This window comes from Bubalus bubalis, chromosome 22 (genome assembly GCF_019923935.1).
Source record: "Bubalus bubalis isolate 160015118507 breed Murrah chromosome 22, NDDB_SH_1, whole genome shotgun sequence".
NCBI lineage: Eukaryota > Metazoa > Chordata > Mammalia > Artiodactyla > Bovidae > Bubalus > Bubalus bubalis.
In genome coordinates, this window is record NC_059178.1 from 25906229 (window position 1) to 25978317 (window position 72089).

Consider the following 72089-nt stretch of genomic DNA (forward strand, 5'->3'; position numbering starts at 1 on the left):
ACATAAAAGGCCTGATTATTTACTGAATAAATATATTGTCTTTCTGAAAATTTTGAGATCAAGTAGTATATATATAACAACCCCTGGTTGAGACTCACAGCATATTTAAATTTCTGTGTTATATGAACTCACATGCAAACAAAAAAGATAGTCATCTGGCTGATGAATACTTTTGAAAAACAATATTAAATTATTGAATATAGTGTGAAATGGAGACATTTTGCACTGCTTCTCATTAACACGGAACTTTCTGCAAGTTTCTGTGAGCCCTTGCCTTTTGTGAAGCTGACTTTGAGTAAGAAAGACAAGTACAATTAAAAGAGAATGGAATAGAATCTAAAGTTCCAGGGTTATAATTCTCAAGTCACTTCTCAAAATTAGACAAACTGAAACCACTTGCAAAATGATGAGAATAACTGTAAGGAATATAAAAATCTCAAAGTCTTATGAGGGCCAGGCTATTTCATCTACTAAGATTTGCCCTTAGTCATCTAGTCTTAAGAATAACGATTGTTGTTGGAATCTCTCTGGGGTCAAGAGATGAAACCAGAAGAGTTTTTTCTTTTTTTTTTTCCTGAGATGGCTAAATAGCATTAAGGAGTCATAACCCAATAATTTAAAATTTCATCTTACTGAAAAGTTCATCTGGCAAACTACAGAATAATTAGACAAGGTTTTTGAATAGTTGTGCTCATAGTATTACTGTCTATTGCTAAGTGATACCAAAGATTGTTATGTTTTTTCCTGTCACAACAGGAAAATTGGTACTGTGGTAACTAATTCCATGAAGTTGAACTTTAGCAATGCCAACTCTAAAACATGCATATAACCTCTATACACCTGGCAATGATATATTGAAATATAACATATGTGCATGTGTATGTGAAAATATATTTAGCCATGTTTCAAGATTTGAGAGAGTATAGAATATAGTTAGAAGTCTCAACGTATACCATTCCTATTTATTCCTATTTGGTTCTTTTCAGTAAGTCTCTAGATTTGTTTTTTCTGATCCTGGCGCCAAAAAGAGCTGATAGACATTGCGATGGTATTTCAGAGTAGAAGCCAGCCACACCTTGGCCTAGAGTTTACACTGTCAAAAGTTCCAGGGATCAAGGGTCAGCACTAACTTGCTATTGAAAATTCACCAGTCTTCCTCAGATTCATTTGTACTTTGCTATAACTTCTCTTCTAAGTTGCTCCTAATCTAGTTTGGATAAAACACAATTGGTGTGTTTAAGGCTTTAATTAGTTGTCAGGCTGGATTTTGTTTGCATATGTTTGCGAGTAATTTATCCATAAAGAACCTTTCTTTTATTGCTTTCATTTGGGTTTCATTTTCCTGATAGAACTTCAGTTACATAAAGAATGCTCACCTTATAGCCAATTGTCATCTTACTCTAATAAGAGATAAAAATTCATGGGAATCCTCGATAATGGAGAGCACTTAATGGATAATGCTGAATATTATTCTTTTATAGCCAGTGTAGTTGCTGTTTATAAATAGAAAAGAAAGAGCAATGTTAACAAAGATGAGAAATAGTCCTCAGGTTAATCCCCCAAGTCATTTTATCTGTAATTAATCTGTAGTCAGAAAAGGCAGTTGATATAAAGCAAAAAAACATTGTTCTGACAAGACCTCTTCATTGGGTAAGAGTCTCTTGATGAAAATGTGGGATTTCTGAGTCTATGCTATTTCTAAGTGGTGGGACAGTACGTTAACAAGCAGCATTAACTAGGAGTCCAAAGGCAAAATGGAAAGAAATAGTAGAGACTGGCAAATGTGATGTCCTTGGTCATGCTTACTTTCTTTGTAAATATTCTTTCTACAATGTACACTACAGTAAACTCTGAATCTCCATGGGACGAAGTAAAGCCATTCAGAATTTTCAAACAATTTAATATCAGTTTTTGGTGCTCCTATTTTAGGGTCTTCAAAATAACGCATATATTAGATTGCTGGTCCAGATATATTAAATAGATTTTTCATTTTTATTTTACAGTCCACATTTCAGAATCCTGTTACAAACCCCCAGTGGCACTTCTGGCCTGAGTACTTGGAAAAATAGATATTGGTGCCTCATTACAACAAACAAACTGACATATATGTAAGTCATTTCTAACAGGGTTGGGTGCATATATATTTAAGAAAAGAAGGATCTGTTTATTATTTGCTTCCTCAGGGTGGTGCACATCAGACTCTGCAATCAAATAAAGCTGTCCTGGGACCGCATCAAGTGAAATATTTTTACAATAACTAGGAGAGTAAATATTTGCTTCCTTTTACAGGAAGAGAAACCACCCATCTTCATTGGCAACATGCAGTCGTGACTGTGACAGGCATCATTTTTCCTGTGACTCTCAGGAAGCCTCTCTCCCCATCCTTAGCAGCAGGGTACACAATAGCAACTCGCCCTCCTTGTGACGGTACCATCTTATACCCCAGGAAGCTTACATAACCCAAACGCTGCTTTGGAATAACTCCAGAGCAAATTGGACTTTTGAGAAGAGTCTGTTAGGAGTGAAGGAAGTAAGTGCTGCTTCCCACAACCCTGAAATTGTATGACACTCATTTTGCCAATAAACATACATAATGGCCCGACCATTTGTTGTTGGGGAGTAGCCTGTTCCTTACACTGTCTCGGGGGGAATGAATCTCTTCTTTCAGTTTCAGGAAGGAGCAAAGGAGGACCTTTTTCTCGCTCATCGCATGGTTGTCCAACTGGGTACATTTAGGGTAACGATTCCTCCATTTGTGAGTCTTAGGTCTTGCGGTTTGTCTGTCGTCAACTTGACAGATCTCTGAAGGCCAGGACTCATCTGTACGTCTAGGACCCCACTCACTTTTGATGGACATGTAAACTAATTCAAATTTCCAATTATCTGCCACCACAAAAGAGAACAAGAAAGGTCTCTGTAAGCTTGTATGAACAATTACCAGTATGTGTAATTAAGTGAAAAGGTGAAAACAAGTATGAATATGATTGATATATGACTTCAGTGCAATTAAAAAAAAAAACAGAAAAAGTAAGGGAGGGAGGAAGGAAGAAAAGGAATGAAAAGAAAAGCCATAAAATAGTGAAAATGATACCTATGGAGGTAGATGGGAACAAGGCAGGATAGAAACAGTAAGAAGTATACCACGTTTTTATAGTCTAATTTTTGAACCATAACAATATTTCATCATATCACATATTCAAAAATAATATTAAAATTAGAAGTAGAAAAAAATGAACCCTAAATCATATATACAGAGAAATAAATGAACCTAGGTCCATAGCAAATGGATAACATGGACTATGAAAAAGAATTAATTAATTAAAAAGAGAATTTCCAAATACATACAGCACTTAATGTCCTATTTCAAGGAAAGAAACAAATCCAAAGAAGTCTTAAAGTTTACTTAGAAAGTTTGTTATTAGTGGAAATAATAGTTGTGTAATTCTAAAACTACTGTCTGTGTGTGTATATATAGACAACTATTGTTTAGTCACTGAGACCGTGTCTGATTCTTTGCGATCCCGTGGACTGCAGCCTTCCAGGCTCCTCTGTCCATGGGATTTCCCAAGCAAGAATACTGGAGTTGGTTGCCATTTCCTACTCCAGGGATCTTCCAAATCCAGAAATCAAACCCATATCTCTTGCAATTGCAGGCGGATTCTTTACAGCTGAGCCACCAGGGAAGCCACAGATCTACCAGTTTTAACTGCCTATCTTACAGTTCTTAATCCATAAATGATGTAATCTCTTAAAATGCAATCCATTTTATATTATAGAAAACCTGTTTCATAGGAACTCAATATATATAATAAAATTCACAATTTTCTTTTAACTCTGAGGCACTGGTACTATTGCATCTATTTAATGGACTGAGAAGAAAACCAAAAATGCTAAACATTGGCTAATAAAAGGTAGAACCAGAGGCTTTCACAGGGCTCTTATTTCCTTTTATTACATTTGTTAACTTTGGATGAGCAATTTTTAAAGCTATTACTTTTAACATGAAATAAGAATAAAATAAAATAAACCACTAGCACAAAACTGAGCATTATATCAACATCTTTATTTTCTAATTCTATCATCTCAGACAAAAGCTCCAGACAGTCCACACAATTAATATTTTGTCCGGCCTAGAATAAATTCTAGGTTTTGAAAGACGATAAGTTATGAAAATTAAATTATGCTTAGAGACAGTTTTATCCATAATGTCACACCCCAAAAATTAGCTGCATGGGGAGTAAGAGAAAACATCACAGAGAGTTTATGAATGTGAAACCATCCAAAGGCATTCTGGTTTTTAGAAATGCAATCATTGCCAAAAGAGCTTGAAAACTAACTCAGAACTCATTTTGCCCTTTTTCTATTACTGCTTTGGGAGGGAGGGAGAGGAAGGAGGGACTGATAAGAGGTTCTTGAAACTAATTCTCAAATTGGACTTCCCAAATTAATTTCTTCCTATGTCTACATCCTGTTGAAGTACTTTTTAGCTCTGAAGGTAAATGACCACAAGGAGCGTTTACCAAGGGCATATCAAAGAAAAAAAAAAAAAAAAACACGCCTCATAATGATGTTCTCTTTTTATCTTGAAACCTAAGTGCTGGTAGATTCTGGAAGAAGCCACTGGCACATACATGAACCACAAGCAGCAGATGAGCCGTTAGATGAGAAGAGCACCTGCTGAGCATTGCTTTTTAAGACGGTTGTTAATTTGTGTAGATTTGGGGTTTGAAAGACTCCCACTGTCTAGGCATAACTGCAAGCAGAAATAAATTTGTGGTTGCCTTGTTATGTATTAGGGAAAGCTACTTTGAGTGATATATATTTTCATTGTATCGGGCCAGATTGAATCTTGAATTATGTCATTTTTAAAATAAACTATCATACATGTACATATATATATATATATGAAAAAGTGTGTGCAAATATTAAAAAGACCTTGTGCCGATCTGTGGGTGTTACTATGAATAAACAGGAGTGGACTAAGCAGAATGCTACCGTATTAGGAATCATCAGTGTTGAGAAATGACCCTTTACATTTTGACTTGGAGGTTTCTGGTTAAGACTCTACCTTATTTTTTATTATAATGTGGTTTCCTTGTCTACAGCATCCTAAATTATTTATTAATTGAAGTTGAGCCTAACCACAGCATCATTAATAATTAATTCTTCTTTTGGATCTGTGTGCGTTCACGTGATTAAATGTCTGTGTTTTTGCTTATGGAACCCGCAGTCTGCTATTTCGCATTGATTAGAAAGGCTGAACAAAGAGCCAGCGCCCATTATGCAATTCCCAAAGGGTACTCTCAGTAACCTTTTCCTGAGCGTGTCTAACCTCTGATGTACCATTAGGTGGAGAGAGGAAAAAACAAATGCTCCAACCGCATCTTGCTGCATTGGAAACAATCCAGCCTTTATGGTTAGGTAGGTTTCTCTTTCTCCTCTTCTCAGTTGTTCTTACGGCACTTATTTTCCCCGCAGGAGCAGGGAGAAGGGTGAGCAGAGGGATATGCCACACAAAGTGTCCTCATAAATGTGATGGGAAAATAAAATGACCTTTTTTAAAAAGTCTGCTTTGTACAGAATTTTCAGCTTTTACGCAGCATAACTTGATAGACCAGATTATGCCTGAGCAACACACCACTCCTGAAGTGCAGGCACTTCGCAGTAAGAAAGATTGATTTTTCACTCAGGCTCATGCTCCAGTGAGTTTCCCAGGTGGCGCAGTGGTAAAGAATCCACCTGCCAATGCAGGAGACACGAGAGATGTGGGTTCAATCCCTGGGTCGGGAAGATCCCCTAGAGTAGGAAATGGCAACTCCGCTCCAGTATTTTTGCCTGAAAAATTCCATGGACTGAGGGGCCACAGAGTCCCATATGACTGAACACACGCGCCTGCACACACACACACACACACACGCCTGGTGCAGATCGGTGGAGGCTCTGCTCCGCACTGTCCGCTAGAGATGGATCCAGCAGAGGCTGCTCCTCTTATGACTGTAGTCCCTGCAATCAGGCATGCTCAGGCAGGCTCCACATCGACAGAGAGGCTGCAGGTCATGAGTGAGTTTCTCATCATCTCAGCCTCAAAGGAACACTTTGCTTCCACTCATAGATCATTGGCTATCAGGGCCACATGAGTGGAGATGGAGGGGCAAATGGAACATTCCTATCTATGCTCCAGTTCTTCCATCTAGGTATTACACATCCTTCTGCTCTCTTCTTCCAACAGATGGGCCACACTTAAACATCTCCCAAGGGAAACCACATGAAACTTCCAGCCAGTCATAGATTTGGCCTAAAGCTCAGGGTCTCATAATCATCTCTTGTTTAGTTGTTAAGTCGTGTCCAACTCTTTGCAACTCCATGAACTGCTGCACACCAGGCTCCCCTGTCCTCCACCTTCTCCCTGAGTTTGCTCAAACTCATGTCCAGCGAGCCAACCATCTCATTTTCTGTTTCCCCCTTTTCCTCCTGCCCTCAATCTTTCCCAGCATCAGGGCTTTTTCCAGTGAGTTAACTGCTTGCATCAGGTGTCCAAATTATTAGAGCTTCAACATCAGTCCTTCCAACAAGTATTCAGGGTTGATTTCCTTTAGGATTGACTGGTTTGATCTCCTTGCTGTCCAAGGGACTCCCAAGAGTCTTCAGCACCACAGTTCAAAAGCATCAATTCTTCAGCTCTCAGCCTTCTTTATGGTCCAGCTCTCACATTCATGCTTGACTCCTGGAAAAACCATAGTTTTGACTATACAGACCTTTGTTAGCAAAGTGATGTCTCTGCCTTTTAATATGCTGTCTAGGTAGTCATCTCTACCTTAGCCCATGTATGGCTCTTCCAGGTCCAAAGATGTATGTATTAAAAAGATGAGGCTACATTCCATGGGATCAAAAAGAGTTGGACACGACTGAGAGACTAACACTTGTTTCACTTTCTTCTTGTTACTGCCCTAAATAATGAAAAACTCGCTCTGAGGAGAAAAACAGGTAACATACAGTAATGACTTTTGGAACCAACTCTAAAATCCCAGTGAATACACATTGTGGAGGGCACCCTCAGCGGGGTGGGGAATCAGCCTTGATTCCTGTATCTCGATGCTCATTCATATCTGAATCGGGCCTTGGGGAGTTTTACCTTCACTGTGGCTACACAGCTTTCTGAGCCCAGTTCCTCCCCACAGGACGTTAGTGGCCTGTAATTGCCTCTACCCCTGCTCACCAATACTCACTGCCCCTCCGGGCAAGGGGATCACATGTCCCACTCCATTATCTCTGGCTTTCTCATCCAGCCAAGATCCTATGGGAAGTGGTGGTGTGACATCTAGGGTAGGGCTTGCTCCTGTGTTCTTTACCTTCAGCCACTTTGATTTGCGACACACCAGACAGTGGCTGTTTTAGGGGGACCCAGAGTTAAGAGGCAGAGAAGGCAATGGCACCCCACTCCAGTACTCTTGCCTGGAAAATCCCATGGACAGAGGAGCCTGGTGCGCTGCAGTCCATGGGGTCGCGAAGAGTCAGACACGACTGAGCGACTTCACTTTCACTTTTCCCTTTCATGCATTGGAGAAGGAAATGGCAACCCACTCCAGTGTTCTTGCCTGGAGAATCCCAGGGACGGGGGAGCCTGGCGGGCTGCCGTCTATGGGGTTGCACAGAGTCGGACATGACTGAAGCGACTTAGCAGCAGCAGCAGCAGCAGAGTTAAGAGGGCGTCTAGAGCACAGCCAGCTAGGATGGTCTTGTGTGCCACGGAGAAATGAGCTTTGCCTGAAGTGAGCCAATAGTATTTTCACTTGCTTGTTGCTACAGCGTAACTTAACCTGTCTTAAAACTGAGATAAGCCCTAGGGTCATTTTAAGGCTCCATCTCTTTTGGTTCAGAGGTTTCTTTGACAATATAATCATTTCAAAAACTTCATAGAGTTTCTTACCCAATCCTCTCCACTTAGCCTGATGTGCCAATAAATGCACCTGACCTTCTCTCTGAGAAGTAGTTTTCATCTGCTGAATAGTCATTTGCTTTCTCATCCGGGTGATTCTTACTGTCTTCAAGTTTAATGGTGGTGTCTAGAGTCCCTTGAGCTTCAGTGAAAAAAAAATGTTTTTTTTTCTGGGCCCCAATACTTAGTTTAATTGTTCCCTTAAGCATTTTAATTAGTTGAAAGATTGTACTGAGCAGGCTTCTCAAAAAGGCTTTCTCAACCCTCTTACTACTAGGTGTCAAAGCAGTTGACTCTTTCAACAATGAAGGACCTGAATGTCCTCATTCCCTTTCATTAAGCTGCAAATTGACAATTTCTAAGCTTAAACCACCTCTTTCTTCTAAAACCCTGTGAAATATAACCCTAAACCAACCCACACACACTGTTGTTCACGCTCCATCTTCCAACCTCTTCCCAGAGAGCTACCTGCATCAGGGATGCTATAAGAACTGCTTCCCAAATTATCCCGGGTTCAAGCTCTAGAAAATAGTTCACCCCTGAAAAACCAGATTGCTGCTGACACTAGTGGTAAAGAACTTGCCTGCCAATCCAGGAGATAAAAGAGATGCAAATTCAATCCCTGGATCGGGAAGATGTCCTGGAGGAGGGCATAGCAACCCACTCCAGTGTTCTTGCCTGGAGAATCCCCATGGACAGAAGAGCCTGGTGGGCTATAGTCCATAGGGTTGCAAAGAGTCGGACAGCTCTGAAGCGACTTAGCATGCAAACACACACTGTCAATCTAAAGCAGTTCTGAAATTAAAAATCTTATTCAAAAAATTGATTGTTATCTTTCTAACTTGATAGTCATTTACTCAGTAGCCACCAAACCCAGGGCCAAACGCTTGAGGATTTCGGCTTGTTTTTTTATGGCAGCAAATCTCTCCTGGTACCAGTTTCTGTGTTAGTCAGGTTAGGTTAGGTGATGCTGACATTACCAATAACCTCCTACTCCCTGTGGCTTCATATACCAAAGGGTGTGTCCCCATCACAACACACATCCCCTGCAGATGGACAGGAGGTATGCTCTAGACAGCCCAGCAGAGACCCACTGTCTGGGATTTCCACTAGCTGGAAAAGCAGCAGCTTTTATGTAGTCTTAGCCTAGAAATGACACATAGCACCTCTCCCACAATTTTTTGACCAGAACTGGTCTCCATGACCCTGCCAACTTGTAAAGTCACTGAAAAAAATATAAAGAAGCATATGGAATCTTTGGTATTGCTATTTCTATAAAAATAGTGTAATACACCAATCAAATTAAAAAGAAGCAAGTGACTGTAAATATGAACACAATGACAGGAAAGAGAAAAACTTATTATAATAACAACAAGGCACAAGAATAATGGAATAAATAATCAGATTTCTGACATGCCTGCTTGCATGACAGCAATATAACACAATCAGGTCTGAAGTATTCAGAATATGACTCTCTAATTTGCATATTTTATCTCTCCCTTGCTCATCTTACTCTACTGATAGGTATAAACTTCTGGTAATTACTGGGCTTCCCTGGTAGCTCAGTGATAAAGAAGCCACCTGCCATGCAGGAGACATAGGAGACATGAGTTCGATCCCTGGGGTGGAAAGATCTCCTGGAGGAAGGCATGGCAACCCACTGCAATTTCTTGCCTGGAGACTCCCATGGAGAGCTACCGTCCATAGGGTCACAAAGAGTCTGACACGACTGAAGCGACTTAGCACGCTCACATGCCTGGTAGTTACTACTTAGTACAAGTTACAAAACTCAAACTAAGCCATTTAATATTTTACAGTTTCACTGGCAAAGGTTACTAACCCAAGTGCCAATAACATGAATTGCTTGTATACTTGCAATCTTTATCAACTGTGTGGATAAATATTTATTGCCTAAACCAGAACATTTTGAGAATGAAAAGAAATATTAAATCCACAATAACAGATCATTTAGTTTCCTTTTTCTAACTTTAAGGCTCTATAAAGAGAAGCTATAGGAAGGTTACAGAATTAAGGAGGTCGCTACATGAAGAAGCATCATGTATAAGCCCAGGCTGACTGACTCCCACATCTAAGCTCTTACTCACTGTGTGACCTGAAAAACCTCCTCTTTTCTCACTAAAGTGTCATTAATAGTAGATGCTCTAAGCTGAGAAATATGTATGAAGAAATTCAGAGAAGGTAGGAAAGCGTTGTTGTGTCGTATTTAGTTGTGATGATACCATGTTCATCAGGAAAGAGCAAGCACACACCTGAGTCTGAAGAATACAAAGAGCCTAGCTGGACCAACATCTGCTTGAAGGTAGAAAGTGATTAAACAGGGAGAAATGTCAGGCATACACCTTTAGGGATTCCATAAGATTGGTGCAGTTCTTCATTTGTAAAAACAATATGTATTAAATGTATTCAAAAAAATAAAAAATAAAGAGTAATATCCAATTTATGCAAATAACTAGCTTATACTCTGATATACAACTCAAGCATTTTCATTGATTTCTGTGTCCTTCTAAAGTCCTAATAAAACCTATATGTAATCAGGTGCATTGTGTAATTCATAAAATAGGCCATGGAATTTGTTCGACAGCATAACCTGATAGAAGAAATAGAAAATGCCTTCATTTCTGTTAAGTGGTCAGCAGAAAAGTTAACAGAACTCAGAAGCAGTGATGTATTTCATTGTCACAGTGTGGCCTGGGAGTTTCATTTTGTTCTTAGCATCGTAGCCTTTTAGGACCATTTATCAATATGCCTACCAACAGTCAAAGTTCATGGATATGTTTGGCTGGAATCCCTTGACCAGTCGGGCATAGTGAAAGTGATGACAAAATGGGCTGATAAGGAGACAGAGGGTAAAACAGAATGAATGAGTCAATGAGCAAATTAATGCAGAGTCAATCTAGAATTTAAAATACCCAGTTCTGTCCCTCCATCACTACTCCTCAACTATATGTACAGATAGACAGGAAATATTCTCCCTTCACCTCCAGGAGTCTGTGACTTTGACCTCCAAACACTAATGTCCAAGGTAGGCAAGACAGTTGCACAACAAGTAAAGTAGTTATTGGGCATTTTTTTTATAACTTTCAAAACTTTTTCAAAACTAGCATTTGCCCTATAAAATGGACAGTCTCCACTCATATTTACCAAGGCTTCTCTAAGAGAGTTCTTTATTGACAAGGTACGGCTTAGGTTAGGCTTATTTGATAATTAACAAGGTCATTCCCACAGAGTGGATTAAACTTTAATTTAGATGGATATTAGATGTTTGATGTCTCTTAAAGAGACAGAACTACATTTATTAACTAATTTATATACTTTTTGCTGTGGACAATTATTTTAAATGACCCATAAACTGTCAGAAATTGATTTAGATTTACAATAGAGTTTCAACCAGGTAATAATCACAGTCAAATGAATCCTTAATGGCAAGGTAAGTACTCTGAATCTATTGTTGGTATTTCCCATCACATGTATGTGGATGATTAGCCATGACTGTATGTAACACTACCAGCAAAAAGAAAGTTGATAATATTTGGAGATATAAAACATGTAATCATGGAGTTACATTTGGCATAAATTTAAGTATACTGAACATATAAGGACAGTTTGTTGTCAGGATGCCTTGTTGTCTAATTCAAAGATCTAACAGATAAACTGTAGGTTTTCCTAAGTGGCTGGTCACAAATGAGCAAACAATATTATTTCATGGTTGGAATATCAGTACGGTATGACCGAAATTTGCTCATGGCATTAGTTTATGAATTTGTTTTATAAAAAGAACTACTCTAGATCTTAGAAAATGGTTCGGTTCAGTTCAGTCACTCAGTCGTATCCGACTCTTTGCGACCCCATGAATCGCAGCACGCCAGGCCTCCCTGTCCATCACCAACTCTCGGAGTTCACTCAGACTCACGTCCATCGAGTCAGTGATGCCATCCAGCCATCTCATCCTCTGTCGTCCCCTTCTCCTCCTGCCCCCAATCCCTACCAGCATCCGGGTCTTTTCCAATGAGTCAACTCTTCGCATGAGGTAGCCTTTGTTATCTCTGTGTTTTGGCAGTAATCTGGAGTCTTTTCCTCCTTCATAGCGGTCTCGGTAGCATACACACTGTTTTGAGAGCTGTTACTGCCAACACTCTCCCTTAGGATTCTATGTTCCTCAAGCTTAGTTATGGAAATAAGTTTTTCAACTTACCTATCTTTCAGAAATGAAATAATGAAGTAAAATAAAATTCATAGACATACTGACTATAGGGCTTCCCTGGTGGCTCAAATGGTAAAGAGTCTGCCTGCAATGCAGGAGACCTGGGTTTGGTCTCTGGGTTGGGAAGATCTCCTGGAGAAGGAAATGGCAATCCACTCCAGTATTCTTGCCCAGAAAATTCCATGGAGAGAGGAGCCTGGTGGGCTACAGTCCATGGGGTCACAAAGAGTCAGATACAACTGACTAACACATACTGAATATAAGGATTTTGCTTCTCTTAGAAAATAAGAAATCTGGCATACAGAAACAACAAATATGGGAACTCTTATAAGACTGCAGAATTTTAATATTTTTAACAGTAACTCCAAATCTTGAAAACAGTCTATAGTCCTCATTTTCTTCCAGACTATCAGATGGGCATTCTGATGGATTTCATCCCTTGGTTTTTGTCCCTGAGCTTGGCACTTCATAACTTTCAGCAGACTTTCTGACCTTACTTTAAGGAGATACCTATTTCTCCATGAGAACTCCTCATCCCAAAATGTGATATCAAACAACCCTTAGGTTTCATCTCCATTTCAAGGAAACAATTTACATTCATCTAGACTTGAATGCATGCTAAGTCATTTAAGTCATGTCTGACTCTTTGCAACCCTATGGACTGTAACATTCCAGGCTCCTCTATCCATAGGATTCTCCAGGCAAGAATATTGGAGTGGGTTGCCATGCCCTCCTCCAGGGGATCTTCCCCACCCAGAGATCGAACCTGCATCTCTTACATCTCCTACATTGGCAGGTGGATTCTCTACCACTAGTGAATACCTGCAAAGCCCAATCTAGACTTACTAAACCCCTTTCCTCCAAATTCTACCCCTCATAGGAATGTCATTTCCTCAGAGGACATATCAAATAAATGAGAGCTTCCTAAAAAGTTCTTTTGGTTATTGTTAGAGGAGGTTCTACTATGTGTGAAGAAGGCAATGGCAACCCACTCCAGTACTCTTGCCTGGAAAATTCCCTGGACTGAGGAGCCTGGTAGGCTGCAGTCCATGGGGTCGTGAAGAGTTGGACATGACTGAGCAACTTCACTTTCACTTTTCACTTTCTTGCATTGGAGAAGGAAATGGCAACCCACTCCAGTGTTCTTGCCTGGAGAATCCCAGGGACAGGGGAGGCTGGTGGGCTGCCGTCTATGGGGTCGCACAGAGTCGGACTCGACTGAAGTGATTTAGCAGCAGCAGCTACTATGTACAAAACAGGACTTCAGTTACATTAGCATTATATTTAATGTATTTTTATAGCAGAGGTGCAATCCTAATTTTGGATTCATATAACAACTATATATTTTAATCACAGAATGAAATGTATCCTCTTATTTTTTGCACCTGAATACTAAATAGATTTTGGGGAAAAAAAAGAGTTGAAGAAGTAACATATTTTCTTTATAATACATTGAGTTGTTTTAGTCCATTATAATTGAAACATAAATTAGGGAACAAATATGATTTGCCCTCTAGATGGCATCTAACTATTATTGAAATCAAAAGTTTCCTATGATGTTTTGAAAGTTTGAGAGCAAGCACCTGCCTTTACTGCCATTGCTTGAGCATTCCATGCATTGCTTCATCATTAAGGAGATTCACTGGTGGCTCAGACAATAAAGAATTCGTCTGCCAATGCAGGAGACCTGATTGAGTCCTTGGGTTGGGAAGATCCCTGGAGAAGGAAAAGGCTACCCACTCCTTGCCTGGAGAATCTCATGGACAGAGGAGCCTAGCAGGCTATAGTCCATAGGGTCCCAAAGAATCAGACACAACTGAGCAACTAACACTGAGTCACAGTCATGAAACAGCCACCCAGTCTCTATCACTAATCTGACCTAACACCCAGCATGATGGTATAAGGATATGGGGCCTTTTCAAGATAATTACATCCCTTAGATGGGATTAGTGCCTTTATTGGAGAAGGCAATGGCACCCCACTCCAGTACCCTTTCCTGGAAAATCCCATGGACGGAGGAGCCTGGTGGGCTGCAGTCCATGGGGTCGTGAAGAGTTGGACACGACTGAGCGACTTCACTTTCACTTTTCCCTTTCATGCATTGGAGAAGGAAATGGCAACCCACTCCAGTGTTCTTGCCTGGAGAATCCCAGGGATGGGGGAGCCTGGTGGGCTGCCGTCTATGGGGTCGCACAGAGTCGGACGCGACTGAAGCGACTTAGCAGCAGCAGTAGTGCCTTTATAAAAGAGACCCTGCAGAGCTCCTACCCCCTCCCATCCCCCCTGTGAGGTTATAGCTAGAAGGTGCCAGCTCTGAGGAAGCGGTTCCTCCCCAGACACCAAACCTGCTGGCACTATAATCTTGGACTTCCTAGGCTCCAGAACTGGGAGAAATAAATGTTTGTTGTTTATGAACCACCCAGTCTAAGCTATTGTGTTATAGTAGCCCAAATGGATGATGATCCCTGGCATACCCTATGGTGAAAGTCAAGGTCAAACTCCATCCACTCAACTCCAGCAGAGCTAGTAATGACCCGGATTCTTCAGATATGAAGAGGGATCATCTCCCCAGGTAAAGAACCACAGTCAACTGAGATGCTTACTGGGAACAAAGGAAATACAGAATGGTTTGTAGCAGAAGGCAGTTATAAATACTAGCTATAACTTGAATACCAGCTGCAGAAACGAGTACTATAATTATCACTATAATTATAATTATTCCCTTATTTTCTTTTTAATATGTTTGTGTATATACATAAAACACAAACACATATGTATATATAACAAATACATTTCTTTTCTTCCACAATCATTATGTGAGCCTAGTATTTGAATAAATCAATCTCTCTCTCTCTCTTAGAGAGATAAATGGGTAGGTAGGTAAGTAGGTATATAGATAAATAAGAATGGAGAGGATAAAGATAGAGATTTAGCCTATTATAATCTTAATACAATCATACCATATCTTTTAGAGCACAAATTTAAATCTTTTGAGGGCAAGAGCTACTTTATGTGACCTCTATAAATGCTTTTCACGGAAGAAATTCAAGTAATGTCTACTAACGAAGGTCCAGTGTTTTATGAAGCCACTCCCATTCTGAGAAGTGGCTTTAATTTACTCTTGTAAACAGATAAATGTGTTGTTTTAGCATAATCTGTTCTCTGAAAAGATTTTCTTGATAAACTTTGTGTGCATGCTCAGTTGCTAAGTTGTGTCCGACTCTTTGTGATTCCATGGACTATATCACCAGGCTCCTCTGTCCATGGGATTTTCCAGGCAAGAATGTGCAGTGGGTTGCCATTTTATTCTCCAGGGGATCTTCCTGACCCAGGGATCGAAGCCACATCTCCGGTGTCTCCTGCATTGCAGGCAGATTCTTTACAACTGAGCCACCTGGGAAGTTCCTTGTTAAAACTTTATAAAGCTCTATATAGTCTAGAAAATGATCTCATATTTTAAAGTAATGTAAAGTCCAAAGCCAGATTGTTTCCCCCACTGGATCATTTCTATAAACAAACAATAAAAGACGGAGACATAACTATCCTCCAACCTACACCACATTTTAAAGAAAATAAAAGAAGAGGGAACATCACTTCTGCAACACAATGATAGACAAGCTCCTCTGTCATGGAATTTTCCAGGCAAGAATACTGGGGTGGGTTGCCATTTCCTCCTGCAGGGAATTTTCCCAACCCAGGAATGGAACCCATGTCTCTTGCATCCCCTGAATTGCAGGCAGATTTTTTACCATCTGAGCCACGGGGAAAGATTCATTGAGATTAAGGAACTTTCAAGAAAGACTGAAACTAAAAGGGACGTTGGAAAGGCCCTTTGTAAATTTGGGTAGCTCACAGAAGGCTTTCTCTCAGGGATTTTGAAGGCTTAAATTGTCTATGATTGCAACTTGTCTCCCATGAGGCAGCCATATTTACAGTCATTAGAGCATACGCTGCTTGCATTAGGGTCCTATTGCTTCTGTAACAAATGATCTCAAACTTTAAGGCTTGAAACAGCACAAGTTTGCTGTCTCATCATTTTGTATAGCAAAAGTCTGAATTTGCTTGAAAGGTCTCTCTGCTTCTAATTTCTTAAGACTAAACCAAGGCATTAGGCCCTGGGAAGAATCCTAGCTCATTTGACTTGCTGGTAGAATAAAAGTGGTCTTTTGTTTGTTGTCGGACTAAGGTTTCTGCTTCCTTTCTGACTATCAACTGGGGCCCACTCTTCACTTGGGGGCCTCCCTCTAGACCTCACAGAAGGTTGGCCCTCCACTGCAGAACCAGAAATGGAGTGTGGAATCCTTCTCATGTTTGGAATCTCTCTGACTTCCCTTTCCCCCACATCTCTCTTCTGCCTTCTCTTCCACTGCATCTCTTTGACTCTAAGCAGAGAAAATTCTGTGCTATAAAAGCTCATGTGATTAGGCTGTGTCCAACTAGATAATCCATAATTTCTCTTTATTTTGTGATCCTTAACCTTAGTCGTTGTTGTTCAGTCACCAAGTCATGTCCAACTCTTTGCGATCCATGGACTGCAGCACTCCAGGCTTCCCTGTCCTTTGCCATTTCCCAGAATTTGCTCAAACTCACATCCATTAAATCGGTGATTTTATCCAACCACCTCATCCTCTGTCATCCCCTTCTCCTCCTGCCTTCAGTCTTTCCCAGCACCAGGATCTTTTCCAATGAGTCAGCTCTTCGCATCAGGTAGCCAAAGTATTGGAGTTTCAGCTTCAGCATCAGTCCTTCCAATGAATATTCAGGGTTGATTTCCTTTAGGATTGATGGGTTCAACCTTAGTTGCTAAGCAATTAGGGCATGGACATTGGCGGGAATGGGGAAAGGCATTATTCTGCCAGCCGCAATGTCCCTCCTTTATTATTTTGCTGGCCAGATTGTTCATTTTCTAACTTTCACTATGGCATATGCTTGAGAAGCTCAGGGCTATTCTGTTTCTTAGGAGACACTAAAAATCAGAGGTTTGCTGAGAAAAATATGATCGGGCTACACATAAGAGTTGGAAGGTCTTCAGGGATATTATCAGTGTGCTATAGTAGTCTCATGAAATACCTCTTTCTATTAGGAGGTTTTTCCTATGAAGGCTACTACATACCATTTGAGCTGTCAGAACACCCATGTACATTTGTGCAGGATGTGCACTGCACAGATGCCCAGCAGAGGGGCTGGAATCCCGTCAATGCTCTACCTGCCAAGCTGTCCTGACAGTGCTACTGGGGTTCACTGAAGCCCTGGAGCTTCCTTCCTCAGTAGTAGTGGGAGACATTCTGGCACGTTCTTATTCTCCAGCTCTCTTTTCTCACCCTTGGAGATGCCCAGCCCTTTTCTCTTTATTCTTGTTATTCAATTACTGCCTTCCTAATTTCACCATACAGTCCTAAAATATCTCAACTCCCAAAGTAGACTATTTTTTCATTGATTGCATTTTATTTTAGCTTGACATTTTCCTGATACCATCTAAGTAGACACTGTAACTTTATCAGTAATATCTCTTCCCACCACATTGTAGGGTAAACTATTTCTGGGAAGAGAGTTCATTACTTCTGTGGAGATTCCTGTAAAGCTCAGTCAAAGAGGGGGGCCTTTCTTGGTCAAAGTACCTTATCATTTTTCTCTCTCGACCTTTTTTCTATTGTATGCTGCAGTTCAACTTAGTCTCAAAACCATGCAGTGCTATTAACTGTAATTTTAGTTCTCTAGTGCTTATTCATATGAATGAGGCACTCATGGTTAAGTTCACCTTACACTAAGTGCATATTAGACATGTCATGTTAAGCACTTTGAATATAAATATTAATAATTCCTTTTTCAGTATTGATCATTTTTATCTATCTGATTTTAATGGCCTGTAAAAAATCTTCCTGTTCAATTTTTGTGAAATCGTTCAAGGTTAATTTTTTTTGAAAGACTGGGGGAAAAAGATTGACACAATTTTATTTAACAGTTTTGAGATCTGAACGAACATAAACTCAATAGCTTTCACTGTTCTCCACGTCTCAGGGAATTATGTCCCATACACTACATGAGTCTGCATCAGCCTTTCTAACATGCATAGTGTCTCCATCGCTGTTTCTTACTCACCCTACTTGTCACCTCGAGAGCTTCTGAAATTAAAAATGTTCTTCAAGATCTACCTCTAATACCACTCCCTCCATGAAGCTTTCTTTACTCATTCTACTTAAGTGTGAGTTATCATGCCTCTGGATTTCTTTAGCTTTTATAGTTTTGGTTCTTTCATTTCTATACTATAATCAGAGGACCTGGTACCATACATTTTTCTGAGCATATATGGTATCTTGGTTTCTCCAAACAATGGATTGAAATTCCTGCTGTGTTTTTTTCGTAACTATATGAAAGACTCAAGAGACTGTTTTGTTGATATTAATGACAGACCTATAGAGTATACAAATTTTGGTGGCAGATTAATCTGACTGTGTGGAAAATTGCCCCTAGTTCAGGTTACAAGTTCTTTATGACTTTATACTAAATATCTTTGATCAACTTATTATGTCATAGCCAGAATATCATCATACACCTGATGACTGTACAATGAACATTTGCAAGGAAACAATAATATGAAGCATTTCATTCATTTTTTAGACAACATTTCAGAAAGAAATTGAGATTCCAACAATATATTGCCATCCACCAAGCAATATTAAAATTCTGTGCTGTCTGTGTGTATACAATTCACCAGGCACTGCCTTAGTACTTTGGTTTTTTCCCCTTTTGGGGTTTTTTATTTATTTGTTTATTTTATATTAACTGTTTTTTTTAATGTATTTATTTTTAATTGGAGGATAATTACTTTGCAATATCGTGTTGGTTTCTGCCATGTATCAACACGAGTCAGCCATAGGTACACATATATCCCCTCCCTCTTGAACTTCTCTCCCAATCCCTACTCCATCCGACCCCTCTGGGTTGTCACAGAACACTGGGTTGAGGTCCCTGTGCTATAGAGCAAATTCCCACGGCAATCTATTTTACACATGATAATGCATATGTTTCAATACTACTCTCTCCTATCCTTTCCCTCCGCCACTGTAACCCTAAGTCTATTTCCTATGTCTGCATCTTTATTGCTGCCCTGCAAATAGGTTCATCAGTATCTTTTTTCTAGATTCCATATATATGTGTTTATATACAATTACATTTGACTCTTACAACCATCCTGTGTGTGTTAGTTGCTCAATCGTGTCCAACTCTTTGCAACCCTATGGGATGTAGCCCACCAGGCTCCTCATCCATGGGGTTTCCCAGGCAAGAATACTGGAGGGGGTTGCCATTTCCCTCTCCAGGCGATCTTCCTGACCCAGGGGTTGAACCTGGGTCTCCTGCATTGCAGGTAGACTCTTTACCATCTGAGCCACCAGGGAAGCCCACAGCCATCCTAAAATGTCAATATATTTGCTATCCTAACCTCAAGAAGAGAAAACCAAGACAGGAAAAAATAGATAATTTGTCAGAGGTCACCCCGCTAGCAAATGGTAGTGCCAGTAGGTGAAGCCAGAGCGTGTGCTCTGAATCACCAGGCTATAAACTAAGTGGAAACACCTTTCCTTTTATTTATGGACTACCTCCAGTAGTCTGGAAATGGGTACACCAGGATTTAACAATGATTAGTCAGTGTTGAAAACTAAGTCTGAGTTTCTGGGAGTTTCTGCACAGATGATTCTATTAGTCAAATAGTTTTGGAAAATGCCATAGTTAAAAAACACTTTTTCATAGACTCTGTGATAAACAGAATACAATTTTAAAAGCTGATAGATGGCTTAATATAGCTGTTCTGTAACAGGCTATTCTCATTCATTTCCTGCTTCTGTTACTGCGGCTAAGTTGCTTCAGTCGTGTCTCACTCTGTGTAACCCCATAGACGGCAGCCCACCAGGCTCCCCCATCCTTGGAATTGTCCAGGCAAGAACACTGGAGTGGGTTGCCATTTCCTTCTCCAATGCAAGAAAGTAAAAAGTGAAAGTGAAGTCGCTCAGTCGTGTCCGACTCTTCGCAACCCCATGGACTGCAGCCTACCAGGATCCTCCATCCATGGGATTTTCCAGGCAAGAGTACTGGAGTGGGTTGCCACTGCCTTCATTTCCTAAGAGATTATTAAAGCACACACATTGATTTCTGTCCCTGTCAAGAACTACTGCATTAGATCCTGGGTGAGTCCTCAGTTAACAGGTTCAATTACAGCTTTAGAGTTCAGATTTATAACTGGTAGGATTCACCTCACTGTAAGTCTATCGACACTCTACATTTTGCAAGCAGCTTTTATAGTAGAAGAGCTAAAGTCATTTCCCATTATTATCTTGCTAATTCCAGCTATTTCAAAATTCAATTATTCTTTACATTTATTAATTAGTTCATTATAATATGGGGGTTTCTAATTATCTAATTAGGAGCTTACAATACTTCCACATAGCTGAAATAATTTAGAAGGAAACTTAGCAAGAGTTGGTACTAACTAAAATAAAGCTAGTTCTTTAATCTCTGTAGTCTGTTAATTTTAGTGTTACACATTTGCTATATGTCTAATCCCTATGTTGTATATGTTATAATGCAATTTTCAGCCTGCCGCTCTTTCTTTCAGATTTAGAAAAAGCAAGCAACAATAAGCATAAGAAAAAGTGGCACATTGCACATATCTATCAATATATCTTAAGAATTGGTTTCTTCTAAAAGCGCATAATACTTAGCATCAGAAATACCACATTAAAGCAAAGCAGCAATTCTTTTGTCTTAAGGAAATGGAAAAGTTTATTAGCAAAGCAATTAAAACACAATTATTGTCTCACTTATATGTCCATTTTGCTCATACACTTGTGGTTGAATCACATTTATCTAGACAGTAAATACAGCTTTTTTCAGGGTTTTTCCATTGCTTCACAAAGGATTTACGAGAATATTTTATCAGTAGTAATGGCAGACCCATAAACATATATCCCTATAGAAAGACTCTAACCTGCATGACTAAGTGATTGATTTGAGAAATAATGATAAACTAATTTATGTAAAGAGGTCAATGTATTTATTAAATACAGCCTTTATAAATTTTATTTTTGCAAGAATATTTTACTGAGTAAACTTCCCAACTTTTAGACACATTTCCTCATTTTTATTGCCTGTGGGTATCATTTTCTTTGACTAGAAGTTTAACAAAGAAATAGCAATTGTTTTTTTTTAATCTTCCAACATTGAGTATCTGCTCCCTTACAGATGTTGGAAGGGGTTGGGGGTGTGTGTATGCAAACACAGACAGAAGCGGCTTTGATCTTTTTGTGATTCTTACCAGAAGAGGGTCAAGAAACTTCAAAAGATCCACTGGAATTCAGTGGCTGGAAAGACTGGTAATTCAGGGTTTATTGTTAAATCAAAAGTTTGCTTTAGGCTTGAGGGTAGCTTTTGTGTTACTGAGCGCACTTGCCTAAAGAAAGAGTGTAAAGAAGCCTTCAAGTCAATCAAGAAACAAACAATAGAGCAGTTGCAAAGAACTGCTGGATATTATCTATAAAGCCCATCATCTGACAGATACTCTGCAAAAAGTGAGGCATTGTCTCAAAAGTGTGTCTCATGTCAAGAGGAATACAACAGAGAAAATCACTTGAGCAAGACGTGCACAGGGCTTGATCTTTCACTCCTCTCAATCTCCCTCCTAAGCTTAGGTCAGTCAAAAAGTATTTATTGAACATCTATGAAGTGTTACAGGCTACAGTCCATGGGATCCTAAAGATTCGGACACTTCTTAGCAACTAAACAACAACAGTGAAGTGTCAAATCATAACAGTGAACAAGATACACACACCCTGAAAGTGAAAGTGAAAATCAGTCAGTCGTGTCCCACTCTTTGCAACCCCATGGACTATACAGTCCATGGAATTCTCTAGGCCCGAGACTGGAGTGGGTAGCCCAACCCAGGGCTTGAACCCAGGTCTCCTGCATTGCAAGTGGATTCTCTACCAGCTGAGCCCCAAGGGAAGCCCACACACACACTGTGACCTCAGGCTTTTCACATCCTGCCTTATGCTACAGCGGAGCATCCCCCCTACTAGTGCTGTACTTGGTCAATTGTGTCTGACTCTTTGCGACCCTATGGACCGTAACCCTCCAGGCTCCCCTGTCCATGGCATTCTCCAGGCAAGAACACTGGAGTGGGTTGCCATGTCTTCCTCCAGGGGATCTTCCCAATCCAGGGATTGAACCCAGTCCCCCGCATTTCAGGTGGATCCTTTACCATCTGAGCCACGAGGGAATCCCTCCCTTCTACTAGACTGTCAGCTATTTCAAGACAAGAAGCGTGTTTTGTTTTTCTTAACCACCCCTCATGTGTTAGACAGAATCCTACACTTAGTATGTGATAAACATTTAATTTGGGGCCAACTCAAACCACCCAATCACCCAACCTGGAAACTACAATTGACTAAATTTCTCACATCCCTTCACTTTCAATCGATAAACTGGTCCTCTCGGTTTTGCTTTCTAATTAGCACTAAACCATCTCCCCCACTTTAAGTTTGCTCTTCCATTTTCACTGTTCCCATCAAATCATTTACTTTGGGCGAATTAGTGTCTATACTCCAAGTCTTGTTTATCTCTAGCCTATCTCCTTCACTGTTAGACCAGTTCTTCGTCTGAACAGAAACAATAATTTTAAATCCTGGTTTAAACTTTTAAGAGGTCCCACAGACTTTGCAATAAAATCTCAACTCTTTTTAAACTATACAAGGTCTTCCTTTGCATGTCCCTTTATTCTTTTGATTGAAGTGTTTTAATTTTTGTTGTTTATAAAACTACAATCAGGAATACACAAGAGTAAAATATTGCAAACAGGATGACTGCATCTTTAGAAACTAGTTCTCTTGCAGAAAAGTCTTTTTCTTCTCCTTCATAAAGACCAGTAAAAGAGTGTGTAAGTAAAACCAACAAAATATGCAGAAGTTTTACTTATTCACTTTTCTCATTTGTTTCTGTGTCCATTTTCTTTGGCCTGACAATTGCATTAACATAATTCACAACAGTACACAAAAGTAAGCTTATTCAATGTCTTTGTGATTTAAGAAAAACAAGAACATATTATTCTAGAGAAAAGAAAGCAATCTCTATGAGGGGCTGTACAGAGAAGGATGAATTTCTCTTCATTATTTAAGAGAACTTGGCTTCTTTGTTAAATAGTTTGACATAAGTAGCTAGTTTAAAATGAACAGAAGATGCTTCCACTGCAGGTAGCAGCCTTATTTATCAGAAATGTCCAAAGCGTATGACAAGAGAACAGACAATGTGTTCATCTGGAACACTGAGTACATAGAGGGGTGTGCTGGAGGTCAGAAGAGTCTGAGGAACAAGACTACAGAGGACCTTTAATATCCAAGCGGGCACTCGAAATACAAAATGTTGTCTAAGCACCATAAGAGGATTCTGAACTGATGTTAATTAGAGTGTCTTAAAAAGGTTACTGAATCCTGGATATGGGGAAGAATTGCTTGAAGTGGGTTGAACTAGTGGCAAAAAAAACCCAAAAACAAAACAAACAAGACCCACCAAAATAAGAAGGATGCTGCTAAGTCGTTTCAGTCGTGTCCGACTCTGTGCGACCCCACAGACGGCAGCCCACCAGGCTCCGCTGTCCCTGGGATTCTCCAGGCAAGAACCCTGGAGTGGGTTGCCATTTCCTTCTCCAATGCATTAAAGTGAAAAGTGAACTCGCTCAGTCTTGTCCGACTCTTAGCAACCCCATGGACTCAGCCCACCAGGCTCCTCCGTCCATGGGATTTTCCAGGCAAGAGTACTGGAGTGGGGTGCCATTGCCTTCTCCAAATAAGAAGGATACTGAACTACAAAAATAAAGGCACTTTTGGACAGTCATTAAAATAGAACTGACTCCACCACTGTTTTTTGGGCAGGATGGCTTAATGAAAATATGGACAGGGCAAATAATGACCAGGCCTGGAGTCAGGAAAGATAGGAAGACAGCCATGGAGGCCAATTACAGTGGTCTTTGCAATCCAATTGCTATCATTAAGTAGGATGTGATTTTAGTGGCTTCACTCCTCTAAGAGCTGTGTGCATCAGTGTGATCCAAGGTCTCATATCCTCCATCTTTTAGGTCCCATAGACTCACGTCTTCTCAACGAAACATTTACTTCTATTTGTAGTATAGTGGCTGTCACATTTATCTTTAATTCAAAGAATTATCCTTTGTGATGCAGCTTTTACTCACTTTCGATGTGCTTAGATAAAGTCATTGCCAGTGGTTGAATGACTTGAATGTGGAGGTCAGTAGTAAATTTCTAACATCCTAACAATCATTCAGGAAAGAACTAATTGGACTCACTGACTCAGATTCTGTAAATCTTTTCATCATTATCACTACATCATCACAGATGGCTTGACATACCTTTATACCACAACATGGCTTATTTATTAACTTTATGACTACAAAAAGTCTCTGTGATTTGAGTTTCAAATTTATGTAAAATTTATTATAAGAAAAAATAAAGTCACAATTCATTTGAAAAAAATTATGTATACTGCATTTGTGAAACAATTTTAAAATGAAACAAGTTGAGGTTAACAAAGAAGTGAGAAACTCTATAGAACTTCTGGTCATGTTTAGGTTTCAATATACTCTCTTTTATAAAAAAAAAAAACAAAACTCTGAAAAATCTGAATAGAAAAGAGGATGTGGAGTTTTAACATTAAAGAATTATGAATTCAAGGCAAGATGCGAAAAGCAATTTCTTTAGTCACTGGAAAAAATCAGTTAGCTTCCTGGGAAACAACCAGTAACAACTAACTAAATCTGCTATCAAAGTTGGCAAAAATGGTTGTATTCTCAATATGTCATAATAAATATACAACTCAAAATCTGAATGTGAATGGCATATACCAGAAATTCAATAAATGTATGTTAATTGAATAAAGGAAAGTGTGGCTATAGCAAACAACAAAAAAAACCCCAGATCTCCAATTTGACCACTGCAACACATATATCTTCCACACCAGTCTCTTCTATCAGGCTCTACAAAGATACAAAATTATAATACTAACTTGATTGAAAATCATTAAAGAAGATTTAAAGAATACAAAGACATGTCATGTCCATGGATAGGAAAATTGAAATTCTTTTAGATATCAATTACATTGAAATTTGTCTACTGATCTAATATAGTTGTAATCAAAGTATCAACTGGAGTCATAAACATAGCTATCTGATCCTAAAACTTCTATAGAATGTATCTATGCAACACATATGACTTATAATAAACTGTCCCAGAGTATATAAAGACTTCCTATGAATAAATAAGGCAAATACAAATGACACAGTAGAAAAAGTTGGCAAAGGACACAAATAGGTCTTTCAAATTAATGGAAACACGAGTGGCCCATAAACATGTGAAAAGCTGTTATTAACACGCACCCAATAGAGCAGAAAATATTTAATGTCTAAAACCAGCCACTGTTGGTAAGAATGTGAAGTCATGTGAACAAGATCACAGAACTGATGGTGATAAAAATGGCTACATATAATATTTGGAAACAGTTTAGCAATGAGTAATCAATTTAAGTTGTGCACACCCAGTGTAAAATAGATAGCTAGTGGAAAGCTGCTGTATAGCACAGGGAGCTCATCTCGGTGCTCTGTGATGACCTAGAGGGGTGGGATGGCGGAGGGAGGAAGGATCAAGAGGGAGGGAATATATGTATACATAGAGCTGATTCACTGCATTGTACAGCAGAAATGAACACAACATGGTTAAGCAATTATACTCCAAGAAAAAAATTTTTTAAACAACTAACTTGTGTGTACCCACAATCCTGAAATTCTACTCCTGCCTATACACTCTAGAAAAACCATTGCATATGGACAACCAGAAGACATGAATAAAAAACACAGTGAAAAAAAAAAACACTAAAAGGGCCCAGATAACCAACACCAATGAAATCCGTGTTCTCCAGTAAGAAGTTTAGAAAGCAGGAAGCATGTTCTGTTTCTTCCCACTGGAGAGGATAACCTCCATGGAGTTTAAAGCCAGCTGTTGTTGTTTAGTTGCTAAGTCGTGTCCAACTCCTTTGCAGCCCCATGGACAGAGGAGGCTGATAGGCTTACAGTCCATGGGGTTTCAAAGAGTTGGACATGACTGAGTGACTGAGCACATACATATACACAAAAGGATAGAAAATGAAGAAAATAAACATCCACATTATGATTATGACCTCTAAAAAGATGTCCTTTTCATTATAGGGGACTGGAATGCAAAAGTAGGAAGTCAAGGAACACCTGGAGTAACAGGCAAATTTGGCCTTGGAATACGGAATGAAGCAGGGCAAAGACTAATAGAGTTTTGCCAAGAAAATGCACTGGTCATAACAAACACCCTCTTCCAACAACACAAGAGAAGACTCTATACATGGACATCCCCAGATGGTCAACACCGAAATCAGATTGATTATATTCTTTGCAGCCAAAGATGGAGAAGCTCTATACAGTCAGCAAAAACAAGACCAGGAGCTGACTGTGGCTCAGACCATGAACTCCTTATTGCCAAATTCAGACTGAAATTGAAGAAAGTAGGGAAAACCACTAGACCATTCAGGTGTGACCTAAATCAAATCCCTTATGATTATACAGTGGAAGTGAGAAATAGATTTAAGGGCCTAGATCTGATAGAGTGCCTGATGAACTATGGAATGAGGTTCGTGACATTGTACAGGAGACAGGGATCAAGACCATCCCCATGGAAAAGAAATGCAAAAAAGCAAAATGGCTGTCTGGGGAGGCCTTACAAATAGCTGTGAAAAGAAGAGAAGTGAAAAGCAAAGGAGAGAAGGAAAGATATAAACATCTGAATGCAGAGTTCCAAAGAATAGCAAGAAGAGATAAGAAAGCCTTCCTCAGCGATCAATGCAAAGAAATAGAGGAAAACAACAGAATGGGAAAGACTAGAGATCTCTTCAAGAAAATCAGAGATACCAAAGGAACATTTCATGCAAAGATGGGCTCTATAAAGGACAGAAATGGTATGGACCCAACAGAAGCAGAAGATATTAAGAAGAGATGGCAAGAATACACAGAAGAACTGTACAAAAAAGATCTTCATGACCCAGATAATCACGATGGTGTGATCACTGACCTAGAGCCAGACATCCTGGAATGTGAAGTCAAGTGGGCCTTAGAAAGCATCACTACAAACAAAGCTAGTGGAGGTGATGGAATTCCAGTTGAGCTATTCCAAATCCTGAAAGATGATGCTGTGAAAGTGCTGCACACAATATGCCAGCAAATTTGGAAAATTCAGCAGTGGCCACAGAACTGGAAAAGGTCAGTTTTCATTCCAATCCCAAAGAAAGGCAATGCCAAAGAATGCTCAAACTACCACATAATTGCACTCATCTCACACGCTAGTAAAGTAATGCTTAAAATTCTCCAAGTCAGGCTTCAGCAATATGTGAACCGTGAACTTCCTGATGTTCAAGCTGGTTTTAGAAAAGGCAGAGGAACCAGAGATCAAATTGCCAACATCTGCTGGATCATTGAAAAAGCAAGAGAGTTCCAGAAAAACATCTAAAACATCTATTTCTGCTTTATTGACTATGCCAAAGCCTTTGACTGTGTGGATCACAATAAACTGTGGAAAATTCTGAAAGAGATGGGAATACCAGACCACCTGATCTGCCTCTTGAGAAATTTGTATGCAGGTCAGGAAGCAAGAGTTAGAACTGGACATGAAACAACAGACTGGTTCCAAATAGGAAAAGGAGTTCGTCAAGGCTGTATATTGTCACCCTGTTTATTTAACTTCTATGCAGAGTACATCATGAGAAACACTGGGCTGGAAGAAACACAAGCTGGAATCAAGATTGCCGGGAGAAATATCAATCACCTCAGATATGCAGATGAAACCACCCTTATGGCAGAAAGTGAAGAGGAACTCAAAAGCCTCTTGATGAAAGTGAAAGAGGAGAGTGAAAAAGTTGGCTTAAAGCTCAACATTCAGAAAACGAAGATCATGGCATCTGGTCCCACCACTTCATGGGAAATAGATGGGGAAACAGTGGAAACAGTGTCAGACTTTATTTTTCTGGGCTCCAAAATCACTGCAGATGGTGACTGCAGCCATGAAATTAAAAGATGCTTACTCCTTGGAAGGAAAGTTATGACCAACCTAGATAGCATATTCAAAAGCAGAGACATTACTTTGCCAACAAAGGTTCATCTAGTCAAGACTATGGTTTTTCCTGTGGTCATGTATGGATGTGAGAGTTGGACTGTGAAGAAGGCTGAGCACCGAAGAATTGATGCTTTTGAACTGTGGTGTTGGAGAAGACTCTTGAGAGTCCCTTGGACTGCAAGGAGATCCAATCAGTCCATTCTGAAGGAGATCAGCCCTGGGATTTCTTTGGAAGGACTGATGCTAAAGCTGAAACTCCAGTACTTTGGCCACCTCATGCGAAGAGTTGACTCATTGGAAAAGAGTCTGATGCTGGGAGGGATTGGGGGCAAGAGGAGAAGGGGACGACATAGGATGAGATGGCTGGATGGCATCACTGACTCGATGGACGTGAGTCTGGGTGAACTCCGGGAGTTGGTGATGGACAGGGAGGCCTGGCGTGCTGTGATTCACGGGGTCGCAAAGAGTTGGACACAATTGAGCGAGTGATCTGATCTGATCCTCGTTTCTCTGAGTTCAACCTTAATGAGAAAAATCTCAAATACTGAGTACCATAGAGCACATGCCTTCTTGGGTTTTACTTTCATCACTGGAATTGGAAAGAAATGAAAGGCAAGGTGCTTCTTATTTTGTAAAGCCCTTCTAGGAAGTGAGAACAAAACAAATCCGAAGGAACTCTTTACACCGCCTATTCAAACCAAAACTCAATAATTTTCTTATTGAACATTACGGAGAAGCACAGTTAAATTTTGCTTTATTCTATCTGCAGAATTCAAATTTATTCAAGTTTTTCTTATTTTTTACTGTGAGTTTCTTCTAAGGAAAAACAATTTTTACAAAGAACAAAGTTTCACTAGATATTATCCTTGTGAAATGAGTTTTCAGTAGAATAAAACTCATTATATTCTAAATCTTTTTTATATATAGTTAAGTGGACTTCTTAAGGTGAAGCCTATAACTTTTAACTGATTCTCATAAGGATTATGATTCATAAAAGGTTAAAACCACAGTTCTATAGTTTTGATGTTAAAGATCTTTAGACAGAATTCATCTAACAAATGGAAATGGTAAAGAAATTTAAAGAAAATCTTCAGGTTAGAAAATCATATCAACAAAATTTCCACTCACTACCATATACATATTTAAAGAATTCTTTGATACAATTTTCAATTTATGAGACATCTCCAGAAATGCCTCAGTCACAAATAAGAGTGCACAGCATAGCTTAATGTGCTTTTTAATAACACACACAGCATTTCTATTGCTAAATCTTCCTTTTATTTAAAAATACCTGGAACACTTTCCAGTATTTAAAATCTGCACATTTAGTAGTTCATGAAGAAGTGACAGTATTGAAAGCGTTTTAAGTGTTTCAGAGTTCTGACTCTTCATCATTAGTCCTCATTATCGGGCTGTCCAAAAGATATACTGACAATGTATATCAAGAACTCTGGCTAACTTGCCTTAAACTTTGCTGTTGTACCACCCACTTTTATATTTTTCCAGCAGTGCTTTTACTAAAATCATATTCAATTTTTGACAGTAAACTTACTTTAACTCTTTGTAGATTGGCCTTGATCATCTCATTAACATCAATTAAAATTTAAAATCATTTTTATTAAAACAGACTTTTGTATATTCTGATGGTGTCTTATATGAATTTCATAAGGAAACACTGGTAACAATCACCAGATTCTGCAACACTTTGTACCTCATTATTCCCAAGACGGATTTTTGAATTTTCATTCATTTATCAGAATCAGTTGTGAACTCATAAAGTGTGCCCTTTCATTTCGCTTAATCTATGATATCCAAAATCACGAGAAAACTCACAAATGCATAACCATAGAATAAATTTATCATGACTGCTACACTATGAATATATATATTCAATGATAAATTTCATATATGTTCTATATCTTTCCACCTATTTTTATTAAACTGATAATTTGTATTAATCTTATGTATAGAACCATATATATTGCCATTTGGTAGAATACCAGTCGGGTAGAAGTGACACTATTAAAATAACATGATCAGTTGCACATACCAAAGGCCATCACTTAACATTTTTTGATATTCATTGATTTGATATTTTCCACACTGAATTTTAAGTCAAAATTTCTTGTCAACATTCAAAAAAAATTAATAATTTTAAAACTATAGCTGAACTAATAAAACTGATTTATATTGTGCCATTTAGTATATTTTTCAAAGCTCTGTTATTCTTAAGACAATAGCAAATAAAAGATTCCACCTTCTGGGAATCTGGGAAAATTATAAACTATACCGCCATCCTCATTATTTCTAATTATCATGGTTTGACTTTGACCCCCGGGATAAATAATGTTACTTTCTGCTCTCTATAAAATGTCAACACTAGCTAAGAATATAGAAAAGATTAAACTTCACTAATTGTATTTTCACTAATTGAGCTTCTATATGATGGCAAATATATTATTCTGTAACTGATTCAGATATTGGGCTTCCCTGGTAGCTCAGCTGGTAAAGAATCCACCTGCAATACAGGAGACCCCGGTTTGATTCCTGGGTCGGAAAGATCTGCTGGAGAAGGGATAGGCTACCCACTCCAGTGTTCTTGGGCTTCCCTGGTGGCTCAGCTGGTAAAGAATCTACCTGCAATGCAGTTAAAAATAAAGATCTTTTATTTTTAGTTTCATGGCCTAAGCTTTTCATCTAAAGTGGAAACAGTTTCTTATCTCTAGTCAAAGCTCAAAAGGAAAAGGCATATGTCAAATACTTTAGCATGACATGTATATGAGGAAAGATTCTAAAATAGATTGAGTGCCTGCAGTGGGCAGTCATACTAGCAGTCGCACTGGAGCACACTTAACCCTATGAAGTCCATAATCTAGTTGCTCTGTGATCTAGACCAACTACGTTACAAAGTTATCAAAGAGTAGATGCATATATTAAATCATTCCAAGAAGTATCTGAAATTATAGAATATAGGGGAAGCCCAGGAATTAAACTAGACAAAGATTATCTAGATGGTTGAACGGGGAAAGCTTGGGTCCCAAATAGATTAAAATGATGAGATTAGCAATAGTTTCAGGGAAATTTTTAAAATGGTTTTATAAAGTGTACAGAGTGGGTGATTTTTGACCATTTAGGAAAAGTATTCATAAGTACATCATTTGTTAAATAAGTTGCCAATTTGTAACATACTATTTCTATTGCATTCTTCCTAATGGGTGTCCAGGTTGATCACTGTAGAACTTGGAGGTAGTGATTGCTTTTCCTGGAGCACTTTGCCAGATGGTCATTACTGTGTATTTAGCTGAGGTTGATTTTAAATTTCACTTAAAGACTAATAAACCTCCAGCAATTTTTTTGTTTTACCATTTTAGAGACAGCTACCTGCACTCCTCCAAATATCATTGCACTATTTCGATTGTTTGAGTCAATCTTTTCCCATCTGTGTGTTCTTATCTTCTGGATTAACCCAACTAGAATGTTTCTTTCCCTCACTGTTTTTAAGCTTCATTCAAGAAAAAGAATATTTTTCTTATGTATACCCTCAACATGTAAGTCAAACCCTTTTGTCCCTACAGTTTTAAAGGAAGAGAAATTTACTCTTCAAATGAAGAGAAACTGAGATTGCAGAATATGATGAGGAGCAAAAGACAGAGAGAAAATACACCAAGAGGGAAGTTTTGGAATATTTGAAATGGAAAAATTACCACAGTTTTCCCCCAACTAACCAACCCAAGTTTCCCAATCCAACCTATGATTCACTGCACTTTGGGATAAAGCAATCCCCTTTGTCTTCTTTGTCTACCTTATCAAATGGCTTGGACCTGGGCATCCCTCTCCTTTATCCAAGAAGTGCACATTTTCACATTAATTGCCAGCAGGAGAGTTTGAAGAGAATAGGTCCAGATGCTACCTTTTCTGTTTGCTCATGGAGAATACAAGTGACACAGAGTCTTTAAATCTTACAGATGTCAAGGGCATGCAATATAAGGATAGAATATAAGAGTTTCTAAGGAAGGCAGGCAGAAGGAACTGGAATTGAACACCTTCTGTCAATTCCATCCCTAATGACTCCATTCCTGCTTATTGAAGTCTTGCAATAATCACCTTTTCCAAAAAAGTCACCAGAGAGAAATTAAAAACTAATTCTAACAAACATTTTAACAAAATAGCAGAAGGAAAACAAGAGAAAAAGGGAATTTACAATATTCCATTTGAAATTAAGAAAAAAGGTGCTACTTGAAAATCTTTACAGTGCTGCTTTCATCTTTTAACTCAGAGTCAGTAAGCTAATTACAATTACTTTGTATTTATCATATGAATTAAGCCATACAAAATAGTAGACTCATGTTACCCATTCATTCTAGCACTCAGAAAAAAGAAATCTTCTTTAGGTTTTAATAAATGCAAGAAAGACAATCTAAGGAGATACTAAACAGTTTCTGAGACAAATACTAAGTTTCTTTATTCCACTGGTAATCTGAAAAATGTTTTCCTGACAGTTTAATTTTAGAGTATATATATATATATATATATATATATTTTTTTTTTTTTTTTTTTAATGTGGTTAACAGACCAGCAACATCAGATGCACCTTCTAGGAGTTTAACAAAAAAGTAGGCTCTCAGGCCCCTCCCAGATCTACAGCATCTAAATTGGCATTTTAACAAGATCAGATCCCAGGATGATTCATATATATATCCAAGTCCAGAAGAACTGCTCTGTTTACAAGAAATGATTTATGAGTAGTCCAAGTATAACATTTGTCCTTCACGAAAACTTTAAGAAGAGTTACCAGTGTTAAAATATTCAGCTCAATAAACCCACAATACACTTTACATATTAAGTGAATGGGTTCAGAATGTAAATCAACATAGCAAATAATGCAAATCATTTTATTTTATGTCTTCCGTTATTTGACTCTCACAGAAGAATTGAGTTACTGTAATTGAAGACTTGAGAACTGGCCAGTGAGGAGTGCTCTCAAAGTGTGTTAGGCTTGAAAGTAAACCTGGGTGGCTCTACTAGTTTCTGACAACTTGTGCGTTTGGATATAGCTAAGTCCTCCCAAGCTTCTCTGTGCCTTGGCATTTCCACTCTGAAGAGCAACAGTGCAGTATTATCACAGGCCTTAAATACCTGGGTGAAATTGACCTTGACTGTCACTACAGATGTTTCCAGGATGGGGGAAGGGAAGGAGAGGACATTAGATCAACCTTTCAAATGAAGAGTCATTCTAGAATTTTCTAAAGAAAACCAAGTTGCATGATACTACAATGAGATACAAAGTAAGGAAATATATGTCCTATTCTCAAAGTAGTTAAGCTCATTGTTTAATCTACATCAATATGTAGATCAATCATCAATACATCAATATCTACATCAATCTATTATCAATATCAATATGTTAAATTCTTCCATTAGTTTTACATCACCTACCCCCCTATACTGTGTTGTACTTAGGGTATATTTGAATATTTATAATATACAGGTCATAAGAGAGAGCTGTCTCTGAATAGACTATAATTTTATCTCAATGACAGTACCCAAATGTTTAAAAAAAAAAAAAGATACTACAACCAATTTGATGTTTAGCTGATAACAAATTGGTCAAAGAGTACAAACTTCCAGTTTTAAGAAAAGTTCTGGAAGTCAAATGTACATCATGGTGTTTATAATTAATAATATTCTAGCATATACTTGAAAGTAGCTCAGAAAGCAGGTCTTAAAATGTTCTCACAAAACAACGAAATGGTAGTTAGGGGATGGGATGGAATTGTCAGCTAAAGCTTGGTGGCCATCATTTTGCAACATGTATGTACCAAATCAACATGCTGCACACCTTAAACTTTCACAGTGTCATGTATCAGTCATGTATCAATTATATCTCAAGAGAGCTGGGAGAAAGTATTTTAAAACTGAAACTCAGTTTCTAATCATCTCACAATTGAAACTGCCTCCCAAATCCCACCAAGACTCTTCAATACCTTCCTTGTTAACTAAGAGTCTGAACCTGCCAGAGGTTTGGCAATGGCAGCTGTAGGAGAACTGAGAGCCAAGAACAGTGCCCTGATCTTCCCCATGTTGGATTAACCTGATCTTACTTATAGTTCACGGTCCATGGATCATTGGTTATCAGCTTTCCAACACAAAACAATATACAAAAAAGCACTTTATAATTAGACTGTTTAAATAAAGGAGACTGTTAATAAAGAAATTATATTTCCACAAGCAATTATCTTGACATTCAAAGTTTTTGTTTATATTGCACAGTTACAGACTGAATAAGTCCTCTCAAAATTCCTATGCTGAAGACCTAACCCAGATGTGATGGCATTTGGAAACGGAGCCTCTGGGAGCTAATTAGGTTTAGGAAAGGTCATGAGGGTAGGGCCCTAATCCTATCTGATTCCATCAATTGGTATCCATATAAAAGGATATCTGAATTCCAGTTCCAGTTATAACTCTTCCACTTAAAATTTCAAATGTGATAAAGTAAGGAGAGTCCATCAAGTGCCTCATACATTCTCTTTGTACTTTAAATGTTAATGGCTTTGGATAATAATTACAAGTCATTTAAACTCATAGGGCATCATTATTTCATATGGAAAATGGATTTGCTATAGTAATGCACATCCCCTTTCTGTCATATGCAATGTTAGAACCAATAAAAATAGACTTCAAAACACCAAATGATATTATTAAAGGTGATGCAGGTCTCCTTATTAAAATAATTCTTTTTGTCATCATCTGAACATTGTCATCAATGTACAGAATCTAGAGGCCAAATCATCAATGCTTTCTGTACTTTACTTCCAGTATCAGGCATCAGAGTATATTAAGGCAATGACATAAGCTGAGAGGCAACTGTAAAGGAAAGGTAATATTATGTTAGGTAACCAGACTGAAAGTTACAATGTTAACTAAGGGTAAGTAAGTATTCAACTTTCCTGAATATTAGCATGCTGTGCTGTGCTGTGCTCTGCTCTGCTGCTAAGTCACGTCAGTTGTGTCCGACTCTGTGTGACCCCATAGACGGCAGCCCACCAGGCTCCGCCATCCCTGGGATTCTCCAGGCAAGAACACTGGAATGGGTTGCCATTTCCTTCTCCAATGCACGAAAGTGAAAACTTGAAAGTGAAGTCGCTCAGTTGTGTCTGACTCTTCGCGACCCCATGGACTGTAGCCCACCAGGCTCCTCCGTCCATGGGATTTTCCAGGCAAAAGTACTGGAGTGGGGTGCCATGCTCTGCTTTGCTCAGTCCCTAAGTCCTGTCTGACTCTTTGTGACCCCATAGACTGTAGCCTACCAGGCTCCTCTGTTCATGGGATTTCCCAGGCAAGAATACTAGAGTGGGTTACCATTTCTTTCTCCAGGGAATCTTCCCAACCCAGGAATTGAATTCATGCCTCCTGTATTGGCAGGTGGGTTCTTGTACCACTGAGCCACCAGGGAAGCCCCAAATATTAGCATAGAAAACCCCAAACTTGGCTGACCAAATAATTTTTAGAAAGAAAAGAACAACATAAACAGTATTTTGAGAAATACAATATGAATACCAGTGCTCAAGGTTTGCTTTTAAAAGCTGAATTGAAATGAATATCCTCAACTGCATCAAAGACATTGTCTCCAAAAAGCTTTACCTCTTTTGGCAACAACACCCTCATCTCTAAAAGTACACCTGCAGTTAGGCTGCGAGCACCTCAGAGACAGGCTTAGCATCTCAGCTATCACTCTGTCTGATATAATGCAGAGTAGACATCAGCAGGATAAACATAACTGTACTGAATGAGCCAACTGATTGTATATCATTATTTGAAATACACTGTCCCGTTGTTTGTCATAAACCATTAAAATATCCCAGTAATTGCTTGTGCATCCAAAGCCTATCTGGAGACTGCCAAGGAGGGGCAGAAAACCCAGTGTCAGCTTATATATTAGGATCACTGCTAGGAATGTTCATTTCAATTCACTAAAGATTTGTGAGGTTCCTGCTCTGTCTTTTCAGTATACTAGATGCTATCAGAAAATAAAAGAAGTAAATGTCATGATTCTTGCCCTTAAGAGGAACTTGTCCATTTCTATCCCCACATTTATGTGCCATTAAAATTATTTGCCAAAGAAACATATCCCTCAATCTTCCATAGTAAGCCACTGCAGCATTTTTATTAGGTAACCCAAGTCATAAAAAGGGCAATTCTCGTAAATGTTAGGCTTGAACAAACAAGGGACTGTAAAGGATCTAGCAGAGTCACAGTGTTCGGAAAGCAAAGCAAGGAAGAAAGCAAGAAGTAGCACTGAAACTAAAATAGCAGTTGAGAAGGAAACCACTTTACAGGAGAATGCCATGGAAGAAAAACTGCTTGGCAAAAAAGCCATCTCTATCTCATGGGTGGTGGGCAACTAGTTTCTTTCTTTCCAGTCTTCTGATGCCAATTTGGAAGATACCAGATGAAGAAGATTGAGGGCAAGAGAAGGGGGTGACAGAGGATGAGATGGTTGGATGGCATCCCCGACTCAATGGACATGAGTTGGAGCAAACTCCAGAGATAGTGAAGGACAGGGAAGCCTGGTGTGCCGCAGTCCATGGGATCGCAAAGAGTTGGACAAGACTTAGCAACTGAACAACAAGGTGTAAAAGAGAAACAAGATGTAAAAGACAACGGGACAGGAACCACGAAGAAATGAAGTGCTATCTGATTAGCCAGGAATTTAGACGATAAAAAGAATAAGAAGAAATAACTTGGTTAAGCCAAGACATCTCTCGATTCTAATTTTGCTGAATAGTTTGACTAAAGGGAGAGAGTTTTCATCTAAATTAACGGCTAGCATTTACATTTTAATGGAACTTTTTAGAAGGTGTAGTAACCAAAATATTCAGCTATTTCCTTAGGGAAGGGACTCAATTCATATCAAAACACAAAAGCAGGTAAAATTAAGAACCCATTCTCCTAAGACCAAACAAAGTAAGCCTATTGGAAAAACCAGTTCAATAACAAATCAATAACTATTTTTAGATGAGAGATTCTTGACATCTTAGATTATTTCACCTTCACTGAGGGAAAGAAATTAGACATGTTACCAAACAATAATAATAATAGTAATTTAAAAACTTGGGAAATTTAAACATCAATTAAAACTCAACTACGTCCCAAGTGGTGACTAGCTGCCAGGCTTTTGTTTCCATCTCCAAAATTATTTTCTTTTTTTAAAGTCTTTGTTGAATGTTAAAATATTGCTTCTGTCTTATGTTTTGGTTTTTTGACCCCAAGACATGTGGGATCTTAGCTCCCCAACCAGGGATCAAACCCATACCCCCTGCATTACAAGGTAAAGTCTTAACCACTGGACCACCAGAAAAGTCCCTCCAAAACTATGTTCTAAAATCCAAGACAGGTGGACCTGCTGATAAATTTGCCTGCTTTGTACTAAACTACTGGGGATCTATAGTTGCTAATCTGCCACTTTGTTTCAATTTTAGGCATGACCGTGAGAAGGAGCATATTGATACGGTTTCAGGTTTACTTAACTGAAGAAATACAAAAGATGCTAAGTATATTAATCTGAGAGTTAAGCTTTTCTCTTGCATGTTGATTAACAGCTGTCTTCTGTTAATTAGTAATTTTCATAGGATGCAATAACAATAATAACATGGCAAAAATTATGTTTCTATAGGAAGCCAAGTATTTTGAAAACTGGTTGTTATAAATCCTGTTTGTGTTTTTCACACAGAAGGTAAGAAGGAAAAGGAAGGAATATAGTTACCCCTTTCCTACTAATCGTGCTAGAAGTGCAGGCAGAAGTCAAATAATCCTTCCCAGTTTTCTCAGTGAATCAGATGCAAGCTCACAGAGACTGAAGTAGACAGAAAAGAGACCAACATATGAGATAGCTTATTTATAGCAAAGTGAATATGTTTTTAATATTGATAAATAAAAATCTGAATTCCTGCTGATAGTTTCCACTGGGCCAATACATTCTCCCTCTTGAAATTTTAATGCCAATTCAAATATTTGCCAGAGAGAAAGAGAAAAATGAAGCCTATTTGGATTGATATGAAATCTTGGGGTCATAGATTTGTTATTTATGAAGGCATAAGTCCTGGAAAGCAAGTTAATATTTGTCTCTTTTTCTGCAGGTGAGAGAACGGAAAGGCAGATGACTCTAGCTCTAAGAATGAGGAAGCCTGGAAAGGAAGAGAGTGAGACCCTTAGGTTGGACAATTCATTAGGTACTGCACGGGTGCTCTTAGTCATCCATTCCCCTTGACCTTCCTTACTGTCATCATTTCCTGAATGTTTGAAACAAATAGAGCCCAATCTCAAATAATTCTAAATTTTCTGGCCTCAAACCAAACCTGGAAGAGAGTTAGGAGAGGGAACTGTCTAATGAGCCCGAAGATGAGTGAGTCATAAAAGGACACTAAAGTGTGGGCAAAAAGTTTCCATTTTTCTAGTGCCTCTTCTTCTCTCATCTTTCTGAAAGCAATGGTGGTTTGCTGCTTAATAGGTTGTGGAACTCCATACACATCAAAGAAAAGTATTACATAGGTATTTCTAGTTGGGCGTCTGTCTCTCCAGATGAGGTCAGCAGTTATCACTGGAAAAGTCACAAAGAGTGGGAGGTGACAAATACAAGACTTTCAGAGCATAAGGCTTTGTTACTGAGGATTCTGCAAAGTTTCCTTGGAAAGATCGTGAACACAATGGTCTGTGACCAGGATATGAAGAAACAGTGCACATAATTAGGAAAAACTACAACTGCTACCTTCTGCTTACAAACTCAGAACCCAGTTACTGGGCAGCTGTTACAGACATTTCTTTTTGAAATACTTACCAAATGGAAATGGGGGCAGAGAAAGGAAAAGGTAAATATTTCAAAAAGATGCAATTGAAATGAAATCTCTAACTTCTAAGAGTCCCAAACTGGGAGAACTGTCCCACTAATCTCATGAGATGACAGAGTGTCTGTCACTAACCCAGTGTTTGTGTTGATGTTCATTTCCCTGCAGTGTGCTTGCAAAGGAAGCAGGATTGGCTCTGTAATACCTCAGGAGGAACAAACTGTGCCTACCCTAAGTCAAGGTGGTTAATGTCTTGGCTAGAAAAGTGAAAAGATGGGTGACACTCCATTAATTATTTTCATAGTACTCAACACCATAGCACATATGCTCGTTAGCCTAATGACCACCACAGCTTGGAGAATATGTGGGTGGTTGACAATATATCAGGGCTGTATACTTCCTGCCATGAAGCCACACAGGAAATGGAGGCAGAGAAAGGAAAAGGCAAATAAATCCAGCAAAGGAGAAAAAACAAGACACTTTTGGCATGGTCTGTGGTGGAAGGAGTTAAAAGGGACAGGTGCACACTGGAAAACTCTTAATATCATTACTGGCCACTGCAAATCCAAAGATATCTTCTGCAAGATTATACTTCATATTCAGACAGAAATAATGTTACTTTTGAAGTAAAATTAGGAAATGGTTGCCATTCTTACCTTATTTCCTCATGCTGGCTTCAGAATGTGTACATGATCAATATGAAGATTCCACCCATCCCAGATAGCAACATTCAGAAGAGAAGGTAACTTTCAGATTCCGAAGACAACCAAAGGACAAGGTGAAAATTCCCAAATTCAAACTGTGGAATGAGAGAGATACATTGAGCTTTCTATATATTAATCATTACTTTAAGTTTTATTAACTTTAGAAATTACAGAGTGAGGGTCATGATTATTTTAATTTCCAATTCTCTTCTCACCAAGAAACTCTTAAAAAAAACTTACAAATATCACAGTATTCTAGGACCTAAAATATACCAAGTTCATTTATTCCTCAATAATATTGTTTCCCAAAGCATTTTCCATGGAACACTGCCCCTCTTCAGTACACAAGATAAAAAGATTTCATCTTAAAATAACTTAAGAAGTACTTGAACCTATGTAAAGATACACAATGACTATGAGAATATTAAAAGTTCTGAGAAGTCCTGCAGTTTAAAAAAAAGTTTTCAACAGACCAAAAAAAAAAAAAAAATCACAGGAAAAGATAACTACAGATCATTATCTCATGAATATAGATGCAAAAATTCTCAACAAAATCCAGCAATATATAACAAAGATTATGCTATGCTAAGTCACTTCAGTCGTGTCCAACTCTGTGCGACCCCACAGACGGCAGCCCACCGGGCTCCGCCTTCCCTGGGATTCTCCAGGCAAGAACACTGGAGTGGGTTGCCATTTCCTTCTCCAATGCATGAAAGTGAAAAGTGAAAATGAAGTCACTCAGTCGTGTCCGGCTCTCAGAGACCCCATGGACTGCAGCCTACCAGGCTCCTCCGTCCATGGGAGTTTCCAGGCAAGAGTACTGGAGTGGGGTGCCAGGGCCTTCTCTGAACAAAGACTATACATCATGATAAAGTGGGATTTATCCCAGGAATTCAAGGTATGTTTAACATTTTAAAATCAATTAATGTACTCGTATAATTTTTTTACATAAAACATCCAAACTGGACCAATTTATAGAGACAAAATGTAATTAGTGGTTTCCTAGGGCTGAAAAAGAATGGGAAGAAGATCAGGTGAGAGACAGGTGACTACAGAAAGGGATTTCTATTTGGGGTGGTGAAAACATTCTAAATTGATTATGGTGATGGTTGTAAAACTCTGGTTAATATACTAAAAGCCATTCAACTGTGCACATTAAATGACTAAGTTGTTTCTTATGTGAATTACATCTCAATAAAGGAGTTACCAGAAAAATATTTTCTCACTTTTTATACATAATCTTATTAACATCCCTTACATCCCTTTGTCTTAAAAACTTCTACTTGTTTATTAATAATAAGCCAAAATGTCACTACCACTTTAGTGCCTTCCATGATGTCCTATTATAAAAGGCAAATACCTTTGATATGTTTTGACCATGACCCACCTATGAACTGATGGATGCTTAATCTTAGTACATGCAGCTCATGGCATTATTTTCTATTGTATTTTATTCTGGTCTAGCCTGGTCCACTTAATTTTTTAATGTTTTTTATGATCCATTACATTAATTTCATAACCCCTAGTAAGTGTAGTTTGAAAAATACTATTCAAAATAAGTACATTGGTCCCTTATCATACATTTTAAGATAAATATCTCTTTATGTGTCAGTTTGCAATAGTGAATATTCTTATCTTAAATTAGTATAATAGGATATTGCAGTCATTGTCTATATTTTTTCATTCATCTTCTTTTTTAACTTTGGAGTTCTGTTATTCTTTTCTGAGAATTCTAAAATTGAACTGCACAGGGACATAACATTTTATGTCCGAGAAATATTACTATTTGGAAAAAAGACTCAATCTCTTATTTTAAAATGATACTTAATTCCAAGCACCATGCTGATTACCAAGTCAACCGGTGTCCCTTCCAACATGCTCTATGAAGTGATGTTTCACTGCTCTATCTACTATTCCTGTGATGGTTTCTGAGTCTTTCCTGAGTGTTTCATGATCTAAACAAGCCCCATAGTGTCTTGTTCCATGCTTTCAGTTTCTTTTTAATGTGGACAGACTGGAGACATAGGGAAGGTAATCTCACCCTCAGGTGAGATCTGAGACGAATGGCACTCACTGCAGAGGTGGCACTAGTGGTAAAGAACCCGCCTGCCAGTGCAGGAGACACAAGAGACACAAGTTTGATCCCTGGGTTGGGAAGATCCCCTGGAGGAGGGCATGGCAACCACTCCAGTATTCTTGCCTGGAGAATCCCTTAGACAGAGGAGGCTGATGGGCTACAGTCCATGGGGTTGCACAGAGTCTTATGCAACTTAGCAAGTGAATCATCATCACCGTATCTGCAGTCTGAGGATTCTACCAGGCATGAATGGCGCAAGGCTGCAGTATTTAGTATCGAAAAACATCCACGTATAAGTGGACCCTCACAGTTCAAATCGTGCTATTCAAGGGTCAGCTGTAGTTGTACATAAGAAACAACTAGAATTTGAGGCAAAAAAATTTTAATTCAATGCAACTGTGAATCCCACACATATAACAGGTAACTTAGTAACAAGAAAGAGAGAGTTTTAAAATTCTGAATACCACTGACATCTATATTCAAATGAAACAACATGAGTCAGGAAAGCGTCTCTTGCCCCTTTGCTCCCTTGAACGCAGTGCATTCTTAATACTTGTGGAGGGAGAGGTGTTGGCATGATAAATATATCAGACTATTACTGTGAAAGGCAATTGGTCTTAAAAAGTAGATCCTCCACTCTAAAGAATGTGACCACTTGTAACATACAGGATTGAATGAAAAGTCAGACCAAGATGCAGGAAAGAGAGGGAAAAAACAAAGCAGGGAGAAAATTCAAGGTGAGAAGATTGCTGAACGGACAAGAAGGTCATCTGAAAGATGAACAACGAATATGTGCACTTTCCTCAGGACTTGGAATATATTCCTGGTAGGCAGAATAGGCACCTCAGTGGTGAAAGACTGAATCTGTGATCCTTTCCAACTGATACTGAAATTAAGGGTAGAGTTCCCTAAAAGACACAACCAAAGGTTAAATGGAAACAGTGTGGATAACCTAGTGAGATTCTCAGGATATGGCTGGCCACCCACCCTCCCATATCTTGATGATTTCTGCCTTTTGAAGATAAAAAAGAAACTTCTGTGTCAAAAGATCTTTATTAAAAAAAAAAGAACAACAACAATAACTGTGTGTTGACACTGAATACCATGATTCACCTGGGATGCGCAATGTGGCTTTCACAGGATTTGAAGTATGGTATCCCTAGCATAGCATGGTCTACCTTCCTTTGGTGCTTGAACACAGCGAGGCTTTCAATGAACTGGCATCTGAAGGTTTCCAATGATTTCACACACTTTTGCTTCACATCCACCATCAGCCAAGTAGGTGCCGTAAGACATGCAGACAAGAATACAACCCCTCCTATGTTCTCAAAGCATTTACAACACAGAGACACATATATCTAACACAGGGGGAAAGAGTGACATCATGGAACAGTAAATAAAATACTGTGAAAGCAGAGAGGGAAAAGGAATGAAATCTGTATGCTTAAAAAAGCATTTGAATGGCATTTATTCATTTGTACATATTAAGCACTAAAAAGAGGAAAGGCAAGAAAATGCATACACACACGTACACGCACAAAGAAAACTAGCCAGCCAACAGAACATGTGGTTGGCTTGTTCATCAATTGTCCAGGAACTGCTAATGAGCATCTTGCCAAGTTCAGCAGCAGTTTATAAGATCGCTTTGGTGCTAACTTCAACTTAAAGAAAGTGTAAATTGCTTCTCACCAAGATGCTGGTGAGCGTGACCTCGAAAAACGAAATCAGCCTATTTTTCACTTACTCCTAGATGAAACACGATATGAAGACTATAAATGTACAGACAGAATCTGGTGTAGCCAAATAAGTAAAAAGGCACACTGACAAATAAACGGTGCCTGCAAATGGAGACCGTCCATGGGAGGTGGCTCCAATCATGCAAGAGCCCTGATCTGAATCACTCAATATGAGTGATGGCTCCCAGGACCACCATACAGAGCCGCCTCACTTGTGGCTGGCAGCCCATGCTCCGGAGCTCCTGCTGCATGCCAGCCAGAACTCTTGTATCTCCTCTCTCATGTCCATGCATCACCTCTCACCTCTAAACACTTGTGTTCACCTGCTGCATCTGTTTGTCTGTTTTAATTTCAGATAGGTAGAAGCATCTATGAAAGTGTTTCCACAAGTTAAAGTTATAAAAATTGAAATGAAAGTGTTAGTCACTCAGTCGTGTCTGGATTTTTGTAACCCCATGGACTGTAGCCCACCAGCCTTCTCTGTCCATGGGATTTTCCAGGCAAGAATACCGGAGTGGGTTGCCATTTCCGTCTTGCATTGCAGGCAGACTCTTTGTCATCTGAGCCACCAGGGAAGCCCATAAAAATAGAAATATGTTGATTTTTGGTGCCATTGCCTTCTCTGAAAAGATTCTAGAGAATTGGAAAAAAGTGGGGAAAATGAAAACATAAATGATAGCTTCATGAGACTAGCAGAAACTTTCTGCAAAAAGTCTGTGCTTACACAGAAATCACTTGCATTCCTATACACTAATAATGAGAAAACAGAAAGAGAAATTAAGGAAACAATTCCATTCACCATTGCAACGGAAAGAATAAAATACTTAGGAATATATCTACCTAAAGAAACTAAAGACCTATATATAGAAAACTATAAAACACTGGTGAAAGAAATCAAAGAGGACACTAACAGATGGAGAAATATACCATGTTCATGGATTGGAAGAATCAATATAGTGAAAATGAGTATACTACCCAAAGCAATCTATAGATTCAATGCAATCCCTATCAAGCTACCAACAGCATTCTTCACAGAGCTAGAACAAATAATTTCATAATTTGTATGGAAAAACAAAAAACCTCGAATAGCCAAAGCGATCTTGAGAAAGAAGAATGGAACTGGAGGAATCAACCTACCTGACTTCAGGCTCTACTACAAAGCCACAGTCATCAAGACAGTATGGTACTGGCACAAAGACAGAAATATAGATCAATGGAACAAAATAGAAAGCCCAGAGATAAATCCACGCACATATGGACACCTTATCTTTGACAAAGGAGGCAAGAATATACAATGGATTAAAGACAATCTCTTTAACAAGTGGTGCTGGGAACTCTGGTCAACCACTTGTAAAAGAATGAAACTAGAACACTTTCTAACACCATACACAAAAATAAACTCAAAATGGATTAAAGATCTCAACGTAAGACCAGAAACTATAAAACTCCTAGAGGAGAACATAGGCAAAACACTCTCTGACATACATCACAGCAGGATCCTCTATGACCCACCTCCCAGAATATTGGAAATAAAAGCAAAAATAAACAAATGGGACCTAATTAACCTTAAAAGCTTCTGCACATCAAAGGAAACTATTAGCAAGGTGAAAAGACAGCCTTCAGAATGGGAGAAGATAATAGCAAATGAAGCAACTGACACACAACTAATCTCAAAAATATACAAGCAACTCCTACAGCTCAACTCCAGAAAAATAAATGACCCAATCAAAAATGGGTCAAAGAACTAAATAGACATTTCTCCAAAGAAGACATACAGATGGCTAACAAACACGTGAAAAGATGCTCAACATCACTCATTATCAGAGAAATGTAAATCAAAACCACTATGAGGTACCATTTCACACCAGCCAGAATGGCTGCGATCCAAAAGTCTACAAGTAATAAATGCTGGAGAGGGTGTGGAGAAAAGGGAACCCTCTTCCACTGTTGGTGGGAATGCAAACTAGTACAGCCACTATGGAGAACAGTGTGGAGATTCCTTAAAAAACTGGAAATAGAACTGCCTTATGATCCAGCAATCCCACTGCTGGGCATACACACTGAAGAAACCAGAAGGGAAAGAGACACGTGTACCCCAATGTTCATCGCAGCACTGTTTATAATAGCCAGGACATGGAAGCAACCTAGATGTCCATCAGCAGATGAATGGATAAGAAAGCAGTGGTACATATACACAATGGAGTATTACTCCACCATTAAAAAGAATACATTTGAATCAGTTCTAATGAGGTGGATGAAACTGGAGCCTATTATACAGAGTGAAGTAAGCCAGAAAGAAAAATACCAATACAGTATACTAACGCATATATATGGAATTTAGAAAGATGGTAACAATAACCCTGTGTACGAGACAGCAAAAGAGACACTGATGTATAGAACAGTCTTATGGACTCTGTGGGAGAGGGAGAGGGTGGGAAGATTTGGGGGAATGGCATTGAAACATGTGAAATATCATGTATGAAATGAGTTGCCAGTCCAGGTTCGATGCACGATACTGGATGCTTGGGGCTGGTGCACTGGGACGACCCAGAGGGATGGAATGGGGAGGGAGGAGGGTTCAGGATGGGGAACACATGTATACCTGTGGCGGATTCATTTTGATATTTGGCAAAACTAATACAATTATGTAAAATTTAAAAATAAAATAAAATTAAAAAAAAAAAAAAGTCTGTGCTTGATCACATGTACTCCCGCTTCACCAGAATCATATATATACTGACCTTCTCCCCTACCTCTTTCGAGCATTTTCTCAGAGCTATTTGAAATGCTGTCTCCCAGGCTGTAGGGCTCATTTTGCCCCAAATAAAACTTAACTCACAACTTTCATGTTGTGCATTTTTTCAAGGTTGACAATGCTCATGCTGCTCCTTGCATTCCCCAGATACTCAGGTCTCAGCTCCAGTCTTCATTCCCCTGTGCTGGTAAAGGGGAGTTTGTCATCTTCTTTGCCTCCTCAGGTTGCTGTGCATTAGGTTGTGAATATACAGACTTGCTCTCTTTTTCCCTCGTGTAGTTTTCAGAAGGAGGTGATAGGAGGCCCAGATCCCCGTGTCTATCACTGTCCCATCTTCTACAGTGCCTTGAGCTGACATTTTAAAGTCTTCATCAGAATTCATAATAATAATAATTTCAAATTTCTTACAAAGTGAGTCTCTGTAGTGATTTTTAGGCAACCAGGGAGCCAGCACACAGCTTGATTCATTTCCTGGTTACAAGGGTGAGCCCGAGTCTTCCTGAGTCTACAGCTCCCTGAAAGCTCCATCTCACATGGTGACCAGCACATTTTTCATATTCAGTCTCCTTTCATTTTTGAGACAGCCCCATCTCACCCTCAACTGTGGCTTCAGTCAGGAGTTCTGAACAAAGATGAAGCAACTTTTTCCTTCTTTTCCCATGGAAATAATATGATTCTGGCTGCACTCGCTAACATACAGACCCAGTGCCCCAAACAGCTGTGGCTTCGGTCCTCTTCACTGCGTGTGTTTCTGCTCCTCAGAGTGCTTGCCTTGCTTTCACATCTAGCTATCTTTTCAGTTTCCATTTTTATATTTTCTCCAGCATTGGGATGTGTCTGGTACAGATGGAAACATGAAACCCTGATTTTATAGAGTTGTTTTTGGCCACAAATTTTCAGATTGAGTTAATATAAGAGAAATCACGGTCTTTAACATAAAATTCTTCCTGTGGATAGCAGAATGATAGGCTATCAACATGTGTCTGAACTGGACTTACCACATGCCCAGCACTACAAGTGGTGTTTTATGTACTTTATTAATGTCTGTATTTTTGTACGTGGAAAAATAGAATAGGTAAGTAAATTATCCCTTATTGCTCAGAGAAGATGTGACAAAAGTGCTATTAAAACCCACTTCAGTTTCCATCCAAAGCCTCTACCAACATATTAAACATTTAATGTTTACTTCTTAATATTTAGGAAAGAATTCTAGGGGCAAGAAAAATAGCCATGTTCTTCATGATTAAAGTTTCTGAACTTGCATCAAAAATCCATGGGGAATTTTTTTTTTTAATGTTTATGAAATACTCTGAGACTTTCTGATGAAATTACTGTAAGCACAAATCATTTTCTTCACACTAAGAGAGCCAGCAGACATGTTTCCAGGCAGTTTCAGTGAAGTACAAGTCCAGGTATTCTGTTATTGTAATGGTATCTTCTGAGCCTTTTGATTGATTGGCTTAATTTACAGTATGGATAATGCTTATCCTCACTCAATATCAGTGTCCACTGCCCAGTAGGCCAACCTGCTTACAAACACACACAGAGCGCCCTCTGAAGGGAATGAGAGGGTAAGACAGGCACTGGTTCTCGGTCCTTACTAATCTCAGTCTCTCGGTGAAACCAAGGCCAGGAAAAAAAAAAAAAAAAACACAGAAGAAAAAATGGCACCTTTTCTCTTTTTCTTTATGTATTTTCCTTTTTATTTTCAATTTGTAGTACTTGCGTTCAGCAAGAAGCCTCTACTTATTGTTCTGTGATTGACTCTTATTTAATCATCTTGAAATTTATTCACCAAATATTTACTGATATTTGATATATCCCATATGATATATCCTAAGCTCTGTGCTGGAGATCAGGGATCTGACAATTAATCAGAGATATAAGACCTTTGCTCTATTGTAACTGACAGACTAATGAGGGAAAAATCAGTAAAACAGGTATATTTCACACACCTAGCTCCTTCCTCATTCATTTATTCACCTTGCTTTCAACTTCAAGTTTTCATCTTATCTCATCAGTCTTTATCAATCTCCTTTGCCGGCTCCAGCCCTTTCCCCCTTCCTTTCCTATTAGAAAACTCTTCTGTCCTTTTCTTTTCTTCATCCACCATAGTGATTTCATTAAGTCTCATAGTTTTAAAAGCCTCTTATGGTAAAGAATCTGCCTGCAATGCAGGAGACCCAGGTTCCATCCCTGGGTCAGGAAGATCCTCTGGAGAAAGGAATGGCTACCCCTCCAGTATTCTTGCCGAGGAAATCCCAAGGACAGAGGAGCCTGGTGGGCTACCATCCATAGGGTTGCAGAGTCAGACACAACTGAGCGACTAACACTCAAACTATGGACCAATGACTCCCATTTCTCCAACCCAGATCATCCTCCCAGATTCATTTCCAATGGCCAGTTTGCCATTTCCACTTAGGTGCCAAAGGGCATCTCAAAATAATTATGCCCAAAACTGAACACCTGACTCTTCCCTTCACAACTGCCCCTTCAAACCATCTTCTCCACTTCTGTTGATGGCAAAAATATCTTGGTGCAGGTCAAAAACACTGGAACTTTTTTTTTAACTTGTTTCCTTATCTCATGCATCCCCTTCACTTTCAAAATACATCCAGAATCCTTTTAATTCCCATTACTCCTCTGCTTGCCACCTGTTCCAACTTCCAACCAAACTCCACCTCAATCCAACAGCCTCCTAACTGGTCTCTGCACTTCTCACTGGGACTCCTACAGTCTTTTCTCAACAAGTCAGCAGAGTTAGTCTCTTATCTGTAAGTCAGATCACATCACCCTTGTGTTCCATACCTTGTAATGGTTCCCCCTGTGCCTCAGAGTAAAAGCCAAAGTTCAAACATGACCTCCAAGCCTCTCATTACTTCTGATCTCACCTATTACACTTCCATCACTTATCTTGCTCCCTTAGGTACCAGGCACCCTGACCACTGTGCTCGTCCTCAGCCCCAACAGCTACCCTCCTGTATGAGAATCATTTACTAGACCATCTCTTCTGCCTTGAATGCTACTTCCCCAGATAGTGGATAGTCGACTTCTTATATCCTTTAAGTCTTTCTTTAAATATCACTTGGAACTATCAATTCTTTTACCTTGGTCCTCTCTTTTTTTAATTAAATCAAAGTTTATAACATTCTAATATGTTATACAACTTACTCATCATAGACTGTAAGCTTGATAAGAACATTTATCTCTTTCACAATGCCAGGCACATAATAGGCAACCCAATACATATTTGTTAAATGAATAAACAAAGGATGAGTACAAATAAATACACTTCAAATTATATATTTTGATAAGTGTTCTGGGAGAAATAAACAAAGCACTGTGATAGAACATAATCTTCAGCCTAACTTAAATAAACATTTTAGGGAGGCCCAGCTATAGAGATGACACAGACCAAGATAAGAAGGATGAAATGCCAGGAATTAAGGGTGTGGTAGGGAGGTCTGAGGAATTGTAAGGAAGAGAAAGGAACTGTAAGTGAAAACAAAGGAAACAGCAAGCGTTGGCTGAAAAAAGTATTTTCTAAGACATGGGGGAAAAAGACAGCAGGGCCAGAGGAGAGCATGTGAGAGGGAGGGCATCACAAGACGAAACCACAGAGCAAGTGAGGGATAAGAAAAGGCATTTATGTCTTTTACAACATCAAGGGGGAGTCACTGCTAAAGTTTAAGAGAAATATCTAATTTGATTTGTGTTATTAAAGGTTACCGACTAATGCATGGAGTACAGATTATAGGGGAACAAGAAGGGGACAGAAAGACCAAGCAGGGAAAACTTCATTGGTCCCAGGGAAAGACAATGTTGCTTAGACTGGCTGGTAGCAGGAAGATGGGGGAAAGGGATGGACGGTGAGGGGATATTTTGGAGGTTGAACTGAACTGAGTGCCTAACAGATCAGTGCTATTCATTCAAGTTCTACCTTTCAACTATGCAGTTGAATCATCTGAGGTATCTGAGACTGAATCTAAAATAGCAAATAGGTCTTGTATTCTATTTACAGTCAACTTAGTGGTTCTGGCTGCTGAAGAATTAGCCTTATCTCTGCATAGCATTACTGTCTATAGCACATATTAGAATTTGATTGTGGTTTCCATTTTCTAGCCCAATGCTATGATGAATGATTCAGAAAAAGCCCAAGATATGATTTGCATTCAATCTAATTTCTTCAAGATTTCTCCCTTACAAAAATATAGTTCTCCTTGGACTAGAGTGAGCAAGGGTCAGAGGCCACAGTTCTATATAGTCTGATCCTTCAGTTCAAATAATAGTGCAGAATTCTTTTGTAAACCACTGTATGTTATATAAAGCAACTTTGTCTTGGTGCCATTGTGTCCCCCCTCCCCCCAAGTTCATATGTTAAACCTGATCTCCAATGTCATGATATTTGGAAAGGGGGCTTTAGGAAGTGATGGGTCATGAGGGAAGGGCCATTATGAATGGGATTAGTTTCCTTGTAAAACGAGAGCTCCCTTGCCCTTCCCCTAAGTGAGGATACAGCAAAAATATGGCCACCCATGAACCAGGACAGGGCTCTCATCAGATTCTGAGTCTGCCAATGCCTTCCTTGATCTTGAATTCCCTAGACTCCAGAACCATGATAAATAAATTTATTTTGTTTATAAGCCAGTCTATGGTGGTTTGTTGTAGCAGCCTGAACTAAGACACTTGTTTTTCATGAAATCTTGACAACGTATGCTCTGAGGACTCAAACACCTCTTTTGGTTCTATATATAAAATTTTTGATATCTGAGGTCTGGGATAGCAAAAGCAGAACTTAAAAAAAGCAAGGATGCTAAAGTACATCTGTGCTTATTCCACTCCATTAAGTTTTAGTAACAGTTAACTACACTTCTATTCAGAGGTAACATTATCTGATACTTTCTTTGATGTTAATATTATTTTATATTATGTGCCCTTTTCTATCTAGGTTCACATTTTTCTCAAAATGCTTAAGTGAATAACATGTTGGTTTTGTGTATTCAAATAGAGTACAACATACTAGAGTGTTTAGGGTAAGAGAATAATTTCAACTCCAAAAAACACATGGAATTTTAGCTACCTTTATTTAGTTAATATTTTACCTTATCTTCCTTATTTCTTTCTCTTTTTAAATTGAGTTGAATTAAGTAGAATATATGTACAATAAAAGAACCATGTGAAGTATACATTTCCTTGAGTTGCAACAAATGTGTTCACCTGTATAACAACCACTACAAATTACAGAATATTTCCATCTCACCTGAAAGTTTACTTTGTCCATCCCACTTAGGACCCTGCTCACTGGCCCAAGGCCATCACTAACCTGCTTGCTTTCATTACAGATTAGATTTTTCTTTTCTATTTCCATTTAAAATGGAACCATACAGTATGTACTCTTGTCTGGCTTCTTTGCTTCAAAATGTTTTGAGATTCATCCATATCATGCATGTATCAGAAGACTGTTCCTTTTTACTGCTGAGAAGTATTCCATTATATGTATGCAGCTAAATTTATAAATTTAACAGTTGTTCTATATTTGAGTAATTTCCAGTTTGGGGTCATTATGAATAAAATGTCTATTAAAAATTTTTGTGAGGGTCATAGATTATCAGTTATTTTTTTTATAAATACCTCTGAGTCTTATGATAAAAGTCCATTTAACTTTTGAAGAAACCATCCAACTGTCTTTCAAAGTCCTTGTACTATTTTACATAATCCACAGAAAAGAAAAAAGTCAACAAACACTGATGGAATAGAAAATTTTTTAAAAATTTACTCTGATACAGTTCAGTTCAGTTGCTCAGTCATGTCCGACTCTTTGCAACCCCATGAATCACAGCACGCCAGGCCTCCCTGTCCATCACCAACTCCCGGAGTTCACTCAGACTCACGTCCATTGAGTCAGTGATGCCATCCAGCCATCTCATCCTCTGCCGTCCCCTTTTCCTCCTGCCCCCAATCCCTCCCAGCATCAGAGTCTTTTCCAATGAGTCAACTCTTCTCATGAGGTGGTCAAAGTACTGGAGTTTCAGCTTTAGCATCATATAAAATTAAATCCAAATAGATCATAGTCCTAGATGTTTTACAGATGTTCTAGTTTTACAGGAAAACTCCTAAAAGAATACATAGGATAAATTGTTTGCAGAGCTGGAGGCAGCAAAGATTTTTGGTAGGACAAAAAAAGCAAGAGAAAAAGATGATAAATTGAACTTCAAAATTAAAACATCTACTCTTTATCAAAGGATACTTTAAGAAAATCAAAGCCACCTATTGGGAGAAAATATTCACTTCATATCTAATAAAGGATTTATATGTAGAATATATACAGGCCTTTTACAACTCAATAGTAAGAGAAAGAAACCTAAGAAAAATTGTTAAAAGACTTAGACACTTAACAAAGGAAGTTATGCAAATGGCCAACATACAGTTTAAAAATGGTCAGCATCTTTAACTATCAGAGAAATGCAAATTAAAACCACACATCCACTGGTGGCTCAGTGGTAAAGAATCCACTTGCTGATGCAGGAGATGAGGGGTTGATCCTGGTCTGGGAAGATCCTCTGGAGAAAGAAATGGCAATCCACTCCAGTATTCTTGCCTGGAGAACCCCATAGAGCCTGGCGGGCCTCAGTCCTTGTTGTCATAAAGAGTAGGACACAACTTAGAGACTAAAGAACAACAATGATAACCCATCCACTAGAACTGCTAAAAACTAAAAACAAACCTGATAAATAATATCTGTTCTTTAAAAAGGAAAAGTTTCTTTCTTTTGTAATTGAACCTTATTGTAAAATTGTGCCTTATTTTTCTTTAAGAGAAAAATCTGTCTCCTGGTCAATTAGGAAGAAAATGCAGACTCCTTTTGTATGAGGACTTGCCCCATGATCTCACTCCACTTTTTCCACATGTCCCTGCTAGGAATCCTCCTATATGGCTCCCACTGGCCACTCATTGATGCTTTTGAACTGTGGTGTTGGAGAAGACTCTTGAGAGTCTCTTGGACTGCAAGGAGATCCAACCAGTGCATTCTAAAGGAAATCAGTCCGGGGTGTTCACTGGAAGGACTGATGCTGAAGCTGAAACTCCAATACCTTGGCCACCTCATGAGAAGAGTTGACTTATTGGAAAAGACCCTGGTGCTGGGAGGGATTGGGGGCAGGAGGAGAAGGGGACAACAGAGGACGAGATGGCTGGATGGCATCACTGATTTGTTGGACATGAGTTTGAGTGAACTCTGGGAGTTGGCGATGGACAGAGAGGCCTGGCATGTTGTGATTCATGAAGTCGCAGAGTCAGACAGGACTGAGTGACTGAACTGAACTGGCCACTCATCTTTACCCAGGTTCAACATATACTTCCTGTCCATGTGCATTTCATCTGTCCATGATATATTTCCAGTTTTGCCCAGCTGTGGAACTGTTTTGTTTTGTGAATCAAGTATTTTGCTTTTACTCACCTCTATTTGATTGCATGATGAAATCATGTAATGATTGCATGATTTTCTTTAAGAAAAATTGTTTTGGGGGTCACATTGGCTTTCTTTCTATTTTTTAACCATACTGGTTAGAGTCTCATCTTAGGACTTTGCAGAGGCTTCTAGAATGCACTCCCACCCCCCATCATCTTCATGTTTCCACTACCAAATCTTTCATTTCCTTCAGGTTTTGACTCAAAGGTCACTTTCCAGATGAGACCTCTTACTATCCTATTTAAAATTTTGATATAATCCTGTCCTTGCTCCCACACATCCTACCACTTTGATCCTCTCCTACTCTTTCTTTATATCCAGTGCAGTTAACATCTTCTAACAGACTCTATAATTTATCTATTTGTTACTGTCAGTCCATGCAAGCACAGAGTTGTCCATCACAAAGTGTCTATTAAATTAACTACTGAACAAATGCATCTGCCTTCATGGGTCTAATTTTTCCTCCTGTTGGGTAGCTTTATTTAACTCTCTTCATTTTTCTCTTAGATGCTGTGCCAAATACACACACAGAATGGACTTCTACGCTTTTCAAACCTTTTATTTGTCTTTCCTTTCATGTTCCTCTGTTAGAAATAAAGAAAAATCAATCAATGAGATACTGATTTACAAGACATCATATCTTCATGAGACCCAATTACCAATGATTATGCCACTGCCTCACCCAGAATTTCAGCCTCAAAATGAAAAGATAATTGGCTTTAAGGACTCTTAAATTAAGGAAACTTCTCTCTTATAATTATATGGATTTGGGTCCTTTTTACCCAGAGTTTCTGATTAAATGCCATATTAGTCTTCTACAATACAATGACTTTTTCAGCATTTTTGAATGGCATTTCTATACATATTCTTTTAAAAATAATGTCCTTAATCCATTTTGAATTTATTTTGGTGTATGGTGTTAGAAAGTGTTCTAGTTTCATTCTTTTACAAGTGGTTGACCAGATTTCCCAGCACCACTTGTTAACGAGATTGTCTTTAATCCATTGTATAAAGATCTCAACGTAAGACCAGAAACTATAAAACTCCTAGAGGAGAACATAGGCAAAACACTCTCTGACATACATCACAGCAGGATCCTCTATGACCCACCTCCCAGAATATTGGAAATAAAAGCAAAAATAAACAAATGGGACCTAATTAATCTTAAAAGCTTCTGCATATCAAAGGAAACTATTAGCAAGGTGAAAAGACAGCCTTCAGAATGGGAGAAGATAATAGCAAATGAAGCAACTGACAAACAACTAATCTCGAGAATATACAAGCAACTCCTACAGCTCAACTCCAGAAAAATAAATGACCCAATCAAAAAATGGGCCAAAGAACTAAATAGACATTTCTCCAAAGAAGACATACAGATGGCTAACAAACACATGAAAAGATGCTCAACATCACTCATTATCAGAGAAATGCAAATCAAAACCACTATGAGGTACCATTTCACACCAGTCAGAATGGCTGCGATCCAAAAGTCTACAAGTAATAAATGCTGGAGAGGGTGTGGAGAAAAGGGAACCCTCTTCCACTGTTGGTGGGAATGCAAACTAGTACAGCCACTATGGAGAACAGTGTGGAGAATCCTTAAAAAACTGGAAATAGAACTGCCTTATGATCCAGCAATCCCACTGCTGGGCATACACACTGAGGAAACCAGAAGGGAAAGAGACACGTATACCCCAATGTTCATTGCAGCACTGTTTATAATAGCCAGGACATGGAAACAACCTAGATGTCCATCAGCAGATGAATGGATAAGAAAGCTATGGTACATATACACAATGGAGTATTACTCAGCCATTAAAAAGAATACATTTCAATCCATTCTAATGAGGTGGATGAAACTGGAGCCTATTATACAGAGTGAAGTAAGCCAGAAAGAAAAATACCAATACAGTATACTAATGCATATATATGGAATTTAGAAAGATGGTAACAATAACCCTGTGTACGAGACAGCAAAAGAGACACTGATGTATAGAACAGTCTTATGGACTCTGTGGGAGAGGGAGAGGGTGGGAAGATTTGGGAGAATGGCATTGAAACATGTGAAATATCATGTATGAAACGAGTTGCCAGTCCAGGTTCAATGCAGGATACTGGATGCTTGGGGCTGGTGCACTGGGACGACCCAGAGGGATGGTAAGGGGAGGGAGGAGGGAGGAGGGTTCAGGATGGGGAACACATGTATACCTGTGGCAGATTCATTTTGATATTTGGCAAAACTAATACAATTATGTAAAATTTAAAAATAAAATAAAATTTAAAAAAAAATAAATAAATAAAAAATAAATCCCAACATAATATTTATAAGGAGGCTGAGGAAACACCAATATGGCAAAGGGTGTCCAGAGATGGAGAGAATCACAGACCTGCTATTAACACTTCTTCCCAGTTCAATCTTGCTGCTGCAAATATTAATTGGCAAAATAATGTTGGCTAATAATTTGACATTATCTAGGAATGCTTACTTGAAATTACATGCTTTTTTTCTATGTTTTTTTCAAAATTCTTGTTTTATATTGGAATATAATACAACAAAAGCATAATCTATTTTTTAAAAAATCTACAAGTGACAATTTATCAAAATAAAATCATTATTAAAGACCTTGTTAATAGGATAATAAGATAAGCTAAACACTGGAAGAAAATATTTTCAAACTGCTTCTCATAGACAACACTCATATCTAGAATATACAATGAACTCTCAAAACTCTACAATAAGAAAATAACTCAATTAAAAAACATTTGAGCAGATAACTCACCAAAGTAAATATACAGATGGTAAAGATGCCTTGATGAAATATGAAAACATGTTTAGCATCACTAATCATCAGCAAAATGCAGACTAAAACCATGAAGACATATCACCACCTACCTACTAGAACAACAAAAATCAAAAATATAGGAACAAAGCCAAATGTTGGTGAGATTGTGGAAAAGTTGAATCACTCATACATTACTAATGAGAAAATAAAATGATGCAGCTACTTGATAAAAAAAAAAATAATAATAAATAAATAAATAAAAATAATGTCCTGTCTTCTATTGTAAGTGATTTAGGTCTTTATCCTTTCAGAGCATTCCAGATTTTATTCTTTGAACTTATAGCAAATGCCAACCTAGCTCATTGTTATCATCTATACTAATATTGATGCCAATCTTAACTTTATTTGCAACACTTTACATGTATTAGACTCATTGAAGAATTTTGAAAAGAAAATATTTTTCAGCATTTATTGTCCACTTTAAACTGTCAAGGAGAAGGCAATGGCACCTCACTCCAGTACTCTTGCCTGGAAAATCCCATGGATGGAGGAGCCTGGTAGGCTGCAGTCCATGGGGTCACTAAGAGTCAGACACGACTGAGTGACTTCACTTTCTCTTTTCACTTTCATGCACTGGAGAAGGAAATGGCAACCCATTTCAATGTTCTTGCCTGGAGAATCACAGGGACGGGGGAGCCTGGTGGGCTGCCATCTATGGGGTCCCACAGAGTCAGACACGACTGAAGTGACTTAGCATAGCATTAAACTGTCAAGACTCCATAAGAAATGCAATGTTGCTGCTGAACTTTCATAGATAAATTTCTACCTATATGACTTGAATAAAATGAAATTTTATTCACAGCATGCACAGGATGTCAGTAATCCTTGAGTTCTTGACATTCTGGTGTCCTGGAAGAATAATGGAGAGTTTTCCAGATTATGATTCAAAATAGCCCCAAGATGCTGGTCTCATTTATCAAGATCCAGTATGAGCAGGTCAGGTGCTAGACATGAGGACAGAAAGGTGCCAAAGTCCATTCCACAAGCACTCAACTGATTGGGAGGATGACTAAGAGTATTAATGGAATAAGAACTGGGAAGAGAGTTAAACTGCATTCTAACACAAGCTCTTTTGTTCTTCAATGGTGTGATACTTGTGGACCTCATTTCCCCCATTTGCAAAGAAAAAGATTTGGACTTGACAATGTTTATGGTCACTGTATCCTTATAACCAAGGGGCCGCTGAAATCTCATTACTTTATGATTTGGGTATATTGTCAAATGCTCCCCCACTAAAAGCCCAGAGTTCTAAAAAGTAAGGCAAGGAAAAAAAATCAGATGATATGCAGTTGCTGAAATGAGCAGAGTTGAAACTAAGTTTTGGGGGCCTGGAGAACATAAAACTGGGGGAAGAAGCGGTTCACACATGAAAAAAATGAAAAATTAGAAGTATCAAATTCCAATTTTTAAAAGTAAATGTTTACTTAGAATGAGAAAGGGAGATGCAAAAACGAGCAGATTTTAAGTCGTTCACAACCACAAATATCATCAAAACCAGGAACATAACTTACTGCAGTTTGTTAACTTACTGACACACCTTTGTAATATTTCTACCTACATTTTTAGCTATGCACCCTTAGATAGCCTTAATACATAGTAAAATAATATTTTATATAGCAAAATAATATTTTGCATTTATAGTAACATAATATTTACTATATTTTACATAGTAAAATAATATTTACCAGGTGCCACTAGTGGTAAAGAAACTGCCTATGAATGAAGGAGACATAAGAGATGCAGATTTGATCCCTGGGTTGGGTAGAAGAGCATGGAGGAGAGCATGACAGTACTTCAGTATTCTTGTCTGGAGAATCCCACGGGCAGAGGAGCCTGGTGGGCTACGGTCCATAGGGTCGCACAGAGTCAGACATGACTGAAGCAACTTAGCACATACACATGATATTTTGTAATATTTTCTATATATGGAATAAAAAAATGTCTTTCCTCTGGAAAACTTAATCAAAACTTTAAAAATTGATAGTATAGAAAAGCCTCTTTCAACTTCACTATTATCAGAAACATCATGTAAAATTTTATAATGTTGTTAAATTAGGAAATGCTTTTACAAAGATTCTTCAAAGAATAAACTCTAAAATTTCAGGACACTTTGATTTGCTTACATAGTAACTAATAATATATATATAATTGCATTATATGCAAGTGTATTTGATTATATAGGCAATTTATTTCTATTTAATATTTGGATTATTAAACCAAGAGCTTATTCATTAGTGGCTTTATCAAGTGGGCAATCTCATTACACTTAAAATATTTTTTAAGTCTAAGTTAATACATATGCTTTAAAAATTCCATCCACATGATAACCCTGAAAATATGTAACTATTGGAAAATGCTCAATTAGTCAACAACTGAAAGAGTAGCCTTTTGTCTTCAGTGGTAAAAAGTCTTGATGTTAATGATGAGCTGAATGTGGCACACATTCTATATGCTTATTAATGTTTGTACAGGGTGTTTGCTGCCAGAACTGGCATTGTAATTTGCAGAGTCTCTTGTTCATAAAATAAAGAATCTCAGAAAAGTGGAGTGAAGACAATTAAGCCAACACAATACTCTTGTAAATGGCAGGCACCTTGTAATCCCACTGGTCACAGGCCTGTGAAGCTGGCTCTGCTTGTAGCCGTTTGTTCTTAACTTTTATGCCAGCGACATTGTCATGCACTTAGCCGAATGCTGTTCAACAACACACAGAAGAAACTCTGAGCTACATAAACATATCCCACTCATGTGCAGCTATTTCTCCAAATCCACAGTACCTACCATGTCCCATGACATGGAACGTATGAGGAAAAAGTTAGAATGAGAAAGGCTTCATTTCATTTTAAACACCTTACATTTGCAAATTTATCAGAACATGTGACCCTATAAACACATTTCCAGAGCCTCTTCTAGAAGCTTTGCTTGGTTTCCTACAAGTGAAGAATATTGAGGCAAAATCTTAGAGCTTTATGATAAATCCACAGCTGAGCCTGGACCTAGGTCGTGGCCACAAGAAATGATTTTAATGAACACAGGTATTTCCACAGCAGAAAGGGTCTTTTCACTGCCCACTTTGGGGTCACTACTCTTTCCACCTGCTGCTTGAGGAACCCAGTAAGTCAGTCTCGTTCATTGGTCTTTTAGGAGCCAGAAGAGAAAAAAAAGAGAGACATGAAGTCAACACAATGGGATAGCTTCCCCACCCCATCATTTCTACATTGTCTCTGGAAATCTTTTGATTTGGGTCCAGGCACCTCGGATGTCCGAATGCCAAGATCAGCTAAAGGATACAACCCTATAGTCTTGTATGTGCTTTCGTGCTCAGTCATGTCTGACTCTTTCTGAGTCAGACTGCAGCCCACCAGGCTTCTCTGTCCTTGGAATTTCCCAGGCAAGAATACAGGAGTAGGTTGCCATTTCTTCCTCCAAGGATCTTCCCAACCCATGGATGGAACCTTAGTCTCCTGCAGCTCCTGCATTGGAAGGTAGGCTGTTTACCACTTGAGCTACCTGAGAAGTCAAAGTCTTGTGTAGTCACTTAAGTATCCTATCTCAAATTATAGTCAGTATAAACTTTTCTAATCACTTTCCAGTTGTTTGTCATAGGACTTTTCAACATTTGACATTGAACCTCAGAGGTGGCGGTGAGCATGGACCTACAGAACTGATGGTTTCCCTCAGAAGACATCAGCCCTTCATTTAAACTTCCATCAGGTCTCAGCCAAATTTAGCATCTCTGACATCACAGAGCCCAGGAGGGGGCACTTGTTGTAGAGGTCCCGAGAAACCCTATCTCCCCAAACTTTACCCCCGACATACCCACACACCCCTTTATGACCCTCTCACCAAAAGGCAGACTCACAGGTGAAGGTTTTGTAATTTGCTCTTTCTTGTAAAATCTCAGTGAATCATATTTAGTTCATGTTTATCAGATCTTTGATATGCATCTGACATAAAAATCAACAAGACCACGTTATTCAGTGAGCCACACTGCTAACAACCAATAAATTGTTTCTGAAACTGGTAAGAATGAAACTATTCCTGGAGGTGCTCCAATGCCCCAGTGTGACCTCCTAAATGCCCCTGGCAATGGCTTCCTCTATAATTCTCATTTGAATGAGATCAGATTTTTCAAAATACTCAAGAAACCCTCCTTTTAACTCGACAAGAGAAAACAATAAAATCCTTAGCCACAATGTATAAAGCATATAACTAAATATCTATTAAGTCTTATCAGGTTGCTATGCTGAACTAACTGCAATGACTTTATTGGTCCCTAAATTGCTGGTTTCTCCCTCTTTCTGCCATTCATCATTACCCTTTGTCACCTTATTTGTTCTAGCCAATTTAGTTCATTGATTTTCATTGTAAAGGCTAGAAGACTGCCAGCAATTTGGGACTTTCACAAGTTAGGCTAATACATGTTAACTGGTAGCACCATCAGCTTTATAGTTGAGAATATAAGATACAACCTTTTTCTTCTGGACATGTCTGTTAAGGAAGGGGATAGATCAGTAAACAAAAGAAGATTGAGGCCCAAATTTTCTAAATAAGTTTGCACTCTGAAAATGTGCTCTTTTGTTTGTAAAGGACTTGGAAACATGAATTTAATTTTAGTATTAAGCCAGCATTCAACCAACAGTCTTTGAGCACCTGCTAAGAACCAGGTCTGTTGGCCAGAAGTAGTTGACAATTCATTGGTGCTGACCACTAATTAAGATTTTAAAAAATATAAGTGCTCAAGTGTAGGTTTATATACAACCCCTTGTTGTCACTTAGTCACTAATTGTGTCTGATTCTTTTGTGACCCATGGACTGTAGCCTGCCAGGCTCCTCTGTCCATCTTCCCAACCCAGGGATTGAACACATGTCTCCTGCATTGTAGATGGATTCTTTACCATTGAGACACCAGAGAAATCCCTTGCTTTTCTTTCAGTTCAGTTCAGTCGCTCAGTCGTGTCCAACTCTTTGCGACCCCATGAATCGCAGCTGCCAGGCCTCCCTGTCCATCACCAACTCCCAGAGTTCACTCAGACTCACATCCATCGAGTCAGTGATGCCATCCAGCCATCTCTTCCTCTGTCGTCCCCTTCTCCTCCTGCCCCCAATCCCTCCCAGCATAAGACTCTTTTCCAATGAGTCAACTCTTCGCATGAGGTAGCCAAAGTACTGGAGTTTCAGCTTTAGCATCAGTCCTTCCAAAGAAATCCCAGGGCTGATCTCCTTCAGAATGGACTGGTTGGATCTCCTTGCAGTCCAAGGGACTCTCAAGAGTCTTCTCCAACACCACAGTTCAAAAGCATCAATTCTTCGGCACTCAGCCTTCTTCAAAGTCCAACTCTCACATCCATACATGACCACAGGAAAAACCATAGCCTTGACTAGACGGACCTTGGTTGGCAAAGTAATGTCTCTGCTTTTCAATATGCTATCTAGGTTGGTCATAACTTTCCTTCCAAGGAGTAAGCATCTTTTAATTTTGGAGCCCCAAAAAATAAAGTCTGACACTATTTCCACTGTTTCCCCATCTATTTCCCATGAAGTGATGGGACCAGATGTCATGATCTTCGTTTTCTGAATGTTGAGCTTTAAGCCAACTTTTTCACTCTCCTCTTTCACTTTCATCAAGAGGCTTTTGAGTTCCTCTTCACTTTCTGCCATAAGGGTGGTATCATCTGCATATCTGAGGTTATTGATATTTCTCCCGGCTTGATTCCAGCTTGTGTTTCTTCCAGTCCAGTGTTTCTCATGATGCACTCTGCATAGAAGTTAAATAAGCAGGGTAACAGTATACAGCCTTGATGTACTCCTTTTCCTATTTGGAACCAGTCTGTTGTTCCATATCCAGTTATAACTGTTGCTTCCTGACTTGCATATAGGTTTCTCAAGAGGCAGGTCAGGTGGTCTGGTATTCCCAGCTCTTTCAGAATTTTCCACAGTTTATTGTGATCCACACAGTCAAAGGCTTTGGCATAGTCAATAAAGCAGAAATAGATATTTTTCTGGAACTCTCTTGCTTTTTCAATGATCCAGCAGATGTTGGCAATTTGATCTCTGGTTCCTCTGCCTTTTCTAAAACCAGCTTGAACATCAGGAAGTTCACGGTTCACATATTGCTGAAGCCTGGCTTGGAGAATTTTGAGCATTACTTTACTAGCGTGTGAGATGAGTGCAATTGTGCAGTAGCTTGAGCATTCTTTGGCATTGCCTTTCTTTGGGATTGGAATGAAAACTGACTTTTTCCAGTCCTGTGGCCACTGCTGAGTTTTCCAAATTTGCTGGCATATTGAGTGCAGCACTTTCACAGCATCATCTTTCAGGATTTGGAATAGCTCAACTGGAATTCCATCACCTCCACTAGCTTTGTTTGTAGTGATGCTTTCTAAGGCCCACTTGACTTCACATTCCAGGATGTCTGGCTCTAGGTCAGTGATCACACCATCATGATTATCTGGGTCATGAAGATCTTTTTTGTACAGTTCTTCTGTGTATTCTTGCCACCTCTTCTTAATATCTTCTGCTTCTGTTAGGTCCATACCATTTCTGTCCTTTATTGAGCCCATCTTTGCATGAAATGTTCCCTTGGTATCTCTCATTTTCTTGACGGGATCTCTAGTCTTTTCCATTCTGTTGTTTTCCTCTATTTCTTTGCATTGATCGCTGAGGAAGGCTTTCTTATCTCTTCTTGCTATTCTTTGGAACTCTGCATTCAGATGTTTATATCTTTCCTTTTCTCCTTTGCTTTTCGCTTCTCTTCTTTTCACAGCTATTTGTAAGGCCTCCCCAGACAGCCATTTTGCTTTTTTTCATTTCTTTTCCATGGGGATGGTCTTGATCCCTGTCTCCTGTACAATGTCACGAACCTCATTCCATAGTTCATCAGGCACTGTATCAGATCTAGGCCCTTAAATCTATTTCTCACTTCCACTGTATAATCATAAGGGATTTGATTTAGGTCATACCTGAATGATCTAGTGGTTTTCCCTACTTTCTTCAATTTCAGTCTGAATTTGGCAATAAGGAGTTCATGGTCTGAGCCACAGTCAGCTCCTGGTCTTGTTTTTGCTGACTGTATAGAGCTTCTCCATCTTTGGCTGCAAAGAACCTGTGGTGGATTCATTTTGATATTTGGCAAAACTAATACAATTATGTAAAATTTAAAAATAAAATAAAATTTAAAAAAAAAGAATATAATCAATCTGATTTCGGTGTTGACCATCTGGTGATGTCCATGTGTAGAGTCCATGCTTTTCTTTTCTTTACTTACCATTTATTCACCCAGTCATATACTGGTCCAACCAGGTGTTTATCACACTAGCTTTGTGCCAGAAACTGTGCTGTGTTGTAGATGGCTCTCAGCTAAGAGACAGACCCTGCTTAGGAAGGTCTCAGGCTATTTAGAAAGCAGTTACTGCACGTGAAACACAAAAATGATTACAATAAAGCATTCTATCTGCCATAAGGAAAGAATGTACAAGGTTCTGTAGAAACCTGAGGAAGTCAAGGATGATTTAAAGAGGAGATTTGTTCTAAAGGAAGAGTTGCAAGACTTCTTGGTGGTTCAGTGGTTAAGACTTTGCCTTCCACCCTGAATATTCATTGGAAGGACTGATGCTGAAGCTGAAGCTCCAATACTTTGGCCACCTGATGCAAAGAGCTAACACATTGGAAAAGACCTTGATGCTTGCAAAGATTGAGGGCAGGAGGAAACGGGGATGACAGAGGATGGGATGGTTGGATGGCATCACTGACTCAATGGACATGAGTTTGAGCAAACTCTGGGTAATAGTGAAGGACAGGGAAATCAGGCATACTGCAGTCCAAGGGGTTGCAAAGAGTCGGACATGACTGAGTGACCGGACAACAGCAAGCAGGGGGTGCAGGTTCAAACCCTGGCCAGGGAACTAAGATCCCACAGGCCTTGTAGCCAAAAAAACCAAGACATAAAATAGAAGCAGTATTGTAACAAATTCAATAAAGACTTTTAAAATGTTCCATATCAAAAATTTTGGGGGAGAAAAAAACCAGAAGGTTTGCAGAGCAAGTAGAGGGAAAGCAGAGCTTAGGAGTGAGTCGGGGAGCCTGAAAACAAAGAGAATGGCGGACATGAAAAGCCAGAGTCATAAGAAAACCTGTGAACACAAATGAAGAGAATCAGAAGACAAAACAGCCAGTCAAACTCAGGCTCAAATCCTGGCTTTTCCACTTACAAGTTAGGCAAGTCACTTTATTCCTCTAAAACTCATTTTCCTCACCTGCATTACAGGGTTTTTATGCCCATTCACATGTGTTGTGACAATTAAATAAAACAGTATTTTCAATTTCAATCATAGTATCTAAAATATGATAAGTGCTCACAGAGTGTTAATTCACTTATTGTTCCCTCATCAGAGTCAGAAAATCATTGAATAATTTCAATCATAAAGACATGACATCCTACAATCAGGCAGCACTTTTTTAGGATGGTTTTGAAGGAAGTGGTATTTAGGAGAGAATAACTGTCATGAAAGAAAATGAATGTTTGGACATAGAGGAAGGGGTGGAGATTGAAGATATCTGAGAGGTGGACTGACAGATAATAGTCAAATAAATCGGGAAAATGAGAGAGCAGTGGGGTCTCAAAAGACCACGAAGTCAACTGCTTAAAAAACGGGTTAAATGGTGAAAAATATAGGGAGTTGATTCAGAAGATTGACATCATGAGATCAATTCTGGAAAATCGATTTTGAGGCACCTGTGGGATATATATGTGGATTCAATACAAACATAGCCAATGGATGTTTAGAGAGTAAAAAATGATACTTAGGGTCTGCAATTAGTAATAAAATTAAATTTTAATGTATAAAAATTAAAATAAAATTAAAAAATTAAATTCTAAAGTATATATAGTATCATCTAGGGCAAAGGATTCTGAATAATTTAATTATTTCCAGCTCCCCCAGGTAAGAAGGTATTCTCCTTATGCCAATTATGTTGAACTTGCTCTGTGATCCTAGTTGGTTGGGTGCCTGGTAAATCAGAAGCACTGATTTAATAAGATGGGTTAAGTGTGTTGGCTACAGGGAAGCTCACAACTTCTTTCAACCCCTTCCTTCCCACACTCACGTCATCCCCAGTCTGTCTTCAAGTACTGCTGAGTTAAGAACACTTATCAGCCTTGTTCTGAAGGTAGAGGTCAACAAGCGTGTGCTTGGCTGGCCCTCGCAGCCTTCAGAGCACTCACAGTGCTAGACACCAGAGAAGCTCTTGTTCTCCAAGGTCCTTTCTCTTTGGATAATGCTCTCTCCTTGCATCCAGGTGAGAGAGCTGAAGGTAGCACCCCTAGAAAGGAATAGCAAGTAAGAAAACTCTGGACTGGTGGCCACTGCTCCCTCACTCAGTTCTGAGCTCCTTTCTGCCTTCCACTGATGAGCGTGCTCTGGATGGGGAGTCCCTTGCATACACTGTGTAAGAACGGAGCTTTCAGTTTGAGCTCAGGCTGAAATGATAGGTAAAAATAGGTATTTTGACTGACTTACATTCCGTTACTGAGGCCAACCTAGCCTAAGGAAAGGAACGATCCCTAGGTGAAACCAGAAACTCCCTCTGGGTTGGGCAAAGCCCTGTACATCATAACAGGTACTTGAACATGCTTTTTCTTCAATGGGAACTATGTGAAGGAAGATTTCAGATAGTCCTATGGCTATGACCCAATTCCGTCCTGTTTTAACCCCAAAATCCCCCTTTCCCCAAATGATTATGGATTATCTGAACATGAAGCCATCCAAATTATTCATTTAGATCTTTCTATGTAAAATTTCAGTGGCTACTGCTTTTAATTCATATACATGTAAGTTGTATATAGTGAGACACCATGACATCATTGCCCAAGTTCAAGATAGAATTAGTTTGAAAGAATGCTGCAGTTGAGAGTACTATAATCAGATTGCTCCTTTGGACTATGTCAATTATAGTAGCTTCTTCAGGTTCATGTCACAGATCATTATCCTCAGCAAACTGGACCTGACTTGAAAACAGAAAATCACTTATATGTATTTTTCAACACTAATTCTGGGACTGTAAATTGGAATAAAAGGGAATGTTCAGAATTTGGAAACAAATTTTAGTTTAAAAAAAAAAATTGAGCATGGCCTATGGTATCACACAGAGTTTCTACTCCCTTTTCTAGAGTTAGAATAAATAGTTCAACCAGCAAGTAACCTAACGTTATACAACAGATTCCTATGTTCATATTCTAATAAGGCTGTCACACCTTTAGGGCTTCTCCTCCTTCTCTCTGGAATACTGTTTCTACTCTATGTTCTGCCATCTCCAACTAAGTCAATCAAAGAACTGGAGAACATTGCTAAGGCCCAACGTTTCAGCCTAACTACTTAATGAATGAAAAACATTCCCTAAATTGATATACAATAAAAAATACAAAAATAAAATTTCCTCTTGGGTTTGCACTGTTATTTCTAAAATAGTTAACTTCAGAAGCAATGTTGACCTCAGTTCTAAATTTAAGCTCTCCTTCATTATTAGTCAAATGGATAGGAATAATGGTCATGGCTAATTGTTAGTATTAATGGAGTTCTACCATATGCTAAGCCTGCTCTAAGTGCCTGAATGCTGCTATCCTCATGGTAACTACAGTTAACCATAGTGTATTGTATATTTGCAAGTAGCTAAGAGAAAGTAGATCTTAAAAGTTCTCATCATAAGAAAAAACAGTAACTATGTGTGGTGATAGATGTTACTTAAAATCATTGTGGTAATCACTTTGCAATAGATATAGATATATATCAAAGCAGTATGTTGTACTCCTAAGACTAATGCAATGTTATATGTCAAATATACCTCAATTAAAAAAATTTTTTTAATTTAAATGTACTGTTTCATTTATCTTTAATCATTTGACATATCTGGCATTATCTCCATTTACATAGTGAGGTGCCTGGCAGTTTACAAATCTGATTATTATTGAGCAGTCTGATACTGGAAGTTACACTCTAATTATTTTAAATTATATGTGTGTTTTAAAAGTACCACATATTTCATGTAATTTCACCTTGTTGAGAATTTCTATTGTCTCCTTGAAGTACAAACTACAAACAAGGCAATATTTCATTGGTTTAAATAATGATCAAAACCTGGAGAGAGGAGGCTTTTAGAAATAATTCACCTTTTAGATTTTAACAATGCAAGTAGGAAGGCATGAATTTTAATAACCCTCATCACAAATTCTTAAATTTTCTGGTCTCAAGATTCCTTTATATTCTTAAAAATAATAAGAGTCCTAAAGTGCTTCTATTTCTACACATTACACCTATAGCTATTTAGCATCTTAGAAATTAAAACTGAGCAAAGTTTAAAGCCCAAGAATACAGAAGCACATGTTGCATCAGTCACATGGCAATGGTGTCATTATATCAAACGACCTCTAAAAACAGCTTGATCTCACAAATCCTCTGAAAGGACAACATTTTGAGAACTGCTTATCGAAAATCTATAGTTCTTATCTGGCTTTTCTCCTCAATAAACTTACTGATTTAAAGAGGAAGGGATTCTGTACGATTATTATGCGGGAAACAGAGATGAAGTTGATCTTCCAATTTCCTTTTGGTCTTTCTTTTAAGATACAAATGCCTGACCAGAGTGGCTAGTTCAGGATGTGTTAGTTCACTGGCAAACATCAGTGACTGCACTAACCACTGAAGTTCTACTCAGTGACTGTTCACAAAAAGGCTTCGTCAATCATACTCAAGAGGTGAGGTGGCAGAATAAACAATGATCTCTCTGAGTATGCCCTCCGCAGGCAGCAGGGCTATCTCTGAGTCAGGGCTGTATTTAGAAGCCTGAATACAGGGTGTGTTCATGCCTGGTTTTATTTGATGAAGTCAGGGAAGACAAAAGCCAGAAAGACAAGCCACAATCAGCCAAACAGAGTTGAGCGCCAGATGATAGGAGGAAGAAAGTTAAAACTTAAGTCTAAGAATATGTCAATCATACCTCAACAGTAATAATAATAAACTAAGAGATGATCTAGAGGCAACATTAGATTTAGGGACACAAAGCAAAAGTTTGAATTATTTAAAAATATAGTCAGAGGAGGAGCTAGGGTGATAATAATTGTCATGTATTCATGGATGAATTTTATCAGTCAAAGGCACACATGTGGGTATGACAGACTAGCTTGAGGGTAGGGTTGGTTCACTTTCACTTTTCACTTTCATGCGTTGGAGAAGGAAATGGCAACCCACTCCAGTGTTTTTGCCTGGAGAATCCCAGGGACCGGGGAGCCTGGTAGGCCGCCGTCTATGGGGTCGCACAGAGTCGGACACGACTGAAGCAACTTAGCAGCAGCAGCAGCAGCAGGGTTGGTTCCATGATGTTAAAAGTGAATAACTGACTTGTATGAATGCTAAGATCTCATCCTGTTAAACAAACAAAAAACAAAGCAAAATCCCTGATTCAATGAGTATTTTTACTTTGATCAATCACTTTGCCACTTAATCTTTTTTAAAAAAAGTCAAAATATTTTTACTTGTAAACCAGGTACATGAAGGGTTATCAGAGAACAACAACAAAAAAAGCTTTCATTTTAAAATTGTCATCCTTTTGCTTTTTATCAATTTCAGGCACATGCACACACACACACACACACACACACACAGTCATAGAATGAGTAATGGCTAACATTCCAAAAGCGTGGGTTTTTACATCAAGATAAATCCAGTAATCACCATCAGAAGTCTTTATATTCTCTTTTTTTACATTTATGTAAGGTCAGCTTATGAAACAGTAGTATGAAAAAAAATTAAAAGAGTGAAATGGATGCTTTCCAAGTTCCATTCCCAACTCCCAACAAATGCACGCAAATAAACATCTTGTTCTTCCTCAAGTGCTCACCTTTAGGTGGATGAGCCTCTGCAGACCAGATGTATGTGACACATGACCTTTATGAAACAGCAGAGGAGTCATTGTATCAACAATCCGCGACTCTTCAAACAGCAGCAAACATGTTGACTAGATGTCTGTCATTCCCAAGTGCCACATTGGACAGCTTCCTGGAGGTCAGAGACAAATAACCAAGCATATGCCACAATTTTACATGAAAGATTTTACTGAAGCCACCCAGAGGAAACAATTCACTATGCAGCAAGTGTTTCCTTCTTCGCTGAGATTTCCTTAAAGATAAAATTAGACAAACATTTTGAAGAGGCCGAATGGGAATGAAAAGAAACTTCCCAGGTAGCGTCAGGTAGCAGTCTTTTCATCACTGAGACAAGAAATATCTCTGATGGAGGACACGGTGCTTTGGAGCATCAACAGAAGAAACCCTCCTTATCTTCAGAACACGTAGCTGAGTTGGTTCCTGAATCCAGTCTCTTTGCCCAGATAAGGAACTGCATCCTTCGTGTTATTATTACGAAAGTTTCCCTTGCTTCTTAATAGAGTTCATAATAAATAATTTTTAAAAACAGGTCAAATTATGTGTCATCTAAAAACTCTACCAGCCAAACATCCTGAAGGTTAAATAACAGTCCTTAAGAGGACCCTCGGCCTTTGACAGTTCTTTGAGTTCTGCCCTCGTATATGCAAGTTTTTGCCTTACATTAACTCCTTCTAGTCCAAGGAGAAGGTTTGAAAAAATACTAATGAGTAAAGGGAAAAAAAGGTAAATCGAACCTGAAAAGTTCTGAGTTCAGAAATAGCTTCAAGAGGTAAGAAATATTTTTAAAAAGTCAGTGGGGGCGGGGGAGAGAAGGGAGAGGGTGAGATAAACGGAGAGAGTAGCATGAAAGCATATACACTATCCTGTGTAAAATAGTTAGCCAATAGGAATTTGCTGTATGACTCGGAACTCAAGCCAGGGCTCTGTAGCAACCTACAAGGATGGGAAAGGGTGGGAGGTGGGAGGGAAGTTCAAGAGGGAGGGTTCATGTGTATAGGTATGGCTAATTCATGTCAATGTATGGCAGAAATCAAACCAATATTGTAAAGCAATCATCAATCAATTAAAAATAAATAAATATAATTAAAAAAATTTTTAATCCATGGCTAAGAATCTGCCTTGCAATGCAACACAGGTTTGATCCTGGTCAGGGAACTAAGATCCCAGATGCTGCAGAGCAACTAAGCTCTCATGCCACAGCTACTGAGCCAGCGTGCTGCAACTAAGACTCAAATAAACTAATAAACTAAGCCAAAAAATAAATTAGTAATTTTAAAAAATATATCTACCCCAAACTCTGTTGCCATGTCCTTTGGTAAAGGCAATAGAATATGCAGAATAGCAGAACAACAGATGCTATGGATATCTTCTTTGCAGAAGGGCCCAACACTGCCAGTGGTGTCTCTGATCTGAGATGACCACAGAAAGCATGTGTAGTGATGATAACCTTGGCCAAGACTACTTAGAAAGGATGCCTTGGGACCCTGCTGCCTGCGGACACATACCTCTCCTTCCATTCTTGTCCTAATGTTGAAACTTTAACATTAAGAAGTTACATTAAGTAACACTAAGAAGAGACTTCTTAAACTTCAGAGCTCTGTTTGTTATCAAGGTACAAGCTGGTTGTCTATTCAAGTTTGCCTCATGCTTAACAAGACAATTTTAGAGTGACTTGAAAAGGCAGAGGCAACCCTAATGATGTTAAGGTTCCAGAAACATCACTATAAACACCGGTTTATAGACATTTGGAATTAATGTGACAAAAATATTCTATTTCTGTTGTGGCTAGAGCCACTGAATGACAGTTCAGTCTTTTTGAAAAATGTGTTATTCACCAAGGTCACCTTCAGGCAGAGAGTCTATTACTGTTTCCCATGATTGTTTCAGATAATTGCAGCTGTGTAAAATGAGAAAGCTATTTCAAACTAGGTGTTAAATGGATGATTATTGTTGGTAACATACATTTATAATCAGGTAGGGAAGTGATAAAGAAAGATAGGTGATGGCCTGAATCAATAAAAATACTGGACTGCTACTCAACCAAGGCTTAACTTTCAGCTATTTCTTAGGATGTTCTGTTCCTATGAAATACCCCAAAATGTGTGAATTCCCTCATATTTTTAAAATATCAGAATAGTTTCATTAACCACAGATAAAACCTCTCTTGGCCTCAACATTCCACATGAGCTTCCCTTTCATTTTTTCACTACTTTTACACAAACACATACACACACACACACACACACACACACAACAATGCAAAAGAACAGTCTGTCTGCTCTTCTTCATCTTGCATTTCCTTCTCAGCACATACTGACCTGGGCTGCAGCCCCAAACCCCACTAAAATGGTTCTTATAAAGATTCTCAATAGCCCTAGGTTGC